The following is a 70,436-nucleotide window of genomic DNA, read 5'->3' as shown; positions in this document are numbered from 1 at the left end:
TCTAGGTCCATCCACATCACTACCAACAGCCCAATCTCCTTTCCTTTTATGGCTGAGTAATATTCCATCCGATCTATGTAGCACATCTTCTTTATCCATCCATCAGTCAATGGACATTTAGGTTGCTTCCGTGTCCTGGCTACTGTAAATAGCAGCACACAGACTGGAGTCTCCTTGGCCCAGCCCTCTTCCTTCCTCTCCACCTGATCCTGCACCCCTGGACCTGGCTCAGAGTTGGACTATCTTGTGTTTGTTCCTATTGCAGTATGCAATCACACACCCCAGAAAGACAAGGACACATAGGTACTAGTGTCAGGCTTGGCTGCAAATCTCCCCTGTATCAGCAGTGTGCCTTGAACAAGTCATTTATCCCCTTAACCTCAATTTCTTCATCTACAAAATGAGGACAGTAATCTCCCCTCTGCCACATTGAATGTGTTCATGGAAGTACTATTTGCTGTTTATTGACATATGTAGGAACATGCCGCTGAGAAGTACTGAACAGAAGTCCCGAACAGAAGTGCTGCCTGGGATGGGGCTGGGTGGTGGGATAAGCTCCCAAGGGGTGTCCTCAGGCAGGAGTGAGTGTGGGATGATCTCTCAGGGATGACTCTGTCCAGCCTCCCTGCAGGGTCACCCAGGTTCCTGAGTCACGGCACCAAGGAACTCATGGGCCCTGCCCTAAAAGGCTTCTATTCAGCTGTCTGTCAAATGAATCCCACATGTCACCCTGGACTGTGACACCTACTCTCTTTGTGACCTTAGGCAGGTTACATAACTTCCCAGGGGGGAAGGAGGAGGGCAGGCCAGTGGGAAATGGGGGCATTTGGCCAGGGAAGAGCTACCTGGGGGGACAGGAGCCCTGTCTGCTGATGGCTGAAGGTCTGCATGGGGGAGGCAGTTTGTGAAGATTATGTAGCACTGGAAGATGTATTTTTTCAACACTTTAACTTTTCAAAGATTTCAAATCTGACACCTGGCAGAGACTCCTGAGCACGCCTCCCCTCTTTCTGGTTTTGCCCCCAGAAGCTATTGCTTTGAACACTGTTGGGCATTTTTTCTGGTATTGACTTCAACATTTCCAGAGCAAACTTGTGATGCTATATTATGATTTAATGCATTAAATATCACATACTTAGTTTTTAAATGAGGTTCTATATCTCCTCACTTCTCATCAGTCTTCCCAAGATCAGTTCAGTTCAGTTCAGTCGCTCAGTTGTGTCCAACTCTTTGCGACCCCATGGACTGCAGCATGCCAGGCCTCCCTGTCCATCACCAACTCCTGGACTTTACTCAAACACATGTCCATTGAGTCGGTGATGCCATCCAATCATCTCATCCTCTGTAGACCCCTTCTCCTCCCGCCTTCAATCTTTCCCAGCATCAGGGTCTTTTCAAATGAGTCAGTTCTGTGCATCAGGTGACCAAAGTTTTGGAGTTTCAGCTTCAACATCAGTCCTTCCAATGAACATTCAGGACTGATCTCTTTTAGGATGGACTGGTTGGATCTCCTTGCAGTCCAAGGGACTCTCAAGAGTCTTCTCCAACACCACAGTTCAAAAGCATCAATTCTTCTGCACTCAGCTTTCTTTATATCCATACATGATTACTGGAAAAACCATAGCCCTGACTAGACTGACCTTAGTTGGCAAAGTAATGTCTCTGCTTTTGAATATGCTATCTAGGTTGGTCATAACTTTCCTGCCAAGGAGTAAGCGTCTTTTAATTTCATGGCTGCAATTACCATCTGCAGTGATTTTGGAGCCCATAAAAATAAAGTCAGCCACTGTTTCCACTGTTTCTCCATTTATTTGCCATGAAGTGAATATCTTCCCAAGATATTTTATCACGATTTTACTTAAATCAATCATTCCTTACTTTATCATGACTATATAAAATACTGTTTATTGTCTTTCATCTATTATCTTTGAAATTATTGGGAATACCTAGAGTTTCTTTTTGAATTAAAGAGATCAAAGGGATCTAAGTAGTCTGAACACCTATTTTTGTCCTGCAGAACCCATGATCAGCTGGCTGGAGCAAGGATTCCTGCAGACCCAACAATTCTGACCCCACTGGAGCCCTGCTGTCCATGATGGTAACCGTGTTGCCTCAGAGGCCAAGTGTTGCTACTTGACCTGTACCATTCCAGGTCCTCCCCTGCCCCATCTCATCTTTCCCTTTGAAATCGGAAAATCCATTTCCACTGTGGAATTTCCCTCCTTTTTCTCTGGTTTAGAGAGTGGTTTTCAAAGATGCTAGTATTCCCTTTGCTGATGTGATTCTCAATGCATTTCTCAGTCCTTGGAGATGGTGTGGTCTTCTGAACCTCTATAAGAAACATAGTTAAGTTTTAGCTCAGCAGCTTGTGTGCTCTCCCTAAATCTCTGGATTCCTTCCTTTGTATGAATTTGTGGCATTCAGCCTCATTTACCCTAGGCCACCGCAGAGTTCAGGTTCATCTGATCAACAGAGCAAACATTTGGAACCACTCCCAGAGGTAGAGCAAGTATCTTGATGGTTATTGTGGGTAAAATAAACCCATATGGATTAAGTGTGTGTGTGTGTGTGTGTGTGTGTGTGTGTGTGTGTGTGTGTGTGTTAGCTGCTCAGTCATGTCTGACTCCTTGCGACCCCGTGGACTGTAGCCTGCCCGGCTCCTCTGTCCATGGAATTCTCCAGGCAAGAATACTGGAGTGGGTTGTCATTCCCTTCTCCAGGGAATCTTCCCAACCCAGGGATTGAACTCAGGTCTCCTGCATAGCAGGTGGATTCTTTACCATCTGAGGCAGCAGGGAAGCCCATGGATAAACTGGTCTGATCTAAAATTATGTTTTTCCCTTCTTGGTCTAATTCTCACACAGATTCTACTGGTTTTTATGACTGTAAATTGGGTGAAAACTTTAGATTATTTTGGCTTGGCACTGTAACCCTTAAGGGTTTGACATTACTGGGGTGCCCTTGGGATGTGCTGCTAAAGAATCTGAAGCAATGAGGGGAGTGCATCAAAAGATTGAGAGTCAGAAACAGCCTGATCAGTGCCAGGGAAATGGGTTAACTGTGTTGACAAGCGAGGCTTGATATACTCTGTGGGGTTGGGGCACTTTGAGACATCTAACTCTCTGATATATCCTGATTACAATTCTTAGGGTGCATGCTTTCCAAGTCAATTCTTCAGCTTTTATATAAGACACCAGAGGCCTGATACAGCTATGAAAATTTTAATCTTAAGTGTACAACTGAATGAAGTCTTCCCAAGTGGCCCAGTGGTAAAGAATCTGCCTGCCAATGCAGGAGAAGAGAGTTTGATCCCTGGGTCCAGAAGATTCCCTGAAAAAGGAAATGGCAACCCACTCCAGTATCCTTGCCTGGGAAATGCCATGGACAGAGGAGCCTGGTGGGGCTACAGTCCATGGGGTCACGAAAGAGTCAGACATGACTTAGCAACTAAACAACAACTGAATGAATATATATATGTATACATAAATACACAGAATATGTACATGGACATATACATACACATATATGCATATATATAAAGATGAATATATGTGCAGATGATCCTCAGCTTGAGATGGTTTGACTTAAAAGCTTTTGACTTCATGGTGTGTGGAAATGATACACATTCAATAGAAACCATGCTTTGGATTTTGAATTTTGATCTTTGCCTGGACTAGTATATTCAGTACCATACTGTCTTGTGATGCTGAGCATGGCAGCCACTGCTGCTCCTGGTCAGCCATCAGTCACAAGGATAAACAACTGATATATTCACAGCCATTCTGTACCCACACAACCATTCTGCTTTTCACTTGCAGTACAATACTCAATGCATTATATGAGGTATTCAACACTTCATTATAAAGTAGGCTGTACTATATGATTTTGCCCAACTGTAGGCTAATGTTAGTGTTCTGAGCATATTTTAAGATGAAAAAGTGAAAATGAAAGTCACTCAGTCGTGTCCGACTATTTGCAACCCCAAGGACTATACAGTCCCTGCTGGAGTGTGTAGTCTTTCGCTTCTCCAGGGGATCTTCCCAACCCAAGGATTGAACCCAGGTTTCCCACACTGCAGGCAGATTCTTAACCAGCTGAGCCACAAGGGAAGCCCAAGAATACTAGAGTGGGTAGCCTGTCCCTTCTCTGGGAATCTTCCGGACACAGGAATCGAACCAGGGTCTCCTGCATTGCAAGCAAGTTCTTTACCAACTGAGCTATCAGGGAAGCTGATTTTAAGGTAGTGTTGGCTAAACCCTGTGGTTCAGTAGGTTAGTGTATTAGACGCATTTTCAACTTGTGATGGATTTATTGGGACACATGTATGAATGTGAGAGTTGGACTGTGAAGAAAGCTGAGCGCTGAAGAATTGATGCTTTTGAACTGTGGTGTTGGAAAGACTCTTGAGAGTCCCTTGGACTGCAAGGAGATCCAACCAGTCCCTTCTGAAGGAGATCAACCCTGGGATTTCTTTGGAAGGAATGATGCTAAAGCTGAAGCTCCAGTACTTTGGCCACCTCATGCGAAGAGTTGACTCATTGGAAAAGACCCTGATGCTGGGAGGGATTCGGGGCAGGAGGAGGAGGGGGCAGGATGAGATGACTGGATGGCATCACAGACTCGATGGACGTGAGTCTGAGTGAACTCCGGGAGATGGTGTTGGACAGGGAGGCCTGGAGTGCTGCGATTCATGGGGTCGTAAAGAGTCGGACACGACTGAGCGACTGAACTGAACTGAACTGAACCCCACTGTTAGTTAAGGAAGATCTGTATGTATATTCTGTATCACCACTGCTATAAGATATAACACATTTCTAGGGGAACAGAAGGCTCTCTCATACCCTCTCCCTGCCCATAGCTCCCTACCCAGAAGTAATGACTTATCTGACTACTGTCAGCATAGATTAATTTTGCATGTTTTTGAACTTCATATAAATCAAACCATAAAGTATGTACATATTGTTATTTTGGGCTTGTCTTTTTTTTCTCTGCATCAAGTCTGTGAGGGTCACTCATATTTTTACAATTAGCATGTTTATTCTTTTTCATACTGTGTGGTGTTTCATGAAATATATGTGAATTTATTTATCAGTTCTATGATTGACTGACTTTTAGATTGCTTCCAGCTCGGAGATATTATAAATAAACTTGTGAACATTGTGTTCATGTCTTTTGGTGGACATATTTCTATTGAGTGTTTCTTATTTCTTTTGGGTATATACTCAGAATTGGAATTGCTGGGTTATAGGACAGGTGCATATTTAGGGTTAGTAGTTGTGTGTGTGTGTTGGGGGGGGTGAGCTAAGGCTGCAAATTTAACTGATGCAATATGGCAACTTGCATCCTCAAACTTTTATTTCCATTATTGATTTCTTTATCTCTTCAGCAGCAAGGGGTAAGAGATTCGTCACAGTTTACTCGTATAAAGTTCCTGATTCTCTGGCCATGTCTGTGCCAATAATGTCTCTGAGCTTGCCATATTATATTCCTAAATTCTCCAGGACAGGTAGAAGTTACTCCACCCCAAATCCTTGTATTCCTCCTGCCTCTTTTTTGCCCCCTGCCTTTTTTTTTGCACTAGACATTTGGTCCCTGAAGACTTACTTTCGATGGGAACTTCATTCCAGTTGACAACAGGCAATAATTTAATTAGCCACTGCTTCATTACTACACACTGTGGCTGCTCGAGTCTCTTTGGTAATGCTTGCCAGTCCTCATTGCCTTCAGTTCAGTCTGATGGGGCCCAGGGCAGATTTCACACATTCTGGCTGTAACGGGCCCTGGGGAAGTTGGTTTCTTGGTTTGGCAATGGAGAGATGGGACTTCCAGGAAGGATGCTCAAAGTTGGTGGGCATCCACAAGACAAGAGAAATATCCACTTTAGGATTCATATTTAGTTTTTAAGACAGAATGTTTAAAATCTCTGGTTCAGATTATCTCTAAAGGCCCCTATCATGCCAGCATTATTATCAGGATCATAAACTACAGTTTGAGGACTTAACCAGTGTCAGGAAGGCACTATTCTGGGCTTCACATGTATTACCTCATTTGTTCTCCATGATCCTATTAAGTAGATTTATTATTATTCTGCCTCTCCCTGCCTTGGTTTCATCATCTACAAAATGGGGATAATAATTGTAGCTACATCCATAAGATGTTTTAAGTATCAAATAATTTTATCCCGGCAGGTTGCTTGGCAGTGCGCACTAGATAAATAATGACATTATCTGTACCTCCCCCATCACCATCATCTCCATTTGGCACATTAAATTCTATGTGTTTCATCACTGAGTTATGCTGCCTTTCATTCCTGGGAACAAAGGCTCAAAGTTCAGCAGAACTGGGTTCAAATTCCTGCTCAGTCTTACCAGCTGTATGGCCCTGAGCAAGTCTCTTCACCTCTTTTAGTCTAAATACAATGGGATTTTTTTGATGATGGTCATTCTGACTGGTGTTAAGTGATACCTCATTATAGTTTTGATTCACATTTCTCTAATAATTAATGATGCTGTGTGTCTTTTCATGTGCCTCTTGGCCATCTGTGTATTTTCTTTAGAGAGATGTCTGTTTAGATCTTTCACCCTGAAAATCTTTAGATTTTCTGATTACTTTTTGATATTGAGCTCCACGTGCTCTTTGTATATTTTGGAGAGTAATCCTTTGTCCGTTGCTTCATTTGCAAGTATTTTCTTCCATTCTAGTGGGTTGTCTTTTTGTCTGATTTATAGTTTCCTTTGCTGTGCAAAAGCTTTTAAGTTTAATTAGGTCCTATTTGTTTGTTTTTATTTTTATTTTCATTCCTCAAGGAGGTGGGTCAAAAAAGATCCTACCATGGTTTATGTCAAAGAGTGTTTTTCCTATAAGAGTTTTTATAGAGTCTGGGCTCACCTTTACGGCTTTAAAGCAGCTATACTCAGATTTAAATAACAACAATGGGAATGCTAAGTCCTCCATTCTGGTCTCTGGTTGCCTACATATTCATAGCTCCCACAACGCTGGGGACTGCTTGTGAAAAGAGAGCCTGTTTCTCCATCTTTCTTCTCTTCCTGGGACTGGCATAGGCTTGCCTGGTGGCTCAGATGGTAAAGAATCTGCCTGCCATGCAGGAGACCTGGGTTCAATCCCTGGGTTGGGAAAATCCCCTGGAGAAGGGAATGGCAACCCATTCCAGTGCTCTTGCCTGGAGAATTCCATGGACAGAGAATCCTGGTTGGCTATGGGGTCGCAAAGAGTCAGACACGACTGAGTGATTAATCCTTGGGACCGGCATAATTGTTGGATGTTGGTGGATTATTTCAGTCATGCCTCAGAGAGACTCAGGACATAAACAGGATCAGGGAGGCCAAATGAGCTGGAGGCTCAGCCTTGATGCTGGGTGCTCTGTTAGTCTTGATGCCTCTCTGACCAATCCTGTACTCATCCCCAAACTAGGAGCCAAAATACAAAACTTAGTCAGAATCCCAGAGAAGAGCCACGGCTGATGTAGTCTGCCATCTCTCATAGGAGCTCTGGGTAGATAGGCTGGGTCCCCCAACTCCCCACGTGATCTCTCACTTCCTGGGTTACCTGCAGTGAATCTCTCTGGACCTTTGCTTCTGCCCTGGGAAAACCACAGAGTCAGACTAGAAGGAAATCAGAGTAAGAGTATCTGACCCAGAAAAGGACAGACTCAGGGACATATTAATACAAATTTCAGGTCACTGAAGGGGTTCTGTAGCCCCAAAGGGAGGAGATAGGACCCGTAAGTGTCACCCAGGAGGAGACAGTGTTGAAAGAAAGGCCTTGTCATCAATCAGAGTTGTTCAAGAGCAAAGCTGGCTCTCTCAAGAAGGGGGTGAGCCCCCTGTCCTGGGGTGTATGTAAAACAATCCAGTAGGATGACCATTTATTTAGAAGTTGAAAAAAGGATTTCTATACCGAGAGACAGAGAGGTTTGACTACATATCTTTTCAGGTCTGAGATGTTTGATTCAAAGATTCTGGCAATCTAAGAGTGTGCATTTAAAGGACTTTGCTGATGGCTTAGTGGTGAAGAATCCACCTGCCAATGCAGAGGACAGAGGTTCGATCCCTGGTCTGGGATGATTCCACAAGGCCACGTGCCACAACCGCTGAAGTTGGCGCACCCTAGAGCCTGTGATCCACAATAAGAGAAGCCAGCTAGCTGTGATGAGAAGCTCATGAACTGCAACTAGGGAAAGCCTATGAGCAGCAATGAAGACCCTGTGCTGTTATTAAAAAAAAGAATCTGCGCTTTTAAGAACCTACCTTATAGATGTTTCTTAACGTACCCTTTCTTTGGATGAGAATCCTGAGGCTTATAGGAGATAAATAGCTTTCTAGATTTCTGGATTTGATTCAAACTCAGACTGGCAGGTTTCGGGATCTATGTTCTGTCTGCTTCACCCAGGGTGGGACTGAGACCCACTTTGTAGGTTAGTGATATTGTGGTGTCTCTGTAAGTAAAGATTCTTTTCTAAAATCTATGTTGAAATATGCACATACCACACATTTCACCCATGTAAAGTGTACAAGTCTATGGGGTTTTTTTTTGTATCTTCAATGAGTTGTGCAACCACTGCCACAGTCTAACATTTAAATGTTTTTGTCACCCCCAAATGAAATCCTGTGTTCATGAACAGTCTCTCCCCTTATCTGAGAAACCATTGCCTAATCCAAGGTCATGAATGTACTCTTGTCTTCTAAGAGTTTTATAGTTTTAACTCTTCTACTTGGGTCTCCTATCTGTTTTGAGTTAACATTTATGTACGATATGAAGTAGAAATCCACTTCATCCTTTTATGTGTGGATACCCTGTGGCTCCAGCATTAAATAAGTGTTCCTTAAATATCTGTTTAACATTCAGAAGAAGAAGTTGTGCAGAGGGAGGGGAGAAGCATGAACCTACTGCTAACAGGAGGCTCTGCGGGTGACTCTGCCTCTCCTTTCTGTCTTCAGCAATTCAGCTCTGCCCAAACTTGCACCTTTCTTGCAAAACAAAATCTGTGCAGTTTACCGGACCTGCTGCTCCTGGAGCCAAGGTGATCACGGGTAGTTACTGCACGAGCATCGCATCAACCCTGTGATCTACCAAAGGCTGACTTTCAATCTCATACTGAGTTTTGGTGACACTCAGTTTTCTTCTCTGGCTTTGATTCTTTCATTTCCTGGGTGTTTTGGTGCCTCAGCAGCTGAGCTGACCCACTCTCGAAACTGACCCCAACCAAACGACTTCTTAAGCAAAGGAAAGCATGATTTAAACACGTGATGGAAGAGTGTTCCCAGCAAAGAGAACATACATGCTAAGAAAGCAAGCATGGCAGCTGTGGAGAGAGAGGGTAGGACATAACCTGGGTAGTGTGTGTATAGCTGGAGAGGCTGGGAAATGGACAAAAGGCATCCCTTGAGTTGTGTACTGTGCATGTACTAAGTCGCCTCAGTCGTGTCTGACTCTGCAAGCCTATGAGCTGTAGTCTGCCAAGCTCCTCTGTCCATGGGGTTCTCCAGCTAAGAATATTGGAGTGGGTTGCCATAATCCTCCAGGGGATCTTCCTGACCCAAGGATCAAACCTGCGTCTCTTATTTCTCCTGCACTGGCAGGCAGGTTCTTTACCATTAGCGCCACCTGGCAAGCCCTTGGAATTGTGCACGCTGGGGGAAAGGGGAAGCTGGTACAGAACAGAGGCCCTCTCCAAGTGTCTAGCTTGCTCAAGATCAGACTGAGATTTGAGGTCTTTCTGCTAGAAGGATTCTTGGTACTCTGGATGTCATGCTTTGCACCCCCTCCCTCATCATTTTCGTATCTGTGATAGCAGGCTAATACTTGACTTCTACTATACATCAGCTTTGAAGTCAGCAAATTTCCACCTTCTTTCTTCCACCATTGCATTCTTTTCTATACTTGGGGCCCAGGCTTGTTCCCATCCTGAGCCTTTGCACCAGATGTTACCAACACCTGGAATACTCGTCCCAGTATTGGCCTGGCTGGTACCTTCTCACCCTCGAGGGCTCAGGTAAATGTCTCTACCTCTAGAAGACTCCGACCACCTGTGTTCATCCAGGCTCTGCCTACCCCACTCCCCATCTGTCCCTCCCGACTCTGTCCCATCTTCCAGAGTGGGGTGGCTTCCGGCAGGGGTCAGCCACTGGGGGCCGCTGGCAGGAGGCTGGGAGGCCGCCGGAGAAACCAGGCCGTGTGTCCCCCGCCTCTCTGTCCCAGCTAGTTTCCTAGGCAGGGGCTGTGGCTCCACGGCTCCAGCTTCCACCGAGGGACCTCAGACTGCAGTTTGGGAAACATCACTTTTCCCTTTGCCCCTCCAGTCCGGGCATAGAAACAGCTTCCTGCCGGGATCCAGGGTGCTTCACTGTTTCCTGTTTGGCCCTCAGCTGCTCCATAGCCTGTGGATACAGTCCTCTACATTAAACCGTCTCTGTTGTGAAGAGCTGAAGTGGTTTGATTTTCCTGGTGAGACCCTAAATGATCTCCCTCCCAAGCGAAATTGTGTCTCCTTCAATTCAAGGGACACAGCACCTCCCTCCTCAATCTGCCCCAGGGGTAGGACCCCAGGAAGGCCCAGGTTCGGTATTCCTGAGGTCTTTAGTGCCTCCCCTACCCAGGCATGCACTGAGCAGCCATCAAGAGGGGCCCAGGGACCACACAGAGTGGGTCCAGGCTGAAGGAGGAGGGGCTGCCCGAGCTGGTGGAGGCAGGTGGGAGGATGGAGTGATGGAGTGGGCCCTGGCTGCCTGCATGAGGTAGAGAGACAAGGAGAAGAGCGGCCCAGGTGGCCGGGGGCAGAGATGGGGGAGTAGAAGGACCCACCCAGGATCTGCAGCGTGGGCTGGTGGCCTGAAGACCTTCAGGTCTCTTAGCTTTCCCACCTATAGAATGGAAGAAGAGGTTGCGGAGCCTCCTTGTTCTGACACGTCTCTGATGGTCACACGTTAGCAGGGGTCTGAGCTTCACCCATATACCTGTCATTGTGGGCAGACCAGGGGGTAGGAGAGTTACCTTGGCTTGGCGGGGACAAGGGTTTTCAATTGTGCTTCCCTGCTTCATGGGGATCTGAGCTGGGCCCATAGGGATTTGCCTGGAGCCAGGGGTCAGGCATGTTGCACCACAGGTCTCAGCACAGGGCAAGGGGGCAGCTGTCCCCACCTCAGGCTGGCAACGCCCTGTGCATTGGGCAGGCCACTCATCAGGAACATCTTATCCACCATTAATCCAGGTACTGAGCCTGTCCTGGTGCTGAGGTTGATACCCGCTGGGATCTGCCCATCTGACATAGACTGCATATCTGGCTCTGGGTGGAACTTGCCTCATGAGCTCCATGACTTACCACATAAAGTACTTGGCATAATGCCTGACACTTACCTAGGGCTGAGTAATATTGGCTGTTCTTGGAGTTATTATCATGATCACTGCTATATGCTAGCACTTGGCTAAACTCTTTGTAGGTGTTACACCGTGTCATCGCATTTAATCCTCATGAGCACCCTGTTGGCCCATGTGGATGTTATCCTCATCTTGAGGCCCCCAGACGTGAGATCTTTACGTATCCATGAAGTAGAGTTAGAAGTCAGTTCTACCCGAATTAGTCTGGGGTGAGGGTAGGTGGGGATCTCTATAAAAGCTTGAACTTTATTATCTTTTTCTTTTTAGTTTTTAAATTAATTGATTTAGTTTTGGCTGCGCTGGGTCTTTGTTGCTGCACATGGGCTTCCTCTAGTTGCTGTGAGCCAGGGCCACTCGCTGGTCCCTAGGGCGGGCAGCCTTCATTAGCTGTGGCACACGGACTTAGTTGCTCTGAGGGCTGTGGAACCTTCCTGGACCAGAGATGAAACCTGTGTCCCCTAAACTGGCAGGTGCATTCTTAACCACTGGACCACCAGGGAAGTCCTGGACTTTATTATCTTGTTTGGAATCACAGATGGAATTAACGAGATTTGCTACAGAGAGTCTCTCCCTCCAATCCAGGCTCTACCTGTTGCCCCTTCCTAGATGTTTAAGCCCCCAGAGCCTGAAGATGGTGGGGGGTTGGGGGACACTGACTCCTGGTAGGAGGGAATAAGGTTGGAGGCCTCAAGTGAGCAGAAGGTCAAGCAAGGCTGGCAGAAGAGAAGAATCAGGTCAGGAGCAGGCTCTCGGCTGTACTTCCTGGAACAGGTACAGGAGGCTTTGGTCAGAGCACAGAGGTGAGATTAAGTGCAGCAAGTGACAGCTGACATCCTAGAGGCAAGGCAGCTCCAGGGTGACGGCTTTAGCCCAGAGGGCCTGCAGGTCACAGAGACCTCAGCAGCTCACATGGAGAGAGGGGTGGGGCCAGGGAGGGAGAAGGTGACTGGACCTGAGTGACGAACAGCCTCACTTTTCCGTTCGGAGAAACTTCCAGCAAGGTATTTAAATCTGCCGTGGAGGGCAGAGACACAGCACCGGGAGAGACCAGCTCTCGCTCCGAGGCAGTGGAACCGCCTGTGGTTAGAGTCAGGTCCTGATTCTGCTCCCAGACCTCCTCCAGGTTTGCTGAGTCCTCTGGAGACCTCTGGGCCCCTCGGTGTTTCCATCTATGAAGTGGGAAGGGTGGATGCAGGGTTCCCAGGGTCCCTTGACTGACTGTCACTGACATTCCCTTATAACTGGAGTCTGACTTCACCATGGGCTTCCCTGATAGCTCAGTTAGTAAAGAATCCACCTGCAATGCAGGAGACCCCAGTTCGATCCCTGGGTTGGGAAGATCTGCTGGAGAAGGGAAAGGGAACCCACCTGAGTATTCTGGCCTGGAGAATCCCATGGACTGTATAGTCCACGGGGTCACAAACAGTCCATGTCATCCTGTCATGTGGGTGACAAAACAGGGTTAGTTCTCGGGGCCTGGGAGGTCTGGGCTGAGGAGGCAGGGCCGGCTGGCTGAGGTCTGTAGGGACAGCCTTGGTGGTGCTTGCCCTGGTTCCTGCGATCTGGGCTGAGTTCTGCTTTTCCCATGGGATTTACCCCAAGCCCAGACACCACAGATCCCAGCTCCCTAGTTTGAGCCTGAGCAAGCAGGTCACCGCAGGCAGCAGGTGAGTCTGCATGTGGTGTGGGGGATATAGGTCAAGCCCCAGCTGCCAGAACAGAAGGCCCCTGGCTGCAGACCACCTTCGCTTTGGTCTCAGGGATGCCTGGCTGGCGGCAGGTCCACTTCTGGTCTAGAGACCCCAGGTGCCAGTCCCAGCTCTGCCACTGACCATTTGGTGACCTCGATCAAGTCCCTTCCTCTCTCTGGGCCTCTCATTCCTGTGTGTAGAATGGGGACCCTGGACCTGGCTCTGAACCCTACAATCTGAAGATCCTGAAACTCTGCACTTACCCTTCCCAGCCTCAGTTTTCCCATCTGCGAATGGGAACATCTGTGTGGAGGAGCCCGCAGGAGGATGCCTAGCCTCTGTTCCTTGTGCACAGCCTGTGTGTCTTGCTTGGTCCCTTACGAGGTCTCTGAAGCAGACTGGGCCCGACCAGTGGCCCATTTTACAGATGGGAAAATTCACGAGGGCTCTATGGAGCTGCGGTAGCTGAAAGGAATGGCTGAGAAGTTACAGCCTGAGAACTCTGGCTCTGGGGCCAGTGGGGAGCTGGGAGGAGGGAAGAGGTCCTATCTCAGTGCCAACCCTTTTCAGGATGTCAAAACCGCGCCTGGCCGAGGGTTTGGTTGGAGCATCGGGGGTCAGCATTCCCATCGGGAACTCAAAGGAGAGTAAAGAAAGCCCTGGAAGCACATGGCCAAAGGATATCATTGCCCTGGAGCCTGGAGAAACTGCCTGGGATGTGGTCCTGAAGAAGATCAAGGAGCTCTCTGATTCGGTAGAGAAGGAGGGAGACGGGAGGGGGGAAGTAAGGAAGGATGAGGCTTTTTTAGTCCCTGCTTTGGGGGGCAAGAAATAAGACTTTCTGTTTTCTGGTTTTATGTCAGTTTCCTAGGTCTTATTTCAAGGCTCTGCTCTGCTGGGGTGATAGAATCATTCTGTCCCCTTCTAGCTCCCTCCCCATGCTACCACTTGGGGGTTTTACCCAGTGCCAAGCTGCCTGGTTGAGGGTTGGAGCTGTCTTTCCCCTTTCTTGATCTACAAAGATTGTTTCCCTCTTGTCCCCCTATTTTAAGAGTTAGAAGTTGTGGTTGTTCAGTTGCTAAGTCATGTCCAATTCTTTGTGACCCATGGACAGTAGCACACCGGGCTTCCTTGTCCTTCACTGGCTCCCAGAGTTCGCTCAGATTCGTGTCCATTGAGCTGGTGATGCTGTCCAACCATCTCGCTCTCTGCCAGCCCCTTCTCCTTTTGCTTTCAATCTTTCCCAGCATCAGGGTCCTTTCCAGTGAGTTGGTTCTTCGCGTGAGGTAGCCAAAGAATTAGGGCTTCAGCATCAGTCCTTCCAATGAAATTCAGGGTTGATTTCCTTTAGGATTAACTGCTTTAATCTCCTTGCAGTTCAAGGGACTCTCAAGAGTATTCTCCAGCACCACAAAAGTATCAGTTCTTCAGCTCTCAGCCTTCTTTATGGTCCAAATCTCCCATCCATACATGACTACTGGAAAAAAGAGTTAGAAGACCTGGTATCAAACTCTATCCTAGCCATGCACTTTCTCTGTGACCTTGAGCCAGTGACTTCTTTCTGAACCTTTTTTTCCCAAATCTGAAACGACAACAGCAATAGTACTTACTGCATAGTGTTGTTTTGAGGATCAGGTGAGATAACCCTCTACCCAGCCTTCTGTTTCTCTTTCACTGTCCCGGCAGGACTGCCGAGATGCTTTCATGGTGGCTGACCTGGGCGTGCTGGCCAACCGCCACCAGGTCTTCCGCCAGGCCCTGCCGCGGGTCTCACCCTTCTACGCGGTAAAGTGCAACAGCAGCCCCTGGATGCTGCGTGTCCTGGCCGCCCTGGGCACCAGCTTCGACTGTGCCAGCCAGGTGAGCCTGGGCCAGCTGACTCATTCACAAGCCCAACACTTCTTGGGGAAAAAAAGCGGGTTGCCTGGGGTCCTGGAGTGGAGACTGCAGCTCCTCAACAGGGGCTGACTCTCCTAGTCCTCAACTGTTTGGGAAAGGATAAATGAGTGCCCTATGGGGGATCAGTCTCCCATTGGTCCCTGTGACTAAGGCAGACAGCTTGAGTGAATGAGGGGAAGCACAAGCTTGAAGACACAGATGTTGTTCCTGTCCTAGCACAGCCTGATCATTTGGAAGATTCTAGGAACCTAAAGGGCACAGTCATGTTCAGCACACTGCACAATAGGGGTTCAGTTAAGGGCAGTCCCTTTGGCTCATGCCCAGGGTTCCCATCCCCAGAGAATAGAGGGGCATCAGGGCAGCTCCCCACTCTGGCTCTCACCCATGCCAGGGCGAGCTGGAGCAGGTGCTGGCCCTGGGCGTGGCTCCCTCACGCATCATCTATGCTAACCCCTGCAAGTCTGTCTCCCACATCCGCTTTGCTGCCCTCCACGGGGTGAAGCTCCTGGTGTTCGACAGCGAGGAGGAGCTAATCAAGGTGGCCCAGCATCATCCTGGGGCCAGGTGAGACCAGCAGGGAGTGGGTGCAAACAAGTAGAGACAGGTGGAAAAAGGGACCTTAAAGCTGGGACCCCGGCTGTTGGAACTGGCTGCAGGAATCAGATGCAGGAAGACTCATGTGGTGACTGGCACAGGCCAAAGCAGCAAAGTACAAGAATTTGGGCCAGTGGCCTGATGCCTTCGCTGGTGTCCATTGATGCCAAATAAACAATGCCTGTATCCGCATAGACACTGGGCAGAGCCTAGCACTAGGTGGTCCGGCGTTAGCTGACCTTGTGGAAAAGACACTCGTATTGGAGTCAGGGAGGCCAGGAACCACACTTCAGATTGGTTTGTCACACGCTGTGTGATCTTAGGAAAGTTATTTAACATCTCTGATCCTGTAATGTGGAGGCCTATGGAAGGTGTATTTATAATTTTATCCTTTTCCTGCTTTTTCTTGCCTGGACAGAAGCCTGTAGGTAGTGAGTGTGTTCAGTCTTTGGGTCTCCATGGCTAGACAGTCCAGACGAGCTAGGCAGAAGTGGGTGGGAAGCTGGAGGGAGGTAGGATGGGGGGCCTTGGGGCTCATGTGCCTAAGAAATTCTGATACCCTTTGCACCCCTTTCCCAGGCTGGTCCTCCGGCTGTGGACCCAGGACAGTGGCAGCCTCTTTCCCCTGAGCTCTAAGTTTGGGGCCAGGCTGGAGGTATGTGAACATCTGCTCAAGTCTGCCAGGGACCTGGGGTTGGCTGTGGTTGGAACCAGGTGAGTGCACTGGCTTTCCCCGCCTGGAAAGGAGGAGCCAGGAGTCTTGGTTTCCACTGTCCATTGTTGTTGTAATTCAGTTGCTAAGTCGTGTCTGACTCTTTTGTGACCCTGTGGACTGCAGCACACCAGGTTTCCCTGTCCATCACTATCTCCTGGAGTTTGCTCAAATTCACGTCCGTTGAGCCAGTTGTCATCCAACTATCTCATCAGGTCGTCCCCTTCTCCTGCCTTCAATCCTTCCCAGCATCAGGGTCTTTTCTAAGGAGTCAGCTCTTCACATCAGGAGGCCAAAGTATTGGAGTTTCAGCTTCATCCTTCCAATGAAAATTCAGGGTTTATTTTTTTTAGGATTGACTGGTTTGATATCCTTGCAGTCCAAGGGACTCTTAAGAGTCTTCTCAAGCACCGCAATTTGAAAGCATCAATTCTTCAGCTTTCTTTATGGTCCAACTCTCACATCCACACATGACTACTGGAAAAACCATAGCTTTGACTAGTCATACAGACCTTTGTCGGCAAACTGATGTCTCTGCTTTTTAATACACTGTCTAGGTTTGTCATAGCTTTTCTTCCAAGGAGCAAGCACCTTTTAATTTCAAGACTGCAGTCACCATTCAAAGTGATTTTGGAGCCCAAGAAAATAATGTCTGTCACTGCTTCCACTTTTCCCCCTTCTATTTGCCATGAAGTGATGGGACTGGATACCATGATCTCAGTTTTTTGAATGTTGAGTTTTAAGCCAGCTTTTTCACTCTCCTTTTTCACCCTCATCAAGAGGCTCTTTAGTTCCTCTTCACTTACTGCCAATAAATGGCATCATCTACATATCTGAGGTTGTTGATATTTCTTCTGGCAATCTTGATTTCAGCTTGTGATACATCCAGTCCAACATTTCAAATGATGTTTTCTGCATATAAGTTAAATAATCAGGGTGACAATATACAACCTTCTCATACTCCTTTCCCAATTTTTAACCAGTCAATTTTTCCATGTCCTGTTCTAACTGTTGCTTCTTAACCTGCGTACAGGTTTCTCAGGAGGCAGGTAAGGTGGTCTGGTATTCCCATCTCTTGAAGAATTTTCCACAGTTTGTTGTGATCCACACTGTCAAAGGCTTTAACAGAGTCAATGAAGCAGATGTAGATGCTTTCCTTGAATTCCCTTGCTTTCTCTATGATCCAACGGATGTCGACAATCTGATCTCTAATTCTTCTGCCTTTTCTAAACCCAGCTTGTACATCTGGAAGTTCTTGGCTCACATACTGCTGAAGCCTACCTTGAAGGATTTTGAGCATGGCCTTGCTAGCATGTGAAATGAGTACAATTGTGCAGTAGTTCAAACATTCTTTGGCACTGCCCTTATTTGGGATTGAAATGAAAACAGACCTTTTGCAGTCCTGTGGCCATTGCTGAATTTTCCAAATTCACTGGCATATTGAGTACAGAACTTTAATAGCATCATCTTTTATGATTTGAAATAGCTCAGCTGGAATTCCATCAACTCCACTAGCTGTGTTCATAGTAATGCTTCTTAAGGCCCACTTAACTTCACCCTCCAGGATGTCTGACTCTGGATAAGTGACCACACTATTGTGGCTATCTGGGGCTATCTGGGGCACTAAGACGTTTTTGGTATAGTTCTTCTGTGTGTTCTTGCCACCTCTTAATCTGTTCTGCTTCCTAACTATTTCTGTCTTTAGCATGCCCATCCTTGTACGAAATGTTCCCTTGATGTCTCCAATTTTCTTGAAGAGATTTCTAGTCTTTCCCATTCTGTTGTTTTCCTCTGTTTCTTTGCATTGTTTGCTTAGGAAGGCTTTCTTTTCTTTCCTTGCTACACTCTGGAACTCTGCATTCAGTTGGGTACATCTTTCCTTTTCTGCCTTGCTTTTCACTTCTCTTTTTATCTCAGCTATTTGCAAGGCCTCCTCAGACAATCACTTTGCCTTTTTGTATTTCTTTTTCTTGTTTTCTAAGAAGAGGCAGTCTTCTTACTGTCTCCTGTATGATGTCACAAACCTCTGTCCACAGTTCTTCAGGCGCTCTGTCTATCAGATCTAATCCCTTGAATCTACTTGTCACTGCTACTGTATAACCATCAGGGATTTGATTTAGGTCATACCTGAATGGCCTAGTGGTTTTCCCTACTTTCTTCAATTTAAGCCTGAATTTTGCTATAAGCTCAGATCTGAGCCATATCCAGGTCCAGGCCTTGCTTTTGCTAAACATATAGAGATTCTCCATTTTCAGCTGCAGAGAATGTAATCAATCCGATTTCAGTATTGACTATCTGGTGATGTCCATGTGTAGCATCATCTCATGTTGTTGGAAGTAGAGTGTTTGCTATGACCAGTGTGTTCTCTTGACAAAATTTCCACTGTCTACCTCCAGCCTTTGGCTTGCTGGCTACGCTCCAGTCAGCCGAAGCCCTTCTGGGCCTCATGATGCTTCTCTCTTCTCAGCGAAGAAGCTGGATGTTATCTGGGATTAGGGTGGGGCAAAGGGGGCAAAGGTCTTGGGTGCAAAATTTAAGGGGATGTTAAAAAAGTTAGTACTCTAGCTAAAGAATATTTTAGCGACTGAACTGAACTGAATACAATATTTGAAAAAATGAAAAATAATGCAAAAAAATCATGATGAGAAAAATATTAAAACTTGAAAGACAAGATTGGCATTTCTCATTTTTCCTTTTGCTTCAGGGTTCAACTACCGTTACCACTTTTGTATATATAAAGCACCTTTTTATTTTTAATGTTTATTTAATCTGGCTTTGTTGGGCCTTAGTTGTGTCACTTGGGGTCTTTGGTTTCAGAGCACGGGCTCTCTAGCTGTGGTGTGTGGACTTGGTAGCTGCAGCACACGGGCCTCGTTGCTCCCTGGCACGTGGAATCTTAGTTCCCCATCAGGGGTCGAACCTGGGTTCCCTGTATGGCAAGGTGGATTCTTAACCCCCGGACCACCAGGGAAGTCCCTACTGTTACTAATCTTGTCTTTATTTACATTTTAGTATTTTCGTCATTGTAGATGTTTCTAAATCAGTTTTGCTCTTTACAACAATTACTTTAAATATTCTTTATCTTGATCATTTAGTATTGTGGCACCCCCTTGAACTTTTGCTCTGGCCTCATCCAACCTGGCCCTCCTCACAGGCATGGGGATCCGGGTTCTGAGCACACACCTTCCAAGGGGGAGAAGAAGGGAGGCCCCTGCAATGAGGCACTTGGAAGGGGCTGCTAAGAGAGGTGACCACCACACAGTCTCGAGTGCTCCAACTCAAGGATGACCATGTCGGTGTTTCTGCCCATGTCTCTCTTCCTACTGACCTTTGCTTTTTCACGGGTGTTTCTCTACATGTCACTTGATGTGTGTTCAGCTTCCATGTGGGCTCAAGATGCCAGACACCCAATAACTTCATGAAGGCCATCGCCGACTGCCGGCGCGTGTTTGAGATGGGCAGCAGGATTGGGCATGACATGAGCCTCCTGGACATCGGAGGGGGCTTCCCCGGAGAGGAAGGCTCCGACTCTGAGTTCGAGGAGGTGACGGGGAGGATGAGAGGGAGCCGGGTGCTCCAGCTTGGGTTCAGGAGACTGAGTGTGTTTGTTTGCGTATGAGGAGGTCATGGAACTGTGAGTCGCATGCGTGTGTGTAACTGAGGTTTGTCTTTGTTGAGACGTCTTTGTCTGACTACACTTGCATGGCCTGTGTACATATGTGAGCCCTTGTGTATCTGGCTCCGTGTCTTTCTTTAGAGGTGTTAGTTGCTATCCCCCCTTAAGCTACAGTCAGGTAGAAGTTTGTTATCCTTGAGACCTGGGAAACATTTTGTCTTTGCTGACTGTGTTTAAGTGGTCCCAAATTCAGACATCTCAGGGTGCTATGTGACCTTGGACAAGCTACTTCCCCACCATGGGCCACAGCATCGACCTGTTTCCTCCCTAGTAAAATGTAGATAACGACTCCCCACACAGCTGTCAAGGGAATGAAGGGATAGTGTGCAGGTAAAGCCCCCTCAGATGGACTGGCCATGTTAAAGTCTGGGTCTGTCCCTGCAGGTGGCAGGAGTGATCAACGCCGCTCTGGCCCAGGACTTCCCCGAGGGGAGTGGCATCGAGATCATTGCAGAGCCCGGACGCTTCTATGCAACATCTGTCTGCATGACTGCTATCAACATCATTGCCAAGAAGGCTGTGCTGGAGCCCGGTGGGTGGGCAGGCCACTGTCCAGGCATTCCCGGGCCCCGGAGTGGAGGATGGGTAGGGGGTCTGGGCTCCAGCCCCGAATGCCTAATTAGCAGTAAACAAGCTTTGAACTGGATATGAGAATGAACCTGTTAGTATCACTATTTTATTGTTCTCAGACTGGGAGGTGAGAAGCAAGATGAAAGGTCTTCATTTTTCCTAAGTAGCCAATGGGTTTATACGGCATTTATGGAGGTAAAGTCACAGAATATAGCCCATGAGGTTCAAGGACAAAATCGTGCTGCTGTGCACCTTAAATTCATCCAGCAAGCATTATCTAACAGGTGCAGGTTCCGGTGCCAAAAATATAGTGAGTAAATGCAAACTCTTACAATACATATAAGAAGGCACCATTGTCGTCACGGCCTGAAGGTTAAGGGTGACATCTGTAGGGTAATGGTAAACCTTTGACAGTCGAGGTCAACCACCGTAGGAGCTCTTTTAGACTGTTATTTTTGCAGCTTTTGGTTTTCACACAAAGTGAGCTAAGCAGAAACTCCATTTCACGATAAGATGAGAACATGAATAGATCTTCCCCACTGGCTTAGTGCTTTTATTCTTTGCTGCTTTATGATAACTGACATATAAATATTTATAAGCTGCTTTAATCTCCTCCCTTATCCTTTTGACAAATGATTGGCCCACAGGTTTGTAATCCCAAGAAACTTGTGTCAGCTGATTGCATTTCTTCACAAAACATCTGATTAAAGGATATTGTGATAGGAAGCCTATGATTTCAAGTCATCATTTAACAAAACTCTAAGTATTAAGGGCTTATTTTTAAAATTTGCATCTTTACTATGGTAGGGGTAATTTTTGTATGTGTGTTGCTTTTTTTCTTGGCCACCCCACGGGGCATGTGGTATCTCAGCTCCCCGACCAGGGATTGAACCCATGCTCCCTTCAGCGGAAGCGCAGTATTAATCTGGAGCACCAGGGAAGTCCTTAGGGACTCATTATTTTTATTCCCATAATAACAAGTGTTGCCAATTATTAAATATCTATCATGTGTGAAATATGCATTTTCTCTCCTTTCTGCTCAACAGTTTGTGAGTAGAATTTGGGGTGAAGTAATTTGGGTTCATTCCCATTTTACAGGCAGAGATAGTGAGGCTTAGAGAGAGGAAGGAACTTGTCCGAGGCATCACAGCTAGTCAGAGATACAACTGGACCTGGTCTGCCTGACGCACACCTTTGCACTTGGATTTGCACCACATGCCAAGCAGACCTGAGCTCTTGACATTAGTGGTGTCTTGACTACCTCTCATGACTAAGTAGTTTAGGGACAACTGGGGCTGTGGCTTCAGTGATGGCAACTAAGAAAGAGGGGAGAGGATGGTAGGAAGTACATTGGGGTCAGTGGGGAGAGCAGAAAATCAGTATTCAGAAGGATCTGGGCATCTAAATCCCCAAATATTATGAAATGCTTCAAATGCTAACAGAAATCAGTGCAAAATCCTGAGTTTAGATTCCAGAAAGCAATATTCTAAGAACAGATGAAGAGTGGTTGTGAAGACACTGCCTTGGTAGTAGGTCCTGTCCAAAGGGTCTGGGGGCCATAGATGACCACTACTTCAATATGCATCAGAAGTATGATGGTGCTGGAGAGAAAGCTATCACCTGCTTACATTGGCAACATCAATAGAGGCAGAGTATTTAGATGGAGGGAAGTGACAACTGTGCTGTACCCCATACTTGTCAGAGTAGGGCAATGTTTTTAAATGTACTTTGTTGTTGTTCAGTTGCTAAGGTGTGTCTGATTTTGCGATGGCTGCGCACCAGGCTATCCTGTCCTTCGCTATCTCCGAGAGCTTGCTCAAACTTATGTCCATTGAGTCGATGATGCTATCCAACTATCTGATTCTCTGTCGCTGCCTTTTCTCATCCTGCCCTCAGTTTTTCTCAGCATCAGGGTCTTTTCCAAGGAGTTGGCTCTTCCCATTGGGTGGCCAAAGTATTGCAGCTTCAGTTTCAGCTTCAGTCCTTCCAGTGAATATTCAGGGTTGATTGCCTTTAGGATTGACTGGTTTGATCTCCTTGCTGTCCAAGGGATTCTCAAGAGTCTTCTCCAGCACTGCAGCTGGAAAGCATCAATTCTTTGGTGGTCAGCCAGCCTTCTTTATGGTCCCACTCTCACGTCCACACATGACTACTGGAAAAACCACAACTTTGACTATATGGTTCTTGGTTGGCAAAGAGATGTCTCTTCTTTTTAATACACTGTCTAGGTTTGTCATAGCTTTTCTTCCAAGGAGCAAGCGTCTTTTAATTTCATGGCTACAGTCACCAATCGCAGTGATTTTGGAGCCCCAAGAAAAGAATGTCTGTCACTGTTTCCACTTTTTCCCCATCTATTTGCTATGAAGAGATGGGACCATCTTTGTTTTTTGAATATTGAGCTTTATTTTTTTAATTGAAGGATAATTGCGTTATAGAATTGTATTTGTTTCTGCCAAACATCAACACAAATCAGCCATGTTGTGTTAGTTGCTCAGTCGTGCTCGACTCTTTACAGCCCCATGGACTGTAGCCCACCAGGCTCCTCTGTCCATGGGATTTTTCAAGAAAGGATACTGGAGAGGGTTGCCATTTCCTTCTCCAGGGGATCTTCCCAACCCAAGGATTGAACCCTGGTCTCTTGCACTACAGGCAGATTCTTTACTGATTGAGCTACCAAAGAAGCCAGTAATAAAGTATGTGTCCCCTCTCTCTTGAACCTGCCTATCACCTCCCTCCCCAGAATGTTGAGTTCCAAGACAGCTTTTTCATTTTCCTCTCTCACCCTCATCAAGAGGCTCTTTAGTTCCTCTTCACTTTCTGCCATTAGAGTGGTATCATCTATATATCTGAGGTTGTTGATATTTCTCCTAGTAATGTTGATTCCAGCTTGACCTTCATCTAGCCCAGCATTTCACATGATGTACTCTGCATGTAAGTTAAATAAGCAGGGTGATAATACCTGGGATGTGTTTTAATCAGTTTGTGTAAGACCTGGAAGCAACTGCCATAAAGCTTCCTCTGGAGAACCCAGAGGCGAGGCAGGCCACTCAGGGCCACAAGGGGAAGGACAGGATGGATCAGGAAGCAGAAGGACACAGGGGAACACTGGTCAGAGCCTCTGTTGTGGTTTTTGAGGAACAGAATGGGTGAATCAGGGTGAGTTGGACTGGCAGGTTTGGGATTGGCTAGTTTGAATAATTTCAGTGGGTTGTGGGGGGTAAGGACTGCCCTAGGGAGATTAGGCCAGAGGTAGTGCTTCAAGTTCTGTGAGTTCCATCCAGGAGATGGTTTGCAGTATGGACACTGGATTGGTTGGCTTGCACAGGCAAGGCATACTTGCAAGGCAGTTATTTGCTGTCTCTAGAAATTAACCAGCCCAGGGAGGAGCAGTCTCGCTGGGTCAGCAAGGCCCCGGATGCTGGAGCATCGAGAATATAGAGGAAAAAAAAAAGAATATAGAAAATAAGAAAATGTAGTTTAGACAGGTACCCCTTTGAGGAAGGAAACTGATAAATTAGCACATCACTAAGGACCAAGCATGATGGAATCAAGTCATGAAAAGACCGTTTGCTCCCAGTTTGACTCATGCAGCAGGTGATCAGGGCACCTGGTCTAAGGGGAGGGCAGAGAACATGAGGCCTGTGATCTGGGGGCAAATCCCAGCCCTGCCACAGTCCCCTACATGACTGCTGACAAGACTGTTTTCTCAACCGTAAAGCAGGGCTCAGTGAACCCGCTCAGAGGGTAGTTAGGATTAAATAGTTGAATACATGTAGGGAACTGAGAATAATGCCTGAGTTATATGGCATGTTAGATTGTTCTCTTGTGTATTTATTGGCTGTGCTGGGTCTTCGTTGCTGCATGCAGGCTCTCTCTAGTTTTGGCACGTGGGGGCTGTTCCCTAGTTGTGGTGCACTGGCTTCTCATCGCGGGGACCTCTCTAGCTCTACAGCTCGGGCTGTAGGCACAGGGCTTCTGTTGCTGCGGCTCGCAGGCCCTAGCGCGGGCTCAGTAGTCGTGGCACACAGGCTTAGTTGCTCCACGGCACATGGGTTCTTCCCAGACCAGGGAACCTGTATTCCCTGAATCGGCAGGTGGATTCTTAACCACTGGACCACTAAGGAGGTCTAGTTAGATTATTCTTATATGGGAGAGGAAGATGAAGAGGAGAAGAGGGGAACACTGAAAGGTGGAGGGCAGAGGCGGAGGGGCAATGCGGGTACAGAGGACAGGCCCCCAACTGTCTATAGGCTCAGAGAAGACTCCTGGAGCAGGGAACAGGGGGTATCCAGTGCTGGGCAGAGGATCAGGGCTCCCCCACAGGTGCCGGGCTCGGGTGTTGAGGGTCAGCCCTGGTTGAGCACAGCTCAGTGCTGCCCTCTGCCCGCCCTCAGGAGGCCACCGGAAGCTGCTGTACTATCTCAATGATGGCCACTATGGCACATTCCGCATCTTTTCCAGGGAGTCTGAACCCAGGATGCCCATTGTGGTGAAGGTAAGCAGAAGGTTTCATGGTTTTGGCACCTCCTAGAACTCACCTGGTCCAGCCCCGCCTTGGGCAGGATTCCCTGCTACCAGTGGGAGAGGCGAAGGGGCTCAGATTACTGGTGGCTTAGTGGGTTGTCACGCCCTCTGCGTGTGCCAGGATGTGCAAGTGTGTCTGTGCGTATTGGCATGTGCACTTCTGTGTGGGCCTGGCGATTCACACCTATGCGGGAAGATGGGTGTCTAGGTCCATCGGTCTGTGGAGGGGTGTATGCTTCTCTTTGGCTATCTGTCTTTCTGTCTGTTTGTTGTTCTGGAGTCCCTGAATCTTGGAGATGCAGGAGACTTAGGAAGTAGAGATTCTCAAACTTTGCTTCACACCAGAATCAACTGGGAAATTTTAATACTTCTCTGCCTGGCCCAGGCCCCACACCACTGATATTGGAATTTCTAATGGGTTGGGACCCTGGCATGATCCTCTATGAAAACTCCTCAAGCACTTTCAGTGAAGCTAGGTTTGAGGCCCAGTATTTTGAGTGATTATTAAATAAAATCTTCCCACTTTATAGATGGGAAAGCTGAGGTCCCATCTGTGTCTGCACTTGTGAATTGGCAGGGCTGGAGTCAGTCTCTAGAGCATAAGCTCTGTGAGGGCGGGTTAAGAGCAATGCCTGGCACACAGGGACCATTCAGGAATTGGTCAGTGTTGGTGGATGATAGAGTCCTTTCTGCTGGCGCCCTGGGGCATGCGCTGCTTGATGAGGAGTGGGTAGGGGTGTGTGTGTGCGGGGGGTCTTCTCTGATTCCCCACCCCCGTGTCCCTGCAGGAGCTCAGCCCCAAGCTGCCGCTCTTCCCCTGCACCCTCTTTGGCCCCACGTGTGATGCCTTTGACAAGCTCTTCTTGAAGGAGGTGCAGCTGCCGGAGCTGGATGTGGGCGACTGGCTGGTCTTCCCGTTCATGGGCGCCTACACGTCTGTCATGAGCTCCACCTTCAATGGCTTCTCTCCCACCTCCATCTGCTATGCCGTGGGACCTGAGCTCAGGTGTCTGGGGGAGGAGGAAAGGGGGTGGGCAGTGAGCGGCTCTCACCAAGATCTGAACTTGTTAAGGGGAGTTGGTGGCTGACCCTGGGATGCCAGGCCCTGGATACCCTAGTCCCCCCACTGGCCCCAGCAAAGCCCAAGATGTCTGGTTGACCTTTGACACCAGCCTCTGCCTATGGGATTGACGCTGTTAAGCCCAAGTTAGCCCACCTGGGCATCTCTGAAAGTCCTGACAGGTAGATGCCATTGTGGGCAGAATCACGCAGCCCTGTGGCCCCAGCTGACCCTCAGTTCCACGGCCAAGGTCCCCCCAACTATTGGGCCCCACTCTTCTCTGACCATTTGCAGCTGCTCCCCAGTTCCCTCCTCAGGTATCCCTTCCCCATCAACTCCAGGCTCCCTCACAGCTCCTGACCCAGGATCTCCTCTGGGTCCAACCTGGGGTTTGCCTCCTGAGGTAGTGGAAGGGGCTCTGGAACGCCCCTTTACTGGCGCATTCCTTCCACAGGAGCCTGCTGGAGACCACACCGTAGGCCAGACGTGGTCAGAATGGAAAGGCTTCGTCACCTCGGTGCGCTCGTGAGGGATGCTTGGGGGCAGGAATTGGTGGGGAGGAGTAGCGTGAAGGAAACAGAGGTTAGGGCAGGTGCCCCCAACCCCAGGGGTCCCCAACCCCGGGCCATGGACCAGTACCAGTCCGTGGCCTGTTAGGACCCTGGCTGCAGAACAGGAGGTGAGAGGGGGGCGAGTGAGAGAAACTTTAACTATATTTACAGCCAGTTCCCATGGCTCACGTTACTGCCTCAGCCCCGCCTCCTGTCAGAGCAGTGGCGGGGTTAGAGTCTCATAGGAGCGCGAACCCTGTGCGCCGATCATGAACCGCGCATGCGCTCTCCTTTTACGATTCTAACGGCCTGACGTTCCGAGATGGAGCTGACTGAGGTGGTGATGCGGTCAATGGAATGTGGTTGAATCATCTGAAACCATTCCCCCACTCCCAGTCCGTGGAAGAATCGTCTCCCAGGAAACCAGTCCTTAGTGCCACAAATGTTAGGGGACTGCCGGGTTAGGGTGCCTCTGAAATGAGGCAACATCTAAGGTTCAAAACTGTCCTCTGCGGAGAAGGAAACGGCAACCCACTCCAGTACTGTTGCCTGTAAAATCACATGGACAGAGAAGCCTGGTGGGCTTCAGTTCATGGGGTCTCAAAAGAGCCTGATATGACTTAGCGACTAAACAGCAACAATCACGAACTAGGTTTAATACTATTTTCTCTACTCCTCTGCCAATGACAGAACAAATGAAGATAAAACATGATTGCCCAGAACCCTAAAGCGCTCTGCTCCTGGTTTTCTAAAATCCAAAAACAAACACACTTTCTGAGTAATTAAAACAAAACAAAACTAAACCAAACTGTCCTCTGTCTACAGTGGGCCTGAAGCTTCAGTTAGCTCTTCCTGGCAGCCTACCCTGCCCCCTCTTGACCCTGGAATGAGGCAGTGTAAGGAAACTGCGCTATTACAAGAGAGCCCCCTGGAGGTCATGCCCTGGAATATGCAACAACGTGCTTTCACCAGAACCTTGAGATGCTTTTGTCCTTCCTTTCAATCTGTTAGTGACCCCTGCCCGTTGTTCCAGAAACATATATATGAACCACAGGCACCTGATCTAGCGGAGAGAGCTCTGGCATTGTAGTCAGACAAGCCTGGAGGGGATCCAGGCTCCACCACATCCTGGCAGTGTGGTCAGAGCTTCAGTTTTCTCATCTGTGAAGTGAGGGTGCTCTTAGTATTCCCCTTGCAGGATTGTTGAGAGGATTAAGTGAGATAATGCAAATTCTCATTCAAGGTCAGTTCACGTCCACTTGTTTCTGGCTGGGCCTGATCCTGAGTCTGATCACTCTTGCCCCCACGGTCTGGGTATCCTCAGCGAATATGTACAGCATCTAGCCACATAGCTAATGGACCATGTGGGTGCCTCAGACCTGGCTTTGGCCTTAAGAAACACCCAGGTTTGGAGCTTGACTGGACCAGGTGTGAATACAGCCAACTCAGAAACAGAGCGATTGCTACTGCATGTTCCCCGGGCAGGCTAAAACTTGAAAAACAACATTTGAGGAGTTCTGAGCTCAAAAAAAGAATGCATCCTGCTGGGAAGGAAGATGATAGAGTCACTTCAGAATGACTGGTCACATTCCTGCAGGAAGGAAAGGGAGAGAAGACTCCAGAAGCCAAAGTCACTCATGTCCTGTGTCCTTTTACAGCTTCGCCTGATAAAACAACACAGTCTCTGATTTCCAGCTTCTTCAGAGGGTCCTCCCCCTCTGCCAGAATCAGCCTTATCAATCTTGCTGCATCCTCCACAGTTCATGCACCCTTGGGCTACAGATATTTCTCCTGCAGACATCTCAGGAGGAGGGAATGAATCTGCGGATGTCACCCAAGGAAGGTATCAGGTTCAGACAGCCTTTGGATAATGTGTCTCCTCCCAGAGACTGAAAATTCTGAATGGAAACATCTACCCTTACCTCCCCAGTGGTGTCTGGAAGTACAAATGTGAGTGGGCTTTAGGGAAAAAATAAAGTTTTATTCAGATGCAAGAGATTTTGATGTGTTCTGTGTTTTGCCCTTCGGGCATTTTACTGTATGATTGTGGATATCCATCCATATATCCATCCACCCATCCATCCATCTATCCATCCACCCATCCATCCATTCATTCATCTATCCATCCACCCATCTATCCACCCATCCATCCACCCACCCATCTATCCTTCCATCCACCCATCCATCCATCCACCCATCCATTCATTCATCTATCCATCCACCCATCTATCCACCCATCTACCCACCCACCCATCTATCCTTCCATCCACCCATCCATCCACCCATCCATTCATTCATCTATCCATCCACCCATCTATCCACCCATCCACCCATCTATCCATCTACCCATCTATCCATCCATCCACCCTTCTATCCATTCATTTATCCATCCACCTATCCATCCATCCATCCACCTATCTATTCATCCATCCACCCTCCCATCCATTCATTCATCCATCCATCTATCCATCCATTCATCTATCCATTTACCCATCTATCCATCCATCCACCCACCCATCCATCCATTCACCCATCTCTCCATCCATCCACCCATCTCTCCATCCATCCACCCATCTATCCATCATCCATCCACCCATCCATTCATCCATCCATCCATCCATACATCCACCTATCTATTCATCCATTCACCCATCTCTCCATCCATCCACCCATCTCTCCATCCACCCATCCATCCACCCATCCATCCATTCATTCATCTATCCATCCACCCATCTATCCACCCATCTACCCACCCACCCATCTATCCTTCCATCCACCCATCCATCCACCCATCCATTCATTCATCTATCCATCCACCCATCATCCACCCATCCACCCATCTATCCATCTACCCATCCATCCATCCATCCACCCATCCATCTATTCATCCATCCACCCTTCTATCCATTCATTTATCCATCCACCTATCCATCCATCCATCCATCCATCCATCCATCCACCCATCTATCCATCCATCCACCCATCTATCCATCATCCATCCACCCATCCATTCATCCATCCATCCATCCATACATCCACCTATCTATTCATCCATTCACCCATCTCTCCATCCATCCACCCATCTCTCCATCCATCCACCCATCTATCCATCATCCATCCACCCATCCATTCATCCATCCATCCATCCATCCATCCATCCATCCACCTATTTATTCATCCATTCACCCATCTCTCCATCCATCCACCCATCTCTCCATCCAGCCACCCATCTCTCCATCCACCCACCCATCTATCCATCCATCCATCCACCCATCTCTCCATCCATCCACCCATCTATCCATCCATCCATCCATCCACCTATCCATCCATCTATCTATCCATCCATCCACCTATCTATCCATCCATCTATCCCCCCTTCCACCAATCCATCTATCCATCCATCCATTCACCCATTGATCTATCTACTCATTCATCCATCCATAAAATAAAATGCAAGAGCCTAGACCTTGCCTGGCACTGTTCTAGGTACAGGTGACACATGATGGATAAGAATCTAAGCTCATGGAGCTAACTTTTTAGTTGGAAAAAGAGCATAAACAAACCCCTAAATCTAATAAAATGAAGTGGAAGCAATAAGGGCTGTGAAGAAAAATAAAGCAAGGGGCCAGTGAGTGAAAAAAGACAGTGCTATTTTAGATAGAGGGGTCTGGGGAGGCCTCTCTGAGGACATAGCAGGTGAGCAGAGATCTGAAGGGAGCTTGTGCTTACCTGAGTCAGAGAGTTCCAGGCATTGGAAACAGCAAGTCCAAGGCCAGGGACAGACAGTGTTCCCTCACAGGCAAGAAGCCCGTGTGGGTGAGCTGAGTGAGTGAGGGGAGGTGTTGGGAGTTGAGGCAGGAGGAGGATTGGGGGCTGATCTCATCAAGCTTCAGGTGAGTCAGGGATCTGACTTAGCTCTGAGGCAAAAAAGGTGGGGAAGGGGCTGGGGAGGCCCTGGCAGGTTTGGGCAGGTGAATAGTGTGACAGGATGCAGAGAGAAGTTGAGGGGGTCCTGCCAGTCCTGGGAAATGACAGTGGTCACAGTACAGGTGGGTGAGCTGCACCAGGTTCAGCATGGACTGCAAAGGTCAAGAGCAGAGAACTTTCTGAAGGGGTCAGAGGTGGGGTAAGAGGCAAAGAGAGGAGTCCAGGACAACTCCAGGGCTTTGGGCTGTGGCTGCGGTATACGGATGGGGATGCAGGGCAGGAGGAGAAGCGGGTTAGGAGGGATTAAAATGGAGAGTTCCGTTTTGGAAAAGGCACGTATGAAAAGCTGATCCAACATCCAAATGGAGTCAGGTACAAGCATCAGATTTCAGGGCAGAGATCGGAAGGGCAGAGGTCGGGAGGGCAGATATGACCGTCCATGGGGCGTGGTCCGCACTGGTTGGACTTTCCATCCCTGGGGCTTGCCAGCTCAGCCAGGAAGTAAATAAGCAGAGGGATGACACAAGTCCTGGGAACTGAGAGGAGAAATATTCCAGGACGGCAGCCCACAGCTCTGTGCCCAGGACTCCCCCCAGAGTGGGTGAGGTGAGGGCTGAGAACGACATCGGAGAGCGGAGGTCATCGGTGATCTTAACCAGCGGGTTTTAACGCCTAGGAAGGTTGGTGGAAGTGGGGTCCAGAGAGGATGGGGTGTGGGCACCTCTTCCAGGAAGTTAGTTGTGCTGTAAGAGGAGCAGGAAATGGGAGAGTTGCTGGAAGAGGCGCCTGTGTAGGTCAAGGAAGGTTTAAGATGAGAGATGTTACAGCTTGTTTGTAGGCTCACAGGGATGACTGACAGAAGGCAAGATAATTAAGACGCAGAAAGAGAGGCGACAGTGGCAAAGCAACGTCCTTGGGTGGGTGGGAACGGTTGGCGTCCTGTGCTCTGGGGCGGGGTCGGGGAACTGAGGGGGGGTGCGCCCAGATGGGAACTCCTCTAGTGCCTCCATGGGGACAGGCAAGTCGCTGGGAGAACATGGAACTCTACTGGTGGTTTCTTTATTAGCGGAATAAGAAGCAAGAACATGGTGGGAGCGAGGAGGCAGGAGAAGGTCCTGGTGTTCTCAGGAGAGGGGCGGAGTGGAAAAGGGACGAGAAGCGTGGAAGGATGAATGGGCCAGTGAAATGGGTGGCAATGCCAGCGCAGGTGCCCACTCGAGGTTTGTGGGGGTCCATGTAGAGTGAACCCCGCCGTGCGGAGTGTTTTATATTCAGCACGTGGGCACCTGCTCTGTGGGTGCAGAATGAGTGGGGGTCATTGGGAAGGAAGAGAGCAAGGCAGGTGGAGACAGCTTAGAGAATGAGGTGCTCCTGAGGGGGGCTCTCTGCAGGTCCAGACTCCACCTGCAGTCCTCAAAGCCTTTTCCTGAGCCCACATGCTGCCTTCCACAGCCTTTACCTGCTGGAGACTCATAATGACCCAGTGAGCAAATAACACCCCCTCTTTAGAGACGAGAACCCTCGGGTCACCTGGCTGGTAAATGACAGAACTGAGATTTGACTTCAAAGCAGTTCAATGTTTTTCCTTTAGGGCTGCAGGGGTGAGCACACTACGTTTAAGAAAGTCTTGCTTCTCAAATATATATATATGTGCTTCTCAAATATACATATATATATATATATAATATATATATAACGGGCTTGGCTGTTGGGAGATTAAATTTCAGGTGTTCTGAGCACCGAGTGGCCCAGGCTTTGTGGTGGTTCAGCCACAGTGATTTGCTTCCACCCACTGGCCACAGTCAGTGTTGCAGCCGACCAGAAACCTACAAGGCGTTTGCTCATCTAAGGATTCGGTTTATGGGAATAACAATGCCTTTTTGAAAAGGGCTGCAGAGGAGTTCCCTTCCCCCTTTGACAAACGAGGAGAGAGAAATCCAGAGAGGTGGCTTTAAAAAGCTGTCTGAACCTGTCTACTCCATGGAGTCAATAGTATTCACTGAACACATCCTCTGTGCCAGGCACTGTTCTAGATTCTGGGAATTGAGCAGAGACCATTGCTCTTGTAGACCTGACATTCCATGGAGGGTGGAGGTGAGGAAGGGGGAGGACAGGAACCAAACAAATAAATAAAGCAATGCTAGACTCTGGAGGATGGTGAGGAGGAATGAAAGGAGAGTGACTGGAGAGGGTGGTGGGAGGTGACGTTTGAAGAGAGACCCAGTGACTGGGGTGGTTCGGGAAAGATGCTCCAGGAAGAAGGAACAGCTCTGCAAAGGCCCGGAGGCTGTGAAAGATGTGGGCAGAAAGGTGTGGGCAGTCCAGAACAGGTGGAGCCTACCAACGCCCCAGCCCAGCTATCTGTGTAGAACGGCTAGAGGTCAGAGCAGGACTTTCCAGTAGGAGGTGCATGCCACTGACCTTCTCTCAGGCAGTTCACAGCCTTGATCAGCACCCATCTAACTCACACAGCTGTCCCCTCTCTCCTGGAAACTCTCTCCTCTCTTGGGTTGTATGATACTAACTGCTGGTGGTAGGAAAAGCTATGAGTATTCTCCTGTGGAAATCAAAGCTTAGCAATCAACATACAGAAGTTTTTTGTTTGAAGGAACCCACTGACATGTCAGACTTCCCTGGTGGCTCAGAGGGTAAAGCATCTGCCTAAAATGCGGGAGACTCGGGTTCAGTCTCTGGGTTGGGAAGATCTCCTGGAGAAGGAAATGGCAACCCATTCCAATATTCTTGCCTGGAAAATCCCGTGGACGGAGGAGCCTGGTAGCTACAGTCCATGGGGTTGCAAAGAGTTGGACATGACTGAGCGCCTTCGCTTTCACTGACATGTTAAAAGTTAGAGCAGGGAATACTGACACTCAGAGTCAAAGGTCAAGATCAACATTTCTGGGATCTGGAACAGGAGCATGTAGGAGAGAATTGGTGATGTCATCAGTTTTGCACGTAGCTTTTGCCATGTTATAAGTATGTGTTTGTGGACCTGTCTGCTGCTAATCTGTGAGCCATTCTTGCAAATAAAATGAATATTTATGTTTATATATATATTATATGAGCTTTATTCAAATCCTATGATTGGTGTTCGAACAAATAATAAGTTTTAGAAGCAAAGTGAAGTGAAAGTCATTCAGTCGTGTCCAACTCTTTGCGACCCTATGTACTATACAGTCCATGGAATTCTCCAGGCCAGAATGCTGGAGTGGGTAGCCTATCTCTTCTCCAGCGGATCTTCCCAACCCAGGAATCAAACCAGGGTCTCCTGCATTGCAGGCTGATTCTTTACCAACTGAGCTATCTGGGAACAAGTCCCTAATTTGGTAATTTCACCATGTTACTCTAATACTACCCAATTATGGGGTTGCAAAGAGTCGGACATGACTGACAGACTGAACTGAACTGAACCCAATTATGTCAGCTGATATTTTCCAGTGTTTGAATATTTGCTCTAGGCTATAGTTCTTTGTAAAGCAAAATAGTGCATCCTTAAAAACAGGAAAGTTATAGGAAGCAACATGTACCTAATACCCAACGCGAGGCAAGACACTCAATTCAACCAATATCAGTGCAAATGAAATCAGTTCTTCCACACCAGAAATATTTATCATAAAAACAAAGATCAAGGGCAATTAATACTGCATTTAAAATTGTCAAGGCTCTTTTATTTTTTGTCTTTTATTTATTTTTACTTATTTATTTAAGTATAGAGTATTTACATTGTTGTGTTAGTTTCTGGTGTACAGCAAAGTGATTCAGTTGTACATATACATATTACTTTTCATTAAATTATAATGAATACAGTTCCCTGTGCTATGCAGTAGGACCTTATTGTTTATCTATTTATTATTATTTTTAAAATGTATTTACTTTATTGGGGGATAATTATAATACTGTGATGGTTTTTGCCATAAATCAACAAACATTTGTGATATCACTCAATTTTTAAAATGACCTTTATTAGGCATTTATGTTGAGTTAATGTTTCCCCCTTTTTAATGTTTTTTTAAATGATCAAGTGTCTATATGTGGTAGAGGTCACTGTTACATGTTTTCGAATACAGTAGTCTCCCTACTGGGGGTGATAGGTTCCAAGACCCCCAGTGGATGTCTGAAACTACAGAGGGTGCTGTGTTTTTCCATATACATACATACCTAAGCTAAAGTTCATTTTATAAAATAAGAACAGTAGATTAATACCAACTAAATAAAACAATTATAATTACACACTGTAATGTTATGTGAATGTGATCTCTCTCTTTCTCAAAACATCTTATTGCTCAACTTTAATGCCTTTTCCATCTTAACTTACCTTGCACTGTGGCCGTAACTTTTGCACTTGGAGGCAAGACAGCAATACTAGCATGAATTTCTTTTATCTTCCTCACCATTTCATGAATAGAAAATTTATTCTTACCATAGATCTTAGCAACCTCCGCACTTTTTCTATAAGTTTAAAACTTTTACTTAAAGGAAGCACTTGATGGCTTCTGTTTGGTATATCTGAATTGCCAGCATCACTGCTCTTGGGCTTTGTGGCCCTTATTAAATAAAATAAAGGTTATTTGAACACAACACCCAGATGACAAGACCGTCAGTCTGGTAACTGATGGCTACTGAATGACTCACAGGCAGGATTATGCTGACAAAGGGATGATTCATGTCTCTGTTGGGATGGAGTGGATGGCTAGAGATTTCATCACACTCCTCAGAATGGCACTCAATTTAAAACATAAAACACTGGACTTCCCTGGTGACCCAGTGCTTAAGATTCTATGCTGCCGACACAGGAGACATGGGCTTGATCCTGGCCCGGGAACTAAGGTTCTACATGCCATGTGGTGAAGCCAAGAATTAATTAAATACATAAATGCATGTAATAGTTTAGAAACTTATGAACTGTTTCCGATATTTTCTATTTAATATTTTTGGACCATGGTTGACTATGGGTAACGGAAACTATGAAAAGCAAAACCATAGATAAAGGAGGAGGGGGATTACTATACACCATCCTGTCATGTACTGGCTCATAATAATAACAAACCATGCATCTGCAATCATGATTTTTTAAACAGAAAATCTCTGTTTTTATTTTTGGCCGCTGTGCCAGGCTTGTGGGAATCTTAGTTCTTTGACTAGGGGTTGAACCCAAACCCTCAGCCCTCAGCAGTGAAGGCACAGAGTCTTAACCACTGCACTGCCAGGGGTTTTCCTGAATTGTTTAGTATAACAATCTCTCAAGAAAATTTTCACTATTTTTTATTATGGTCAATCATTATTCTTACAAAACACATGACGTGTTGGGGAAAATACAGAATAATGTATGATTCCTGGAATTCCTGAGAATTACCTGGGATTCTAGAAAAAGTCAGTTTCATTCCAATCCCAAAGAAGGACACTGCCAAAGAATAGTCAAACTACCATACAATTGCAATCATTCCATGCTAGCAAAGTAATACTCAAAGTTCTCCAAGCCAGGTTTCAGCAGTACATGAACCGAGAACTTCCAGATGTTCAAGCTGGATTCAGAAAAGGCAGAGGAACCAGGAACCAAATTGCCAACAACATGGCAATCATAGAAACAGCAAGAGAATTCCAGAAAAATATCTACTTCTGCTTCACTGACTACTCTAAAGCCTTTGACTGTGTATCACAACAAACTGTGGAAAATTCTTAAAGAGATGGGAATACCAGACCACCTTAGATACCACGCCTTCTGAGAAATCTGTATGCAGGTCAAGAAGAAACAGAACCAGATGTGGAACAACGAAAGATTCAAAATTGGGAACCATATACATCAAGGCTATATATTGTCACCCTGCTTATTTAACTTATATGCAGAGTACATCATGTGAAATGCCAGGCTGGATGAATTCCAAGCTGGAATCAAGACTGCCAGGAGAACTATCAACAACCTCAGATATGCAGATGATACCACCCTCATAGCAGAAAGCAAAGAGGAACTAAAGAGCCTCTTGATGAACGTGATAGAGGAGAATGAAAAAGCTGGCTTAAAACTCAGTATTCAAAAAACTAAGATTATAACATCTGCCTATCACTTCATGGCAAATAGATGGGAAAAAAATGGAAACAGTGGCAGATTTAATTTTCTTGGGCTCCCAAATCATTGCAGATGGTGACTGCAGCCATGAAGTTAAAAGACGTTTGCTCCTTGGAAGAAAAGCTATGACAAACCTAGACAGCAGAGATTAAAAAGCAGAGAAATCACTTTGCCAACAAAGGTCCGTATAGTCAAAGCTATGGTTTTTCCAGTAGTCATGTATGTGGGAGTTGGACCATAAAGAAAGCTGAGCACCAAAGAATTGATGCTTTTGAACTGTGGTGTTGGAGAAGACTCTTGAGAGACTCTTGGACAGCAAGGAGATCCAACCAGTCAATTCTAAAGGAAATCAGTCCTGAATATTCACTGGAAGAACTGATATTGAGGCTGAAACTCCAATACTTTGGCCACCTGATGTGAAGAGCTGGTTCATTGGAAAAGATCCTGATGCTGGGAAAGATTGAAGCAGGAGGAGAAGGGGAGAACAGAGGATGAGATGATTGGATGGCATCACCAACACGGCGAACAAGAATTTGAGCAAGCTCTGGGAGTTGGTGATGGACAGGGAGGCCAGGCGTGCTGCAGCCCATGGGGTCTAAAAGAGTGGGACACGACTGAGCGACTGAACTGAAGACTTTGGAAATGCTTTTTGAAGTTCTACCTCTAAGATTTCTCAACTCCACATCCAGTCCCATCTCCAAAGGCCACTGCTCTGATTGCCAGAACTTTGCCATCACCTCCGACATTGTGAGTCAGACTCCAGACTCCTCCAGCCCATACTCCATGTGGCAAAGGGATCTTTCTAAAGCAAAAACTCAGCTTGTTCTGCTGTGAAATCTGTCCCTGGCTCCCCAGTTCCTTCACCAATGTTCCTTAAAATGCATCTTGGAATGCTGGTTACATAAAAACATCTGAAGCTTTCTAATAGGTGGTGGTTTAGGAAGCTTCATTCAGAGATTCAGAATCTCTGGAGTTGAAGCCTAAAAACCTGCACCCACATCTCCTAAATGATTTTCTTAAATCTTTTTTTTAATGGCAAAATACAACATGAATACAAAAGAAAACACATAAAACAAATGTACAGATTCAGTTCAGTCGCTCAGTCGTGTCCGACTCTTTGCAACCCCATGAATCGCAGCACGCCAGGCCTCCCTGTCCATCACCAACTCCCGGAGTTCACTCAGACTCACATCCATCGAGTCAGTGATGCCATCCAGCCATCTCATCCTCAGTCGTCCCCTTCTCCTGCCCCCAATCCCTCCCAGTATCAGCATCTTTTCCAATGAGTCAACTCTTCGCATGAGGGGGCCAAAGTACTGGAGTTTCCGCTTTAGCATCATTTCTTCCTAAGAAATCCCAGGGCTGATCTCCTTCAGAATGGACTGGTTGGATCTCCTTGCAGTCCAGGGGACTCTCAAGAGTCTTCTCCAACACCACAGTTCAAAAGCATCAATTCTTCAGCGCTCAGCCTTCTTCACAGTCCAACTCTCACATCCATACAGGCAAAATCCTGTATGACCACCACACCTGTCTGAAGGCAAAATTTTGCCCCCCACCCCAGAACTCTCCACACATCGCCTCCCTAACTATCACTTCCCATCTCCACCCCCAGCAGCCTTTCATTTTGCCTTTTTATTTTAATGTGTCATTAATTTTTTTAATCCTTGGTTCTCTTTCCATCTTTTTTCTTCTTCTTGTGATTCATTTACTAATGAAACCAGATTATTTGTCTTATAGAGTTTCCTGCAATCATTGCTAATTACATCTCCATGATGGAGGTAGCACATTCCTCTTTTCTTGGAATTTCCTGTTAATTGGTCATTGGATCCAGAGACTAATCAGATCTGCATTTCTATTTCTGACAAGCCTGCTTTTACAGGTGATGTGTGTTCATCATCAGGGGCTCATGACTGTGTTTCTCTCATCTGGTACATTTCCCACCCTAGATCTGAAATCAGCTCCGATATCTTGGGTGACTATTAATAGCTAGGATTTTCTAAGAAGCTATTAAACAGTCTTCTAAAGTGATGAACTTATTCACACTCTCATCAGCAATGTATGAAAGTTCTAGTTGCTCTGAATCCTCAGCAGGATTTAGTACGTGGATCTTATTTTAGCCCTTCAAGTGGTATAAAATGTTGTTTCATTGTGGTTTCAATTTGGAGTTTCCTAACAATCAATGATGTTGAACACATTTTCATGTGCTCTTCGGCCATTGGTATATCTTCTTTTGTGAAATGCGTTCTGCATAAATATTCTATGCCTCAACTGAATCAAACTGGTGAACTACTTTGAATCATCTGTACCATTGCTGATTTTTTTTTTTTGATTGAGCTTCTGAAAAAAGTATTTCGAAATCCCCAGCTGTGGTTGTATGTTTGTCTAGTTCTCTTTTAGTCTCAACAATTTTTATGTATTTTTCTAACTAATTAATTTGGCTGTACCAGGTCTTAGTTACAGCATTTGAGATCTCTGATCTTCATTGCGGTATGCAGAATCTTTTAGTTGCAGCCTGTGGGATCTAGTTCCCTGACCAGGGATAGAACCCAGGCCCCCTGCATTTGGAGCTCAGAGTCTTAGCCACTGGACCACCAGGGAAGTCTCTGCTTTATGTATTTTTAACCTGTGTTATTTGGTGCATACAAATTTAGAATTGTTATATCTTCCTATTGAATTGGACTTTTAAAAATAATTTTCTTTATTTATCTGTTTACTTATGGCTGTGCTGGGTCTTTGTTGCTGCTCATGCAGGCTTTTCTCTAGCTGCGGCTAGTGGGGGCTACGCCTTAGCTGCAGTGCACAGGCTGCTCATTGCAGTGGCTTTTGTTGTGGACCGCAGGCTCTGGGAGGTGTGGGCTTCAGCAGGTGCAGCACGTGGACTTGGTAGTTGCAGCTCCGGAGCACAGGCTGAGTAGCTGTGGTGTATTGGCAGGCGAATTCTTAACCACTGAACCACCAGGGAAGCCACTAATTGGACTTTTATTGTTATAAAACATCTGTCTTTATCTCTAGTAGTACCTTTTGTCTTAAGCTTATTTTATCTGGTATTAATATAGTTACACTACTTTTTGAAAAAGTAGTGTTTGAATGGTATATCTTTTTTGACCCTCTTGTTTCTGTGTTTTTATATTTTAGAAGTGTCTCTTATAAATGAAACACAATTGGGCTTTTAAGAACTCCACTCTAATGTTCTATGTCTTTTAGTCAGTTTGTTTTAACCCTGTGTATTTCATGTAATTACTGATACAGTTGGATTTAGGTCTACCATTTGCTGTTCATTTTTCTGTCTCATCTGTTCCTTGTCCATGTTCTCATCCACTATTTTCTTCTTTTGGGTAATCATCTAGCTTTTATTATTTCATGTTTTTCCTTTATTTGGTTCTAGCTACACAGTTTTACAAAATCCTTGCAGTAGTTACTTTAGAGATTTAAATATGCATCTTTGACATATTATTATATGTCTTAGTTCAAGCTCAACCTACTCCAGTACTCTTGCCTGGAAAATCCCATGGACGGAGGAGCCTGGTAGGCTGCAGTCCATGGGGTCGCGAAGTCGGGCATGACTGAGCAACTTCACATTCACTTTTCACTTTCATGCATTGGAGAAGGAAGTGGCAACCCACTCCAGTGTTCTTGCCTGGAGAATCCCAGGGACAGGGGAGCCTGGTGGGCTGCCGTCTATGGGGTCGCACAGAGTCGGACACGACTGGAGTGACTTAGCAGTAGTTCAAGCTACTGTAACAAGATACCATAAATGGATGGACGTAAACAACAGAAATGTATTTCTCACAGTTCAGGTGGCTGGAAAGTCCAAGGTCAGGACCCCAGATGATTAGGGTCTGGTGAGAGCCCTTTTCCTGGTTTGCACAGGGCAGTCTTCCTGCTTTGTCTTAACACGGTAAGAGAGGAATCAAGCTCTCTCACCCCTCTTCTCATAGGGGCACTAATCCCATGAGAACTCTATCCTCATAACCCAACTACTTCCTAAAGGCCACATCTCCAAATACCATCACTTTGGAGATTAAAGTTTCATTGTATGAATGGGGGGAGGTGGGGAGGGAGAGAGACACATTCAGCCCATATCACAATATTGCAGGCTCATTGGAGTATTAAATTAATATATTTACCACTGTTTTAACAATGCAAGAAACTTACAACAGCTCAGCTCCTTTAACCCCCTTCCAGCTTTTGAGCTATGTTGCATGTTTCACTTCTGTAAACACCATAAGCCCTACAAGACCTTTCTATCACTGTTTCGTCAGTTTTTTAATGTTTACCCGCACATTTCTCCTTGCCAGTGCCCTGCACTACTTTCTGAAGCTCTGCTCTTTCATCTGGAGTCATTTTACTTCAGCCTGAAATTTTTCTTTTGATATTTCTTGTGGTACAATTTGGTCAGCAACGCATTTTCTCAACTTTTCTTTGTACCAGTGTCTTTGGTTCCTGTTAATTCTTAAAAAAATGATCCCTCCTTGGTATGGAATTCTAGGTTAGCAGTGTTGGCTTTATTATTATTATTCCATTTCTGACCTTTTAAAATGTCATTCCATTTTCTTCTGGATTTATAGTTTCTGTGAAATGTAGGCATCAGTCTTATTGTTGGGCTTTAAAGATAGTGTCCTTTATTTAGCTGCTTTTGCGATGCGTCTTTGTCTCAGTTTTCAGCTGTTGAGCACGTCTAAGCGTGGCTTTCTTTAGTGAAAGAAAGGGTTTTACTAAGCTTCTTGAATTTGTGGGTTGATGTCTTCCAACAGTTTTGGAAAAATAATAAGTCACTTGAAGTAATCGTCAAATATTGCTTCTGTCCCAAATCTCTTTTCTTCTGTTCTGGGATTCTAATTATACAAATGTTAGAATTTGTTATGCTGTGTTCCTTTTTTTTTTTTTTTTTTCTGTTTCAGCTTGGATGTTTCCTACTGAATTGTTTTCAAGTTTTCTAAGCTTGTCTTTTATCCTTCTGCTGTACTCTTTTTTGTTGTTGTTAAATATATCAAATAAATTCTTGATTTCATGTGTTGTATATCTGTTTTAGAATATTCAGTTTTAAAAAATACATTCTACTTCTCTATGGACAGTCTTTATTTTATATCCACTTTTTCAATCTTTTTTTCTTCATGTTATCTAGCATATTATCAAAGTTATTTTAAAGTTTTAAAGTTTTATTAACTCTGGTATATGGATCATTGTGGTTCTGACACTATTTCCTATTTTTTCTCTTGACTACCAGTCATATTTTCCTGCCTCTGTATATCTAGTAATCTCCAATAGATGATATTGTTCAAATTGTAACTTATCCCAATATGATATTATCCCATTATAAGTGTGTAGTATCATCTTATTGTGGTCTTAATTTGTATGTTTAGATTATGTGTAAGGATGAGCACTTTTTCATATTATCAATCATTTGGTTTTCTCTTTTGTGGAATGCCTATTCAATTTATTTACCAGCATTCTTTATTATTTGTAGAGCGGTCCCCTCTATTCCTAATAGTACGTCTTTTTTTTTAACTGAAGTACAGTTGCTTTAGCATGTTGCGTTAGTTTCAGGTGTATAGCACAGTGATTCAGATGTTCTTTTATATTCAGATATATTCTTTTTTCAGATTCTTATGCCTTATAGGTTATTAAAAATATCGAGTATAGTTCCCTGTGCTGCACAGTAGATCCTTATTGGTTATCTATTTTATATGCAATAGTGCATGCATGCTCGGTTGCTCAGCTGTGTCTGACTCTTTGCAACCCCATGGACTGTTGCTCCTCAGTCCATGGAGTTTTCCAGGCAAGAATCCTGGAGTAAGAGTAGGTTGCCATTTCCTACTCCAGGGCATCTTCCCAGCCCAAGGATCAAACTCATGTCTATTGCATCTCTATGTCAGTAGGTCTATTTCTGTTTTATAGAAAAGTTCACTTGTATTTTTTAGATTCCATGAGTAAATGATTTCATATGATATTTGTCTTTCTCTGTCTGGTGTGCTTCACTTAATGTGGTAATCTCCAGGTCCATCTGCGTTGCTGCAAATGGCATTATTTCACTCTTTTTTATGGCTGGGTAATATTCCATTGTATACATGCACCACAGCTTCTTTATCCATTCGTCTGTCAGTGGGCATTTTGGTTGCCTCCATGTCTTGGCTATTTTAAGTAGTGCTGCAATGAACATTAGGATGCATGTATCTTTTCAAATTATAGTTTTCTCTGGATATATGCCCAGGAGTGGAATTGGAGGAGCATATGGCAACTCTTGGGCTTCCCTTGTGGCTCAGCTGGTAAAGGATCCTCCTGCAATGTGGGAGACCCCAGTTCAATTCCTGGGTCAGGAAGATCTGCTGGAGAAGGGATAGGTTACTCACACCAGCATTCTTGAGCTTCCCTGTGGCTCAGCTGGTAAAGACTCTGCCTGGGTTCGATCCCTAGGTTGGGAAGATCCCCTGGAGAAGGGAAAAGCTACCCATTCCAGTATTCTGGCCTGGAAAATTCCATGGACTGTATAGTCCACGGGGTCACAAAGAGTTGAACATGACTGAGCAACTTTCACGGCAACTCTATTTTTAGTTTTTTAAGGAACTTCCATACTGTTTTCCATAGTGGCTGCACCAATTTACATTCCCACCAATAGCGCAGGAGAGTTCCTTTCTCTCCACAGCCTCTCCAGCATTTATTATTTATAGATTTTAAAATAATTTTATTCACTTTTTTGTTCACTGTTGGCTGCGCCGGGTCTCCGTCGCTGCACGGGCTTTCCTCTAGCTGTGGTGAGCGAGGGCTACTCTCTAGCTGCGCTGCAGGGGCAGCTCCCTGTGATGGCGCCTCTTGCTGTCGAGCATGGGGCCTAGGTCTTGCGGCTTCCATACTCCGGCTCTAGAGCACAGGCTCAGTAGTTGTGGAACACAGGCTCAGTTGCTCTGTGACATATGGGATCCTTCGGGACCGGGGACTGAACCTGTGTCTCCTGCATTGGAACGCATACTCTTCACAATTTAGCCCCCAGGGAAGCCCATTATTTGTAGACTTTTTGATTTGTAGACTTTTCTGACTGATGTGAAGTGATACCTCATTGTAGTTTTGATTTGCATTTCTCTAATAATTAGCGATGTTGGGCATCTTTGCATGTTCCTGTTAGCCACCTGTCTGTCTTCTTTGGAGAAATGTCTGTTTATATCTTCTGCCCATTTTTTTTTTTTTTGACCGGGTTGTTTGTTTGTTTGTTTTGATATTGAGTTGTGTCCTAATAGTACTTCTTGCCTTAAAGCCCACACTCTGTCTGATGTTAATCTGCCCAGGTATTTGGTCAGTAGACCTGCACCCAGAGGGGACTCCACTTCCCTAAAGTGACCTGGAAATTGTGCTGTTTTTATTGTTTTACTGTTTATCCTAGAGGTTATAATCTACACGCTTAACTCCTTCAAGTCTAGATTTAATCAACCCTCTCTCCAAAGAAGATCTTCACTTGCTTCCCTGGTGGCTCAGAGGATAAAGCGTCTGCCTGCAATGCAGGAGACCTGGGTGCAATCCCTGGGTTGGGAAGATCCCCTGGAGAAGGAAATGGCAACCCACTCCAGTATTCTTGCCTGGAGAATCCCATGGACAGAAGAGCCTGGAGGGCTACAGTCCACAGGGTCTCAAAGAGTCAGACACGACTGAGCGACTTCACTTACTTAGAATCACAGTCTACCTCAATCTACGTTCAAGACTTCATCATCCAACACATATGAACTGGGGCGGACTTCCCTCTAGGAGCACGGCTTTGGGGATTCCCAGCATGTTGTGGGGAAGGTTTTCTATATGATCTTTCACTATGTACTCTAACTTTATTTGTGCCCCTGGCCCAAGAGAGTCCGCAAAACAACAGTCCAGACTGGCCAGAATCAGGAAAACAGACTTTTTCTGTTTGGTTTCTTTCTCAAAGTCTTTGTTTTCCCTTCAGTGTGTTTTCTGGTAACTCTGTAACCCTCTGGTTACACTAATTTACCAGCAGTTTTCATTGTTTCCAAGGGGAGAGTTGATCTGGGTGACTTAGCCTGACGTGACCGTAAAGGGAATTCTGCCAGGCCCCAGACTCCATTTGACAGAGACGGAGACTGTGGGTCAGTGGGGTAGGGCCACTTTCCTGGGACCTTACAACCAGTGAGAAGTGGAGCCAGCCTGCAGACTTTACCAAGTCTGGTAATCTCTCCCCATGACCTAGCAGTACTTTCTTGGATACTCGGTTTCTCTGTATGTAATGAAGAAGTCAGACCAGATGGTCTCTGAGAGCCTACTGGACTCAGAACAGAATGCCATAGTTTTTCAATCCTCTGAGACCCACTCAGCCGCCTCTCCACCCTCAGTTAGTGAATTGGCTCAGCTTAGATCTGACACCTGAGGCTAGTCACGGAGAGTTCCCAGATCAGCCACAAGGGGGCAGTTGTGTGCAGAGAGCGCTCAGGTTCTGAGATGACATCATGGCTAGCGGTTTCTTCTTGGAGGTCTTTGCTTCTCACCATCAAAAGGGAAAACGATTTTGCCTGGGATCCAAAGCCCTGTGTCCCTTCTGCTTGGTTTCATTTGACAAACTCTGGCTGGTGCACAGAGATAAGTCATCCCCTGCCTCTACCCTGGAGGACTTCATGGTTCACTAAATCCTTCTCTCCAGGCTAGATTTCAGGCTGATTTTTCCACCTCCCTGTTTGGCTCCTGCTGTTCTCCTTCCCCCAATGCTGCCATTTCTCCTCATTTTTAATGCTCAACTCAGATGCCAGCTCTTCCCTGGAGCCTCCTAAACACTCCCACCAGAATCCCCCTCCCCTCCCCTGTGCCTACAGCCTTGGTTCTGCATCTTGAATCCTGGTCTGGCCGTGTGCTCATCTCACTTCTCAGACAGGGCAGCGGGCGCCTCAACCCTGGGCCCCCTGTGCCAGCCCAGGACACAGGAGCACTGGAGGGAGGAAGGTGGAGGGTCTACTGGCTGAGACTTCTGGCAGAGCTGAAGGGGATCGGAGCCCAGCACCTAGCGGGCTCCACTGGCAGCTCAGTCTCTACCCAGCCTTTCAGGATCCAGCTTGGTGCTCTCTGCTGAGAAAATGACAAGAAAAGCTTCCAGTTCCATGAACCCATGGATACATTATGAAACCATAAAAACGGCAGAAGAAAACATAGAAGGGTTTCTGATTAACTTTGGAGTTTGAAAGACCTTTTTGTGACGCAAAACCATAAGCCATTAGCAAATAAGAAACGTAAATGACTTTTAAGCTTTTGAAGAAATCCTCAACCTTATTGATGCGAAGACTACCAGAGATTAAAAATACACTGAGATTCCATTTTCACCCATCAGATTGGCAGAAATCCCCAAGTTTGATATCATTGTTTAGGTGACACCGTGGAAAAGCAGGAACACTCATCATTGCTGGGGGAGGGACACCCCTGGGGGACAAGATGGCATTATCTATCCAGGGTATTTTGCAAATACCCTGGTGTTAGACTGGATTCTAAGGAGATCCTTCTCGGCTTTCAACTTTGTGTGATCCTTTGCATGTGAGCAGAATCTGTAAATATGATGAAAATATGGACTCAATGATTACGTTCCTTTATATGGCAAAAGAGATTTTGCAGGGATTTTCCTGACCATCCAGTGGTTAAGACTTTGCCTTCCAGTGCAGAGGGGTGGGTTCGACCCCTGGTCAGGGAGCCAAGCTCCCACATGCCTGATTACCGAAAAACCAAATCATAAAACAGAAGCAATATTGTAGCAAATTCAATAAAGACTTTTAAAAACATGGTCTACATTTTAAAAACTCTTTAAAAAAATAAATATAGATTTTTTTAAAACAGAGATTTTGCAGATGTTAGTAAGGTCCCAAGTCAGTGGAGGGGGCTCAGGATGGAATCAAGGTATTGGTAAGGCTTAGTTCTCATTTGGGGGCAAATCAACTTCCTCGCGCACTCCTGTCATTGGCAGAACTTTCTCCCTAGGGGGCTGGACCTGATCAGCTGAACCTGTTAAATGCAGAAAGTTTTCTCCAGCTGGTCTCAGAAGGAGAAGTCCGAGATTTGAAGCATGAGAAGGATGCACTGTGCCCTTTGGAGAAAGCCACATGGCAGAATATGTAGGTATCCTCTAGGAGCTGAGGAGCGCCCTCAGCTGTTTGCGGCAAGAAACCAGAGACCACAAGGAAGCAAGTTCGCCCAATGACAGGAGTGAGCGTGGAAGCAGATCTGCCTCCTGAGGCTCCAAATGAGAACTAAGCCTTGCCAACACCTTGATTCCATCCTGAGCAGGAGACCCAGCTACATCATGCAGGACTGACCTACAGATTCTCAGGGTGTTATTTTAAGCTGCTGAGTTTGTGATACTTTGGGAATTAATTCTGCAAATACACTTGCACATATGTTGAACAAAGTATGTACTTGATTATTTATCGCAGCATTATCGTAATACCAAAAAAAGAGAGAGAAATTAGAAAGGACTCAAATTGATTAAATGGATTATTTCAATCTACAATAGAGTATCAGGCCGTGATGAAAAGAACAGGGAAGGTCTACTGGCTGATTAAAATCTCTAAGGTGTGTGGCTAGTGGGAAAAGGCACAACCCGGCATATGTAGTTTGTTATGTTTTAAGCAGAAAGGGTGTTATGAACATATATTCATTTTTGTAGGTGAATAAAGTAACTGTGCTGGAGTAGGAAATGGCAACTCCTCTCCAGTACTCTTGCCTGGAGAATCCCATGGACAGAGGGGCCTGGCCAGCTATTTTCCATAGGGTCGCAGAGCTGGACACGACTGAAGTGACTTAACACAGCATAACAAAGGAACTCTGCAAGAACACCTCAGATACTATAAAAAGTGGTGACCTGTAGGGGTGGGGACGAGGAATCAGAACAGGGCAAATGAGGCACATGTGTCCGAAGGAGACTTTTGTTAGTGATAGAACATTTTTTAAAGTTTATTTTAAATTTATTTATTTATTTCTATTTGGCTGCACTGAGCAGCATGTGGGATCTTAGGTCCCCAACCAGGGATCAAACTGTTGCCCACCTCACATTGGAAGTGTGAAGTAAGCTGGACTAACCATTGGACCACCAGGGAAGTCCCCAAGTGAGATTTTTACTGTATGCTTTTTATACACATTTTTGGAACCATGAGGATGTATTAATGAAAAATCAAATAAAACTAATTGCCTTAAAATGAGCCAGAGAGGGAATTACCTGGCTGTCCAGTGGTTAGAGCTCTACACTCTCACTGCTGAGGGCCCAGGCTCAGTCCTTGATCAGGGAATTAAGATCCCACAAGCTGCACAGTGTGGCCAAATAAATAAATAAAATGAGTCAGTAGGGTGCCACCCTCCCCCCAGCTTCTTTGTGGGCCTGAGCCTGCTCCCTTCCTTTGCCCCCAAAAGTTGATTCTGGGGCATGTCCTCCACAACACCCTTGACCTCTGACATAGGGTCCTCATTCTCCCTTCTGCCCTAGGGGAACTAGAGACAGGGATTCAAATAGCTGTGTCTGAGCAAGTCATGTTTCTGGGATTCAGTTTTCCCATCTGTAAAATGGGGATGATCATACCTCAGAGGGCTGTTGGAGGATTACATAGAATAAACCACATCAAGTGACCCCCACCCCACCCCGTACTCCCGCCCCTTAGAAGGTGCTCTTGGCAGTTGTGCTGGCTGGAAAGGGCATTCCTTGCAGAAGGAGTTTATTGAGCACATAGTAAGTAGACCCGATCACTCACCGTGTAACTGTGGCTCAGTTCCTCCGTCTAGTCTCCATATCTCCAGCTGCAAGTGGGAAGTTTGGACTGAATGCGTCCTCTCTCTCTTTTGCATGAGTTTAGGGACCTCAATCACTATGGAGGGTTCTCTCTCATTTCAGATACGGGTTAGTAAGTCACAGACAGAGTGGCGACTTGTTCAAGGTCACAGAGCATGTCAGATGCAGAACCAAGGGACCCAAGGCCCCTGACTCCCACCGCACCCTTGAGCTCTCTCTGCCCAAGCCCATCTGTGTCCAAGCAGCCATGTCATCCCATGGAGAATTCTTGGGATCTCTCCTTATCTCTACTTGTTACTACAGAAGGGCTGCTGCTCACCCAGCCTTGAGTTTCAAGGCTCCAGCTCCCCAGATCCCCACCCAGGAGTCTCCCCAGCCCCTCCCCAGCATCTGCCCCCTCCAGCAGGAGACACAGCGACAAACAAGAGAGAGCACCCCTGGGGTGGCGCGGAGCCAGTGAAGGCCCCTGTGACCACAGAATGAGGACCCACAGAGGCCTTGAATTTTTGATCTCTCATCTGAAACTCTCTTTCTCCCCAGGGTCTCCCTCCCTCATCCTGTGGCTCACTAGGTCCTGAGGGAGTTACCTCCCCTTCCTGAGCCAGGGAGAGAGCGGCCTTGGCTTCTGACAACCTTCTAGGTCCCCGTGGACTCTGATTATACTTCTTGTCCCTGAGTTTCCCTAGGGATCCGGAGGCAAGCTACCTGGTCTCTTGTCTAAGTCACACGAGGTTGGTTCCTAACATCTGAGGCTTGGCCTCTGAGAAGTCACGTGAGTGTTTCTTTCAGCACCTGCTGGTCATGCTTCCGACAGGGAACTATGTCTTGGTGTCTCTTAGATAGTCTCTGCCTGAGCATCACTCTCACGTGTGGGGCTGTTTGTCACCGTCTAAGCTGACACAGAGAACAGAGATCCCCTCACGTATGCAAACACGTGTGCAGATTTCAGACCACTGTAATGCTGTTTGACTCCTTTCATCTGGTTTTCCTATGGCTTGACCCAAGAGGTTGGAGCAGGTTTATGGTAGTTTCAGCTGGTTTGACTCACTTTACATCAGCATAGGCGCGTTTGCATCTATTTGTCTGTTCTGAGCTCATCTGTGGCTGTCTGGATTTGGGTTGTCATAATAATAGCAGACTCTCATCTCACACTTGTGATATGTCAGCATGGTCGATTAAAAGGGCTTTACATGAAGTCATAATTGTCACAACTACTATGCAGGTGGGGACTGTTACTAGTGTTCTTTCTTTTTTTGGAACACATCTGCTTATTTATTTTTATTTTTGCTGCACTGGGTCTTCGTCGCTGCCTGCAGGCTTTTTCTCTAGTTGCAGTATCCAGGCTCTCTAGTTGCGGTGTGTGGGCTTAGTTGCCCCAAGGCATGTTCCCAAACCAGGGATCAAACTCATGTCCCCTGCACTGAAGGGGAATTCTTAACCTCTGTTTCACCAGGAAAGTCCCCAGTGTCCTCATTTCACACGTGGAGAAATTGAGGCACAGAGAACTTCAGAAACCTGCCCCAGGTTTGCAGCTCACTGAGAGGCGGAACCAGGATTTGAACCTATTCCTTCTGGCTGCCAAGTCTGTGCTCTGAACCTTGACGTTACACTCTATCACTGCCGATGAGCGTTTGAGCCATTTCTTGATAAACGCCGATGCCGTCTGAGCCAGTTTGTTCTGCTTTTGCCAACACAAGCTGCTTGGTGCTGGCTCCATCTGCAAACAGCCCTGAATTTGGCACGTTCAGATTGACACACCATCTCAGGCCTCACAGAGCCTAGACCACTGCATTAGTTTCCTAATGCTGCTGGCACAAACTGCCGCAGATTTGACTGCTTAAAACAGAAGTGTAATTTCTCACAGTCTGGAGGCCAGAAGTTCAAAATCAAGGTTTTGGCTGAGCTAGTCTCTCTCTGAAGGCTCAAGGGGAGAATATGCTTCTTGCCTCCTGCAGCTTCTGGATGCTTTTGAACTGTGGTGTTGGAAAAGACTCTTGAGAGCCCCTTGGATTGCAAGAAGATCAAACCAGGCCATCCTAAAGGAAATCAGTCCTGAATATTCATTGGAAGGACTGATGCTGAAGCTGAAGCTCCAATACTTTGGCCACCTGATGTGAAGAACTGACTCATTGGATAAGACCCTGATGCTGGGAAAGATTGAAGGCAGGAGGAAAAGGGGACGACAGAGGATGAGGTGGTCAGATGGCATCATTAACTCAATGAGCATGAGTGTGAGCAAGCTCTGGGAGTTGGTGATGGACAGGGAAGCTTGGCGTGCTACAGTCCATGCGGTCACAAAGAGTCAGACACGACTGAGAGACTGAACTGAACTGGGCTTCTGGGAGCGCCAGGCGTCTCTTGACTTGTGGCCCCTTCACGCCAACCTCTGCACCCATGGTCTCATTACTTCCTGCCCTTCCTCTGAGTGTTTCTTATAAGGAGATTGTCAGTGGATTTAGCACACCCCAAGCCCTCTAGACATTCAGGCTTATCTATCCCAAGATCTTTAATTTATCTGAAAAGACTTTTTTCAAGTAAGTTTCCAGCCACAGGTTTCAGGGTTTAGGATTTGGGCATATCTTTGTGTGTGTGTGTGGGGTGCTCCATTCAACCTATTGCAATCACTAGGGTCACATCACAGTATTTCCCCCTGAGAACCTAGCTCCTAAGAGGGACTCTAATAGATTGGTTCTTAACTCAGCCTTTAGGATTTTATTACTTTCTGCTGAGGAATTAAAAGGTGGAAGTATTCAATGTGCTTGCAGCCACGGAAGAACCTCTTGTACTTTTCAAGACTCTTTTGTTGCTCTTCCTGGCTGGGAAGATCAGGAATTCCTGGAAACACCAAGCAAGGTGTGGGAATGTTTCCGTAAATAGGCACGGGAAGACAGAACCTGCTTTCTAAGATGTTTGCTGGTGATAACACCAAGTTTACTACTGTTCCCCAGGGAGCTCTCTTTAGTGAAAGTAATGCTGAATCGAAGGAGGGCAGATGATTAGCAGATGAGGGGGAGCAGTCAGCCCCAAATATCTCTGCACTCCCGGCCTAGAGTTGAAAGAGGCTTGTCATTTAGATAGAGAGAGAGGTGACGAAATGGTGTCCTTACTCAGCAGGAAGCGGCACTCGGGGCGCTTTGTACTCAACTGACCCCAAGCACCAGTTCACAGAAATAGTACACAAAAGGGAAAGCTGTTTCTCTTTTCTGCATTTCCCCACTTGCAGCCACAAGTGATGACTATGAACGCCACCGGATGTGAGAGTCAGCTTAGTCCTTAGACCATTTGGCCTCTGCAGAGGCTTCAGGGATTGGGCTCAAGGTCCTGCTCTGCCCCTACCAGCTGTGTGACCTTGGGCAAGCCAGAAAGGCTTTCTGAGTCTTGATTTTCCCATCTGCCAGTTGATTTAATAGGGTTACCTGGGAAAAGGCCCACGTTTGGCACATGCTGTGCATGGCGGAACACACAGTAGCGAACAGACGGGCTGGCCAGTCACTACAAATGCATGGCCAGCAACTTCGAGTGGCCACTCCGCACTGCCGGAAATCCCACTCTGTCTCCAGGGGGATTGATTGTGAGGACTGTTTCACGTCTAATCCTCTTTTCCAGTCTCGCTTTGGCTGCAACTTGCTTGCACCCCATTGGCAAACCATCAGCGGAGGGTCCCTCGGCTTCGCATGGCTGATTGTACAAACGCACCTCCTCTTCTTCTGCCTCTCAGACGACTGTCCCTGCTCCTAAGTTCTGTCCTCTTGGGCTCTAGGTGTCCTCTCTCTTACTTTAGCAAGGACTCTGATCCTGGGTAATCCCCTCTCTCTGGAACACCAGTTCCTCCCCAGTTCCTGGCCATCAGCACAGACACACGGTATTACAGTCTCCATATTTGGACAGAACTCTCCCTTCACCCTCCCTATTTTCTTCCAGCCAAAGCCCCATTTCTCGACTTCCCCTTGCAGTAAAACAATCTAAAAAGTTGCCAGTGGTTGTTCTCTTCGGTTCATCTGCTCCTATTTGCTGTTCCACTCCTGCCAGTCGGCTTTCGCTGAGATTGCTCCATCAGGGTTGCCCTGGCGTCCTTGCTGTGGACACGTCTCTGTCCTCAGCTTACTCAACCTTCACAGGGAGCTCCCCCTCCCGGGTCTTGAAACACCCTCTGCCCTTGGCTTCCTCACCTTGGCCCTCCTCTTCCTCCCCGACAGCTTCTGCTCAGCCCACTGCACTCTCTCCTCTTCTCTGCCCAGCTTCTGCCTAGGAGTGTCCTTGGACTCTGTCTTCCTCCCACTTTTCCAGTCTGAGCTGGAAACCAGCCTAGGTCACGCAGCCTCTGTGGGTCCAAGCCGTCGCCCAGCCTGCCCAGGCTCCCAGGACGGGAACAGTAGAGAAATTGCCCACCAGGCTAGGAACCCAGAAGTCCTCAATTCCTCCTCTCTCACCCATCTCATCTGACCCTCCAGCAAGTTCTGTCACTCCCACCTCCAGAAGAGGTCTCCAACACACCCTCTTCTCAGGATCTCCACAGCCACCAGCCTTATTCAAGCCTTAGCATCTCTAGCCTGGGCCACACCATCGCCTCCTCCTTGGGCCCCCTGATTCCACTCTTACTTTGTACTCATCTCTTCTCTAAAGAGCAGGCGGAGTGGGGTTTTACATGCGTGAATCAGATTATTTCACTGCCCCGTTGAGATCTCTTTGGTGCTCAGAAGACAGTTCAAGCTCCCTACTACAGCCTGAGGGTCCGAGGTGATGGGCCGCGCACACCACCTCCCAGCCTCATCTTGTTCCTCCGCCCTGGTCTTCACTATAGCACAGCCACTCTGGGCTTCCTTCTGTGTCTCAAACTGACTCACTTGTGCCACTTCAGGACTGCTGCTCACGCTGGTCTTGCTTCCTGGAACACCCTCCCCTGGGTTCCAGGACTCGCTGCCTCCTTCTCATCCTTCAGTTTCAGATCAAATGCCATCTCCTTTCTGACACTGTCAACAATCACAGCACTCGAGGTCCCATGTCATGGGCACAGTTTCATAGACCTTTACATGGTAGAATGAATATATGTGTGTGTGTCTGTGTGTCTGTGTGTTTGCTTGCTTGTCTCTTTTCCCATTAGCTTGAAGACGTTGCAACAGTAGAACATTTGGTTCAATCCTGAACACTCAGCGTCTAGCACAGAGCCTGGCACATAGTAGATGCTCCACAAACATTTGTGGAATGATGAGAACATCAAGCAGGAATACCTTCCTCTGGCTCCGAATCTTATCTCCCACAAGCTTCAGCATGCCACGACAGCACAACCTTCTGCCACACAGCCCCGTGAACAGTGCTTCAATAACACAGTCCAGCAGGCCTCAAACAGCCCAACATGTTCAGGACAAGACTCAACATGGACCATATTAGGCCTGCCCTGGATTTCAGACACTGGTCCAAGCTCTGGGCCTGCCCAGCTGACCATAGGGGTTCCCAAGGGACCTCCCAGCCCTAGATGTAGTGCCATTTGGGATCCATACATCTGAGATTGCAGGCCTCAAGTAGCGGGTCCTCAGCCACAGACCTGGGTTGAGCAGAGCACGATGGGTCACTGTCTTCCCAGGAGGCCCCACTCAACCTCCAGAGGAGAATGGCCCCTGCTGAGCACCCTGAGCAGCTGAGGAACCTGAAAGGGGAGGGGGTGGTGCCGGATTCTGGGGAGAGGAAAGGAGGCCCAGGCCTCTGCTCTGCTGTGTGACCTTAGGTGGGTCACTGCCTCTTTTTAGCCTCACCTCCTTTTGGAGAAGGGCTTCCCAGGTGGCGTAGTGGTAAAGAATCTGCCTGCCAATGCAGGAAGCACAAGAGATGTAGGTTTGATCCCTGGGTTGGAGTAGGAAATGGCAACTCACTCCAGTATTCTTGCCTGGAAAATCCCATGGACAGAGGAGCCTGGTGGGCTTAAGTTTCATGGGGTCACAAAAGAGTGGGACATGAGTGAGCACACACACACATACACACACCCTTTGTAGAAAGAAAAGAGCACCTAAGAGCCTCTAGGGAGTATCAGGGTACAGATGGGAAACCAAGGCCCCGAGAGGGGCAGGGTCTGCCCAGGGGACAAGTGACGAAGGACAGAATCACTGTGGAGCGCCAGGCCACCTGCCTCCTGAGAGGCCACAGGGCTCAGAGGGCAAAGCCTGCTGCCATCTCCTCACCTGTTGCTCTGCTCTAGGCCCTTGGACAAGAATAAAGGCAGAGAGCGAGTCACCAGGAAGGAGCGGAGCTGCGGAAAAGGAAAGTGGGGTTCCAGCCCCTCCCCCAGAGCCCTGCCCTTTTCCTCTCCTCCCTGGCCAAGGAACCAAATGAGTCACAAGATTCCACTGGGGCGGGTTCGGTGCCAAGCTCAGTGATGACGAGGGACCTCGGAGCCATGCTCTTGGCTCCGATCTCTTTCCTCACTCTGCGTTCCTGTCTCCTGTGCATGGGCAGACAGGCAGGCAAGAACAGGCAGACAGCTAAAACCCCTGGAGAGACACAAACAGACACCTACCCAGATACACAGACACCTCGTAGACAGGCAGACACAGACAGGGACAGTCACGCAGCTATGCACACCGACGCACAAGCCAACAAGCACACAGATACAAGCAAGCAGTACACTGACGTACGGACAGGCCCGTGTCTGCACAGAGGCAACAGCCAGACACGCCGGCACATGACAGATAGGCAACGGAGATACAGGCAGACTCAGACACACTCAAACAGAAACCACTCACAAACCCAGATACGCACATGACACAGACTCACATGGAGGGCCTGCAGGGGGTGATCTGGGGCAAAGGACAGGCCAGATGCCCCGGGGCCAGTCCTCAGCCCCAGAACCACACTGAAATGGATTCATGAAAGTGGATTCTCTGGGCACGAGCTCTTCTGAAGGCAGCCTCCATCTCCTTCCCAGTACGAGGGGCCGGCTTTGCAGCAAGACAAATGGAGGCTAGACATAGAAAGGGACTTCCCTATAGGGAGGGTGTTGAGATCTGCGAAGGGGGTGACTAAGGATGGCTGGGGGAAAGGAGTGGAGTGTTGGCAGGTAGCGAGCCTCCTTTTGGCTGTGTGACCTCGGGCAAGTCTGTTCTGAGCCTCAAGGGTCTCATCTGGTTCTGTCCTCCCAGGTCCCTGCAAGGAGCAGATGGCCAGCTCCTGAGTGTTGGCGCCAATGCTAGGGCTCCGGGACCTTACTCCTCTAACCCCCACACCCCTCCTCAGGGCAGGATTCCCTTCTTGACTCCCTGCCCAGTACCCCCAGGCAGGGGGTAACTCAGTCAACTCAATCACAGATGCCCGTTGTCCGGGTCCCTCCCGTCCCCCAGGGGCCAGCCAGCTGAGATGCCCCAAGTCTGGAGGAGGGCGGCAGGGAGGTCAGAGCAAGGGCAAAGGGAATTCCCAGTGCTTGCATTTTCCATCCAGGGGCGACTGTGAGGCTCAGGCCCAGGATGAGGGGTGGTCTGTCCAGGTGGAATCTCTTTCATCCTCCCGCTGTTAAGAGTCCTCTGGCCCCGGGCCCAACCTTTGGAAGACAGGGGATTGCGCAATGGGGAGGTAAAAGGTGATGGCGGGCCTGGCGGGACAGAAGCCCCATTGTTTGGGGCCCAGGCCAGCCTGGGCAAAGGAAAGTTTTAAGCCTGGGGCAGGAAGGAGGGAGGCTCTGCAGGGGGTGCCAGCTGGCAGGGCTCTTGCCTTGGGACCCTGGAGGGGCACAGGTGCCGAGCAGGACCACCCCCACCCCACCAAGGGGTGGATTTGATAGAAGGGGCAGTGTTTGGTGAGATGCCTGGGCTGATGGGGAGGGCAGACCCAAAGAGGGATCTTAGGGCAGGGAGGCAGCGCCCCCCCAGCACACCCACTCCATCTTCCCCGAAATCCCCCCAGGGAGGATGAGTCTCCCAAGGCATCTGCAGGGTCCTAAACTATCCTCCTGCAGATTCCAGTCATTCCTGGAAACCGAGACGGCCTGGGGCAGCTCCAAGGCTTGGGAGGAGGGGGGCGGTGCCCAGTGAAGAGGGGTGCCCAAGACTGTATTTATTACTGAGGGGTCGCAGAGAGGCTTAGTCATTTTTGCCGCCCACACTCTCCGCATCATTTCTCTAACTTAGGTTCCAAATTCGGAACTCCGCCGCCCCCTAATCTTCCTTTGTCGGCGCAAGCCCCTCGGCCCCACCGCGAAGCCCACCGGGCAGTCCTTCCCAGGGTCAGCAGACCACTAAACGTTTCTGCCTCGGTTGGAGCTGGCCCCCTAAGGGAACGGCTTCCACCCGAGACCCGGCAAGGTGAGTCGCGTGCTCACGATCCCTCTCCCCAAGTCCCGGCTTCGGGGGTTACGGCGGGGCGATTCCAGGTGCGAACCCGCTGGGGCCCCTCCCTTCCTCCGCCGGCCGGGGCGGCGCGCCCCGCGGGGCGGTACAAAACGCGATCCCGCCCAGCTTTCCTCACTTGACTTTGAGTGTCCCGCGGCGGTCGCGGGGAGCGGGGAGGCGGAGGCGAGAGAGGCAGCGGGGCTCAGCCCACACCCCTCACCAGGTAGGGCCTCTCTGCTGCTCGGAGGGGGAGAGAGAGTTGTAGACAGAAGGAGCAGAGAGAAGGAGGGGCAGGCGGAGGGGCCGAGACAGGTGGCAGAGAGGGAAAGTAGAGAGGGGCAGAGGGGCACAGCGCGAGGGACACGTGAGGGCACAAAGTCAGGGCCCCCATCAAGGACCGAGGCTGGGCAGGGATCCAGGATTGAAGGAGACCTGGAGTTCGAGGCCTGGGTGTGGCCTTTTGGGGCACCAAGAATGCCACCGTCCCCCCCTCCTCTCCCCTGAGGGTCCCCTGGCAGGTCAGGGCTCCACTTCTTGCCCAAGCTCCCTCCCCGCCCTGTAAACCAGGGCACATAGACTGTGGCTCCTCGCCCCTGTCCTGCCAGGGGACGCAGGAGTCAAGGGATCCCCGCAGACTCGCAGCCCCAGGAAGAAGGGAAAGCGGTCACCGAGGGTGCCAGGGAATCGTTGCTGCCCGCCACTTCTAACACCTGACCTCTGTCCTCCCTGGGCCCAGGAGGCACCATGTGGCGCCGTCCACTGGGGCTGCCGCTGCTGCTGTTGCTGCTGCTGGCCGGCGAGTTGGGCGTGGGCGCCCGGCGGGGTCGTAGGCGCCGGGAGCTCGCACCGGCTCTGCACCAGCGTGGCATTCGGGACGCGGGGGGCCGGTACTGCCAGGAGCAGGACCTCTGCTGCCGTGGCCGCGCGGATGACTGCGCCCTGCCCTACCTGGGTGTGACCTGTTACTGTGACCTCTTCTGCAACCGCACCGTCTCTGACTGCTGCCCTGACTTCTGGGACTTCTGCCTTGGCGTGCCACCCCCCTTCCCCCCCATCCAAGGTGGGCATCAGACGGCCAGGGGTGGGTCACGTTGTCAAGCCCAAAACTCATCAAGGCTCAGGAGCAAGGCTGATGCATTGACGTTTCCAGGGGAGGCTTCAGGGTAGCATCTGGAAAGAGACCCCGCCCCTCTCTCTTTACTTCTGCGAAGTACTCACTCTCCTCTAACTTGAATCTCTCCTGTAAGATTGAAAAAGCGCCTCGGTCAGTGGGATTTTCATTTGGCCCAGGAGAAGGGCAGCCACCTGCCCTTTCTCCCAGTCCTTCCTGTCTCTGTATTCTGGACTGAGAAGGTGCTGGCCCCACCTGCTGACTCACTCTCAGATTGATAAAGCGCACAAGCGTTGGTCAGTGTCATTCTAGCAGTTCCTCTGCTTCTGCTCAGGATTCCTTATCCCTGAGATGGCTGGTCACACCTGGGAGGTGGGTCAAGTCTGTTCCTACCTTCAGCCCTGACCACCATCCACCCACCCCAATCCAAGAGGAGACTCATTTGACTTCCTTCCTTCAATTCCACAGGGCTGCAGGTGTGCCTGGGTTGTCATCCCGAAGTCCCGTGTTATCTCAAGGGAGTCATGTACCTTCTTTTGCCTTTGGCTTTCCTATATTCGTCCCACTCCCCATCTCCAAACCCCAGCTCATTTAACTGGCATAGGATCTAAGGAATGTTGTGGCTGGCATCCAAGTGAAGCAAGAGGGATTTGGGTTAGAGTCAGTGAAGAACTTCCAAGTAGTGGGAAGTTGATATGGAGACTCTCAGGAGATGTCTTAAGTTGTAGCTTGGCTTGGCTTTCAGTGAGGGCTGGTGTGTGTGTGTCTGGGAGGATTCAGGACTCCAGACCTCTGAGGATCTGGCCATCTCAGCCCATCGTCCCTGGTCTTAGTTCCACTTCTCTTCCTGTCTTCCCTTCCACCAGGATGTATGCACAAGGGTCGCATCTATCCAGTCTTAGGAACCTACTGGGACAACTGTAACCGTTGGTGAGTATTTGGGACTTGGAGGGGGCTTGCCTGGTGGGCTTTGTGGCAACAGACTTGTTTCACATCCTATCCCTGTCGCTCATTTGCTGGGGGCAAGGCCTCAGTTTCCTCATCTGTAACATGGGAATTTTTACCCGGACCATGTCAGCTTCTACACCAGCAGTCCAACAGCAGTCCCCAGGAGTAGTTAACCCTGGATGCCTGGCTTCAGGTGCAGCTCCTCCTGTCTGGGGCCGGGCTACTTCCCCTCCTAGCCTTTCTCACTGTCACGGGAGAGTCCAAGAAGGGGGCGCCAGGAAGGAAACCTCTGACTGCAGCATCCGCTGACCTGGACCGGATGAGGGTCAGGGATGGCTGAACTGGCAGCCAGCCAGAGTGTAGTGGGGCCTTCCCTGGAATGTGGCCCCTCCTCCCTCCCCCCACCCCTCCCCACACTTCCCAGCAAGAGGATGAAGGGGTTGGGGTATGCCACTACCCTAATCGAGGGCCCGAGATGTGAGGGAAGAAGCCTTGAGTGCTTTAATGAAAATAAGGGGGACCCTAAGACTTAGAGCAGGAGGCCCTGCACCCACTCCACCCCCTGCTCTGGGACTGAGAGGGCCTCTGGGGGGAGGAAACTTTTAGGAATGCGTGATGTGTAAGTGATTTCCATTGCCTCACTGGTGTGAGGGGTGCCTGGGTCGCAGTGAGAGTGAGGATTTATGCATTTCAGCATGTGTCAGGGTGAGTGCACATGCACTCACATGTGCACGCTTGGAGTGTGTGAGACCCGTGTGTGTGTTTCAAAAGATGGAGCACGCCTGCATGATTCTGCTGGCGCCGATAGGATGGACATGAAGGGGTTAACACTCTGTCCCTTCCCTCGGCCTGGCCACCCAGGTCCCCTCTGGAATGCTGGGACCTGCTGCCACCAGCCCTGCCTAGACCTGCTCTGACAGCCCTAGGGGCAAAGAGGGAGGCAGCAAGAGAGGCCTGACCAAGCCACTTCCCTGCCAGTCCAGCTCTGGCTGTGTTCCCTGCACTTGACACCTGAGGGAGGGTTTGGGGCAGTGTCTGGGGGCCTCTCAGACTCTGGGAGCCCTCCAGGGGTGTTTTGAGAGCCAGAGGGGGAGGGGGAAGACAAGAACCTTCCTGAACATGCCTGCAGCTCCTGGGGCTGGAGAGCCCAGCCATACTGAGGCTCCTTAAAAGGCAACATTGGAGGCGGGAGCCTCGGGCAGGCTCAGAAGGACGAAGTTCAGCATCTTGTCATAGCAGAGTTATGAGCTTGGCAAAGCATTGTAGAATTCACAGGATTCAGCTGTTCAGTTGACACCTATTAGAGACCTACTATGTGCCCAGCGTGGTGCTGGGTCAAGGAGATGCAGCCAGTATGCGGCAGACAGTCCTTGTCTCTGCACGAGAGCCTAGGTGACACAAATCATAAACCTGTCATTACAACCTGTTCCAGGTGTGACGGGGGGACAGAGGTCAACAGGGGATCCTAGCTCTGAGTGGGGTGGGGGCGAGGGAAGTCCACTCGGGAAGGGACGTTTATGCAGATACCAGGGAGATGAGAGCGTGAGTGGCCCAGGCCCAGGAGGAGGGAACAAGGGGGGCGATGGCTGGTGGAAAGGCCAGGAGGTGGGGACAAGCTCATTGCAGCTGGAGATGTGAAATGGGGAGAGATGCCTGGGGAGGTGCAGGCCATGTCCCCGGAGTCTCATAAACTGTGCCTAGGATGTTGCATTTTGTTCCAAGTGTCGTGGGAAGCCACTTAGGGAGCACACACTGATGTGTGTTGCTCAAAGATCTCATTGGCTTTAAGAGTGGGATGTGTGTACTGGGGGAAGGGGATTATAAAGTGTTGGAGAGCCTGGTAAGGAAGCCACTGCCGTGGTCCCGGGACCAGAGTAGGGTGATGGTGGTGGAGGGGTAAGAGGCAAGTGGGTTCCGAGTCTTTCATGATGCTGGGTCTGCTAATAGGGGAGGCATGTGGCAGAAAGCAATCTTCAACATGATGTGGGTGGTGGGGGCAGGGGTGAGTAATGGTGGAGACGTCACGGACCACACGGAGTTCTGGCTTGAACAGCCCAGTAGATAAGGTGTTGTTGTCTGAGTTGAGGATGTTGTTAGGGGGAGGAACAGGTTTGGGGGAGATAGTTTAGCCGTTTTGAGATGCTATTCACATACCCAGAGGAGATGTCAGGAGGCCAGTTGGATCTGAATCTGAAACTCAAGGGGGCGGGGAGTCGGGGTTCCTGTCCTGAGAACTATAATGGGAGATGACAGTTTCTGAGCACATAACATGGGCCAGGCCTTGGGCTTTCCAAGCTTGCCTTTTAACCCCTGGAAACTGGCACTATTATTATCCTCATTTTACAGATGACATTGAGGGAGAGTTTTAAATAACTTACCTAAGGTCACACGGGCTTCCCTGGTGACTCAGTGGTAAAGAATCTGCCTGCCAATGCAGGAGCTGCAGGTTCGATCCCTGGGTCGGGAAGATTCCCCAGAGAAGGAAATGGCAAACCACTCCAGTATTCTTACCTGGAAATCCCATGGACAGAGGAGCCTGATGGACTACAGTCTGCTGCTGCGTAGCTGCTTCAGTCATCTCTGACTCTGTGCGACCCTGTAGACTGTAGCCCACCAGGCTCCTCTGTCCATGGGATTCTCCAGGCAAGGGTACTGGAGCAGGTTGCCATGTGCTCCCCCCAGGGGATCTTCCCAACCCAGGGATTGAACCCAGGTCTCCCACATTGCAGGGGGATATTTTTTACCACTGAGCCACCAGGGAAGCTCCGGGCTACAGTGTATGGGATCACAAAAGAGTCAGATACGATGCAGCAACTAAACAGCAAAGAACAGAAAGGCCACTAGTCAGCTAAAATCAGAACCCTCGATTCGATTCGGAATCCATGGTCTTAATCATTTCACTATATTGCCCCGTTCATTCATTCATTCATTCAACAAATATTTATTAGGTCCCTACCATGTGTTAGATTTTGTTTGGGGGCACTGATGATATCAAATAATACCTGCCCTCAAGGACATTAGATCCTATGAGGAAATAGGTATAAACAATATAAATAACTAAAGCTATAATACGTCAGATAGTGATGACAGGCTGAGGGGAAAATAAAGCAGGAAAGCAGGGTAGGAAGGGTGGAGGATGCTGAGATAGGGTGTTCAGGGCAAGCCGCCCTGAGAAGGTGACATCTGAAGAAGTGAGAGGGGGCCATGAGGATGCTTCCTCCTAGGAAGGAGAGCTCAAAGGCCCAGAGGCAGGAGCACGACTCGTGTCGACCGTCAGGGGACCAGCTGGTTGTGGCCTTAGGAACCAGGTCTTGGAGGAGGGGGCCAGAGAGAAGACAGATCGTGCAAGGCCTTGTTGGCATGGAAGGACTTTGGCTCTTATCCTGTCATGTGAAGCCAATGGTGAGTTTTGGGCAGGGGAATGGCATGATATGATTTGGGTTTAACAGGATCACTGTGTTAAAAATATACTGAAGGGGTGGGGCCCAGGGCCGAAAAGTGAGAACAGTGAGGAGGCTGCAGCCTAATCCAGGTGAAAGGTGATTGGACCACGGTGGCTGCAGGAAAGAATGAGATGCGGTTTGGATTCTGGATGTGTTTTTAAGGTAAAGTCAACAGATCTGCCAATGAATCAGGTCAGCACGTGAGAGAAAGAGTCAAGGGTGCCTCCCAGGCTTTCGGCCTGCGCTCCAGGAAGGATGGAGTGGCTGTTTTCGAGGACTGTGGCAGGTGCAGGCCTGGGAGTGGGAGAGGGGAGAGCAGGAGTTCGGTTTGAGATGTGAGGGGTGTAACCTATCAGACGACCCGGAGGTGAGGCTGTGTAGCAGCCAAGATCCTGGAATCTGGAGTTGAGGGAAAGATCTGAGGAGCAGATGTACACTTGAGAATCATGAACTTGAAACTGACATTTAAAGCCACCGGGCTGCATGGGATCCCCTGGGGGGTCCTCTCGTAGGTGCTGATGTGGAATTTCAGGCCCACATGTTCAGACCTCCAAGGCCTCCTCCCTTCCAAGGATGCCCAGCCTTACCTCACTTCTTCCTTCCCTCCTGTTTTTCCAGTACCTGCCATGAGAAAGAGCAGTGGGAGTGTGACCAGGAACCATGCCTGGTGGATGAAGACATGATCAAGGCCATCAACCAAGGCAACTACGGGTGAGAGGCCCGAAGCATGACCCCAGTGGGCACACGTGCACGCACATACACGTGTACTTTCTGCCCGAGAGGCGCGTCCTGCCAGGGGCGCCCACACTCAGATCTTATTCATGTGTACTCTCAGCCAGTAGGCGTCTCTCCCACTCACATGCACATTCCTCCAGGACCCCCAGCCTTGGCAGGCCTGTGACCTCCACCCCCTCTCTTTCAGCTGGCGGGCTGGGAACCACAGTGCCTTCTGGGGCATGACCCTGGATGAGGGCATTCGCTACCGCCTAGGCACTGTCCGCCCATCTTCCTCCGTCACCAATATGAATGAGATTCACGTAAGTGCACCCCTGCCTGCAATCGTGCCATCTCCCTTTGGCCTATGACCTCAGGGACCCTGGCACCGTGTACCCTGTTTCACCAAGGGCCCAGGCCCACTGATAGGCTGTGTGTTGTGGCCAAGTGACTCCCCTTCTCTGGGCCTTAAGTTTCTGCCTGTAACTTGATAGACTCACTGTAAGAACTGGTGCTCAGATTCAGAGTTTTGTGGTCCCGGCATCTCACCCTGCCTGGCTTCTCGAGCCTCCCCAGCTTGGGAAAAAATGTCATTGGTCCCAGTATGACGGGGTCAGGGCCCTAAAGGGCCAGGAGGTCACCTTGGTATTTTGGGAAGGAAGGGACAGGCACTCCCCCAGTTTTGGCCAGAGAGCAGCAATTCTCGGAAACAAATGCCATCTCAGCAGAACCTCAAGGGAGGAGGGGGTTTCTCCCTTCCCACCAGTGGGACCCTCTAGAGGGAGAAATGGGAACCAGAGCCAGGACAGTTCCAAGGGTGAGGAAGGGGCGCTTCAGGGGGACAGGGCTGGGCCATATGCCGGAGGCTCTGTCAATGGCGGGCAAGGAGGGGCTGGTGTTTGGCTGGTGTGGCCAGCCCTGCAGAGGGAGTTCAGCTCAAGGCTGGGGTGACCAGACCCTGCCCCTGCCCTTACTCCCTGGGGCCTCTGGCTATTTTCTGCCTCCTGCTGTTTGCTTTGGCAGCCTGCCCAGTCACGGGACCTTACTGCTTCTTCCCTCCCCTGCCCTTTGGGGCCCGAATCCCAAGGTCCTGTTGGAAAGAAGGATGTAAGTGGATCAGACGGTGCAGAGCAGGAAAGAAGCCGGAATGGAAAGTGGCCCAGTCACTTACCTGTTCCTGGCTTCAACTGCTTCACCTGTAAACAGGACTAGTCACTCCCCAGCTGACGCTAGGGAGGCACTAAATGGTGCCTGTGTCTCCCTCTGGGTCAAGGTGGAGGTTGCTGGAATCTCTCAGATCAAATCTCTCAAATCTTGGCGGGCTCAAGATCAAATTGCTGAAGGTTCTGGACTCTTGGGAAACCTCCCATGCCTAGGGCCCCGGAGGGTCAGGCTGGGGCAGAGGCAGGAGACAGACAAGAGTGGCCTTTACCTTGCAGACAGTGCTGGGTCCAGGGGAGTTGCTGCCCCGAACCTTCGAGGCCTCTGAGAAGTGGCCCAACCTGATCCACGACCCTCTAGACCAGGGCAACTGTGCAGGCTCCTGGGCCTTCTCCACGGCAGGTAGGTTCAAGGGCAGGGGCTTGCCAGGCGGGAAAGGGGGGCCAAGGCCTGACCCCCTGACAGCCCCTCTACCTCCCTTCCCAGCTGTGGCATCTGATCGAGTCTCAATCCATTCTCTGGGGCACATGTCACCTGTCCTGTCGCCCCAGAACCTGCTGTCTTGTGACACGCACAACCAGCAGGGTTGCCGTGGTGGGCGACTGGATGGTGCCTGGTGGTTCCTGCGCCGACGAGGGTGAGCATCAGGGGGCACGGACAGGGAAGAGGGCATAAGCAGGGGTCTCAGGAAGTGAAAGCCTGCAGGAAGGGCCTGGGCCAGGCTGCCCCATGCTCATTCTGTCCCCGCTCCCTCCCGCTGCCCCTGCAGGGTTGTGTCTGACCACTGCTACCCGTTCTCCGGCCATGGGCGGGACGAGGCTGTCCCCGCACCCCCCTGCATGATGCACAGTCGGGCCATGGGTCGGGGCAAACGCCAGGCCACCGCGCGCTGCCCCAATAGCTATGTCCATGCCAATGACATCTACCAGGTCACTCCTGCCTACCGCCTCGGCTCCAACGTAAGTCTGCACTTGAGTGAGGGGCAAAGGCAGGAGAGAGCTGGAAGCCTGACCAAAGGCTGGAGCCTCACACCTGATGCATCCTCTCCTCCTCACCCCCTCACCCTCCAGGAGAAAGAGATCATGAAGGAGCTGATGGAGAATGGCCCTGTCCAAGGTAAATGCCCCTCATCCTGCCCCGTGATATCAGAAGCTTGTGCCTGCTTGAGACTGGGCACCATGGCACAGGTGGTCCTTAAAGCCCTGAGCAGCAAGTCCACTGGGGCCAGGATTGGGGGACTGTGTCCCCTCCTCAGGGGTGGCACCTGGAGGGGCCACTTAGAGCCTTGGTACCAGAGGCTCTGGGACCTGGGCATGTATCTCCAGGTTTAGGCATCAGTGCCTGTGCTGATGGGCTGAGCCACCTCCTCTGACCTCTGCCCACAGCCCTCATGGAGGTGCATGAGGACTTCTTCCTATACCAGAGCGGTATCTACAGCCACACACCAGTGAGCTTCGGGAGGCCGGAGCGATACCGCCGGCATGGGACCCATTCGGTTAAGATCACAGGGTAAGCAGCTTGGTGGGCAAGGGGGCTGGGGGCAGCTAGGGGCTCTAAACCTCCCTTAAATCCTTGCCACCTCTCTGCAAAGCTCCATTTCAAAGAGGAGGAAACTGAGACTCAGAAAGAGGAAGTACTTGCCTCAGGGCACACCAAGAATTAGAGGCCTTTCAAAGTGTTCTAGAACAGTTCCTTACACACCAGGAGAAATCACTCCAAATCAAATACAGACAAGTATCCGAGGGTTGCTCCAGCTCTCTGCAGCTCAGCGCCTGTCCCAGCTTTGCCTGACTCACTGACTCATACCTCCAGCCCTCAGTTTCCCCCACTGATGTAACAGGAGATGCCAGAGTCATTGATTTCAATAGTCTAACAGATAAAATATACTTTGTACCCACCTCCACCCCCCCAACCAGCCAGGTAAGGCTGGAGGACAGGCAGATGTGTGCCCCCTCCCCGATGTGGGTTTCTGGAAGGTGTAGGCTTTTCTGCTCCCCCTTGCAGATGTCCCTTTGTGCCCCGTGGGGGACTTAGAGATGTGGAGACTGAGGGAGGTGCAGAGAGGGACAGTGGTGTGCCGTCCTAAGTCGCTTCAGTCTTTTCCGACTCTTTGTGACCCTCTGGACGGTAGCCCACCAGGTTCCTCTGTCCCTGAGATTCTCTAGGCAAGAATACTGGAGTGGGTAGCCATCCCCGTCTCCCGGGGGTCTTCCCCACCCAGGGATTCGTTACCACTCGCGCTACCTGGGGAGCCTGGTGGGACTTGCGCAAAGAGGGACAGAGAACTGTCCAAGTCCTGCTGCTGCTGCTAAGTCGCTACAGTCGTGTCCGACTCTGTGCGACCCCATAGACGGTAGCCCACCAGGCTCCCCCGTCCCTGGGATTCTCCAGGCAAGAACACTGGAGTGGGTTGCCATTTCCTTCTCCAATGCATGAAAGTGAAAAGTCAAAGTGAAGTAGTTCAGTCGTGTCCGACTCTGACTCTTTGGGATCCCATGGACTGCAGCCTTCCAGGCTCCTCCAGCCATGGGATTTTCCAGGCAAGGGTACTGGAGTGGGGTGCCATTGCCTTGTCCGGCCAAAGTCCTGAGGGGACACCAAGTCACCAAAGGCAGCAGGGGCCTAGCTAGGGAAGGCCGCAGCGGGTGGGAGCCCTTGAAAGTAGGTGAATCAGCGCCCTTGTGGCTCTGCCCAGCAGGTGGGGCGAGGAGACGCTGCCTGACGGGAGGACCGTCAAGTACTGGGTGAGTCCCGGCACCGCGTGCCCTGTGGCCGCTGTCACCTTCCCCTGGCCCTCCTGCCCTTCTCCCTCACCGCGATTGCCCTCCTCACGGCCCCCTCTTTTCCCAGACGGCGGCCAACTCGTGGGGCCCGGCCTGGGGCGAGAGGGGCCACTTTCGCATCGTGCGCGGCTCCAACGAGTGCGACATCGAGAGCTTCGTGCTGGGCGCCTGGGGCCGCGTGGGAATGGAGGACATGGGACACCACTGAGGCCAGGGGCACCACACCGGGAAGAGCCCCGCTCGTGCGTGGGGCGGCAGCCCCCCGCCCCGCCTGCCCGTCCGCCCGACGGGACTCCAGGCGCCAGAGGTCTAATCCCTGAGCGGTTCCGCTGACGCAGCTCCCGGCCTGGGAGCCACGGGCTGGCCGGAGCCCCCAGACCTCCCAGCGGGGCCAGGCAGGGGCTGGCCGGGGAGGAGCAAGACCCCTACGCAAGATCACTGAAGCCAGGACACCCCCCCGCCCTAGTCTCCAGCCCATGACCTCACCCCACCCTTGTACTTTTATTCTTCAAAGATATTTATTTTTCTTTTCACTGTTTTAAAATAAAAAATACAAAGTGTTGATAACTATGGTATCTTGAAATTTCTGGGCGTGGAAATCCAGGCCAGAGTTGGAGTGGCATATGGGGGGACTGCAGAAAGGACTGCCTGAGGCTTTGCTGGTTGGCAGGGGTGGGGGTCGGGGACCAGAAATCTTAGCCTCCATTCAGCCCGAATTTCAGTGACCTTGGACACTGATCCACTGGGGTGGGACATGGATGGCGCGGCCTTTGGCCCCCAGAGAGATGTGGGCCCGTGGGAATCACCTCTCAGACGCTGAGTCAGCGCTGCCTGGGGTGGGGGGGCAGTCCAACCCACCAATCAGCAGAGCTGGCACCAGTGCCCAGCAGGCAAGGGGGGCATAGCCCCATAGAAGCTGGAGCCTCTGTCTCTGCAGATCAGCTTCTCCAAGCCACCCAGGCGAAGGGACCCCCCCCGCCCCATCTCTACCCCTAGGCCAGATTGGGCCTGCCTCTGTGAGCCCTCCTCTATCCCATGTCCCCAGGCTATCAGTGCCAGCGGAATGAAGTCCAGACCTCACTTGCATTCAAGGCCATCAGGACCTCACCAGCTCCTTCACCCATTGCCCAGGCGACCCCAGAGTCCTCCCTGCTTCCTAATGTCAGCACACACGCAGACCACTGGGCATTTGCACATGCTGTTTTCTCTCAGTCCAGATGCCCTTCCATGCCACCTACCCCCGTCGCACTGCTGTTCCCAACCCAGCTCCAAGGCATCTTCACTCAGACAGTATCGGGGGAGAGCAAGGAATGTGCCAGGTGCTGTGCAAGGGAGCCATGGTTCCCCAAACCACCCCAACCCCTCTTAACATGGCTTAGACACCCCCTCCCTGAACTCAACTCCATCCTGCCCTTTCACTGGTATTTCACTATCTTCCTTATGCTGGAAGTTGCTTGAGAAACAGAGACTGGGTGTGGTTCACTAATGAGTCCTGGTACCCATACCTGTACCCTGGATAAGGTGGCGTTGCAGTTTGTGGATGGTTGAATAACCCGACCCATTCTTTCCTTACCATTCCCTTCCCAAGCCTCTAGGCACAGAAGTCAGCATGGAGCCCTGTCTTTCCAGAGGCTCAGGGAGGCTGTGCCTGGGGATAGTCCTCCCCTGGCAACAGTCCTCCTTGCCCCCCAGCTAGAGTCACTGGAGGAGGCAGCAGGGAGGTGTATCCCCTGGAGGGCAGCCCCTCAGAGCCAGCCACGTCCCCCAGGCCGCCTGGGCATCACCTGAAAGGAATGCGGGGCGACCGATAAGCGGCTGCCTTTGTTTCATTTCCTGTTTGCTAGGACGTCCCGAGCCTGGCTCCCCTGGCCGGCCTGCTTGTCCCCAAGGAGCCAAGGCCAGCCAGAGCCCTGGGGACAACGATGGGAAGGGAGTCCTGAGCAGGGCTGCCCGATTACTACCCCCTCTGCGGCCGCCAGACACGCCTCACAACTCCCACCCCACTGGAAAAACCCCGGTCCAGGGGCGCGGCTGGAATTTTTCTACAAGGACCTTTGGCGGAAGTAGTGGGGGTTGGGAAAGGGAGGGACGCAGGGGCGCGGCTGAGTCTCCAGGCTCTAGCTCTGTCTGCCGGCTGGGAGGCCTGACCCTGTGAGCCCAAGTAGGGTCAGCCCAGCCCTTCCCTAGCCCATGGACCAAGGAGCCCCAGGCCTGCGAGCCTCCCCCAACCCCCCAAGAGTGCAAATGGGGCTGGGCAGCACTTAGCGGGTCTCTTAGTGACCTCCACCAGCCACCTCTGGTTCTCTGATATTGGCAATGGACTTGTAGGTGTTGTGTTTTAAATCCTCTCCACTGGCAGCTCTCAGGACTCAGACACTGGGTTTGTGTTTATTTTATATTTTTATTTATTTTTTAAATTTGAGTGCACCACAATGCATGTGGGATCTTAGTTCCCTGACCAGGGATAGCGCCTGCAGCGCCTACATTGGAAGTGTGGGGTCTTAACCACTGGACCACCCGGGAAGTCCATGGACATGTGGTTGTAAAGAGAGAGGCAAACCAAGGACTTCCAACCAGATTACCGCCCTTGAGTCTGTCCATAAAGAAATCCTGGCAGCCCAGCACCCTGCTCTGTGTCCTGAGGCTAGTCCCTTACCCTCTCGGGGCCACGGGCATGAGTCCTTAGACAAACCTGGGTTTGAACCCCTGCTCTTCTTGTTCTGCCCTGGCTATGTAATCCTGACCTTTCAGAGGCTCTGTTTTTCTATCTTTTGTTGTTGTTGTCTGTCACTCAGTTGTGTCCAACTCTTTGTGACCCCATGGACTGCAGCATGCCGGGCTTCCCTGTCCTTCACTATCTCCTGGTGTTTGCTCAAACTCATGTCCATTGAGTTGATGATGCCATCCAACCAGCTCATCCTCTGGTGCCCCTTTCTCCTCCTGCCTTCAGTCTTTCCCAGTATCAGGGTCTTTCCAATGAGATGGCTCTTCACATCAGGTGGCCAAAGTGTTGGAGCTTTAGTATCAGTCCTCCCAAGGAATATTCAGGGTTGATTTCCTTTAGGATTGATTGATTTGATCTCGTTGCTGTCCAGGGGACTCTTCTCCAGCACCACAGTTCGAAAGCATCAATTCTTCAGTGCTCAGCCTTCTTTATGGTCCAACTCTCATAACCATACATGACTATTGGAAAAACCATAGCTTTGACGATATGGAACTATAGCTTTTTACTGCTTTTTAATGTGCTGTCTTGGTTTCTATCTTTAATGGGGATAATAGTACTCACCTCCTGGAGTTGCTGGGAGGATTAAAAGAGACAAAACATGCTTAACATTTAGCAGCATACTTGGAAAGTATTAAATGGTAACAGCGCTAATCTTTTAAAGGGGGTAATGTAAAAACTTTTTGTAATGAGCTAAACTTTTTTTAATGCTTAACCATAGCCTCTGACAGCATGTTGTTCTGATTGTTTTGCATATATTATCTCATTTAATGGTCAGGAAAGCCTGGCAGGCTACAGTCCATGGGGTTGCAAAGAGTCGGACACAACTTAATG

The 70,436-nt window shown here is 49.1% G+C and overlaps 2 protein-coding genes across 4 annotated transcripts; both read left to right on the top strand.

Annotated features, from left to right (window-relative positions):
• Nucleotides 1-13,656: 13,656 nt before the first annotated feature.
• On the top strand, nt 13,657-26,599 carry LOC138076365 (antizyme inhibitor 2-like). Its single transcript, XM_068968506.1, has 9 exons — nt 13,657-13,839; nt 14,772-14,945; nt 15,376-15,548; nt 16,158-16,292; nt 19,669-19,834; nt 20,351-20,498; nt 24,931-25,031; nt 25,849-26,066; nt 26,575-26,599. Exons 1-9 carry the CDS (start codon nt 13,657-13,659, stop codon nt 26,597-26,599), a joined length of 1,323 nt encoding a protein of 440 aa, XP_068824607.1.
• A 4,537-nt stretch (nt 26,600-31,136) lies between these two features.
• TINAGL1 (tubulointerstitial nephritis antigen like 1) lies at nt 31,137-67,399 on the top strand. Of its 3 annotated transcripts, XM_068967476.1 has the most exons (13): nt 31,137-31,278; nt 56,520-56,693; nt 57,457-57,780; nt 58,698-58,761; nt 62,841-62,933; nt 63,145-63,259; nt 64,376-64,499; nt 64,584-64,734; nt 64,867-65,056; nt 65,168-65,213; nt 65,483-65,606; nt 66,793-66,841; nt 66,948-67,399. In XM_068967476.1, the coding sequence occupies exons 3-13, from the start codon at nt 57,465-57,467 to the stop codon at nt 67,086-67,088; spliced, it is 1,413 nt and encodes a 470-aa protein (XP_068823577.1). In that variant the 5' UTR covers nt 31,137-31,278; nt 56,520-56,693; nt 57,457-57,464; the 3' UTR covers nt 67,089-67,399. The 3 variants fall into 3 exon arrangements, with proteins under 3 accessions (XP_068823577.1, XP_068823578.1, XP_068823576.1); XM_068967477.1 differs by lacking the exons at nt 31,137-31,278; nt 56,520-56,693 and adding an exon at nt 56,866-56,943 and having other exon boundaries at nt 66,796-66,841; XM_068967475.1 differs by lacking the exons at nt 31,137-31,278; nt 56,520-56,693 and adding an exon at nt 56,866-56,943.
• The last annotated feature ends 3,037 nt before the right edge of the window (nt 67,400-70,436 follow it).

The sequence above is a fragment of the Capricornis sumatraensis genome, chromosome 3, assembly GCF_032405125.1.
Source record: "Capricornis sumatraensis isolate serow.1 chromosome 3, serow.2, whole genome shotgun sequence".
Taxonomy (NCBI): Eukaryota; Metazoa; Chordata; class Mammalia; order Artiodactyla; family Bovidae; genus Capricornis; species Capricornis sumatraensis.
The sequence above is the reverse complement of the archived record's forward strand: the minus strand, read 5'-3'. Positions and strand labels throughout refer to the sequence as shown.

Coding starts and splice junctions, on each gene's coding strand:
- TINAGL1 (XM_068967476.1), top strand. CDS start 57,465: ATGTGGCGCCGTCCACTGGGGCTGCCGCTGCTGCTGTTGCTGCTGCTG. Junction 63,260..64,375: donor CCAATATGAATGAGATTCAC/GTAAGTGCACCC, acceptor TTTACCTTGCAG/ACAGTGCTGGGTCCAGGGGA. Junction 66,842..66,947: donor GGAGGACCGTCAAGTACTGG/GTGAGTCCCGGC, acceptor CTCTTTTCCCAG/ACGGCGGCCAACTCGTGGGG.
- LOC138076365 (XM_068968506.1), top strand. CDS start 13,657: ATGTCAAAACCGCGCCTGGCCGAGGGTTTGGTTGGAGCATCGGGGGTC. Junction 13,840..14,771: donor TCAAGGAGCTCTCTGATTCG/GTAGAGAAGGAG, acceptor CTGTCCCGGCAG/GACTGCCGAGATGCTTTCAT. Junction 20,499..24,930: donor GAAGGCTGTGCTGGAGCCCG/GTGGGTGGGCAG, acceptor GCCCGCCCTCAG/GAGGCCACCGGAAGCTGCTG.